Here is a 70,485-nt window from a genome sequence, read left to right on the forward strand (position 1 = left end):
TCCTCTTATTTGATACAACATGCTGTATCTGAAGTGGAACTTGACACATCTGATGGAAAAAACTTCCTTGACCTCCCAGGCTTCCCTGCCTGTTCTTCTGATGGTTTCAGGAGAAAGAAAATAGAAGGGACTCCTTTGCCCTGTCATGTAACAGGTGATGTACACATGGTGTGATTGGAGGAGCACTGTACTCTGTGGTGGCTTGGCTCTGGGATCGCAAAGGTTTATTAGCTGGAAAATGCAAATTTGTGCCTATTCCACTGGTGGGTAGGTATGCCTGTGGAAAAAAAAAAACAAACACTTTTACAGGCACCCACGGCAATGAGCAGTGGAACGATGACTTCAGGTGGAGCCTGTGTCATACTGAACCACTTTCTGGTGTGACTAAGATGAGTTGTGCCACCTATATGCCTTAAAAGCACAGAGAGCAGAGCAGATCTCCAGAGCTGCATGACTTCAGCTCTTCATCCAGTCAGTGGCACAAGGACATTTATGTCACTTATGTCTAAACTGGGCATCGCACCCCCTGCTTTCACTGGGAGCCAAGCACCACCAGCCTTTCTCTTAAAGGTAAACTGCAATGTGGGCACTGAAGCCTATTGCAGGTGCTGCAATGAGACATCTCAGTAAAGTCTTGTGTCTTCTTAGCAAATTACTGCCATAAAGACTATAAAAATAGATTGTCGCTGATAAGAATAAAACATGTCCTTAAGCACCTGTGGGTATAGGGCCAGCCAGACTTAGGCCAGAACAAGAATGTCCATGTTGCCTTTAAAAACTTCCCTGAGTCACGGGTTCAAATTCACGGTCTTACCAGGGCAATGGAGAACTGCCCCAACCATCACTTCTGAATAAAATCCCAGCTCCATAAAGTACTCAGATAGCTGAGAAATTCCCTGCCTTTTACTTCCTTGAAGACATTGTAAAAAACCTTCCCCTGGGGCCCATTCCCTGACCTCTAGCAGCCCATCGTTATTCATCATCACATCACAGGTCATCATGACCATTTTGGGCAGGAAATTATGCTTTGCACTAAACATCCTTATCTAAGAGCCATGGTCAACATGTCGAACACACTTGCCCTAAAGACATTTCCCCTAGTGTCCATAAAACTGGGACAGATTAAAGGCCAGTTATCACGTGCTGTGTGTGCTCCCTGTTACAGAAAGCTTTTCTGCCAGGTGCCACACCTCACATTTTACCCGCAGCCTAATTCGGTGTACCAGTGGGTGAAGCTCTTTCGTGGTCAGCCAGGAACTTTTCCTCTTTATTCATACATATATTTCATTCTTCTCTCGGTAGCTACATCAAGATGATCAAGACATCATCGGATTCATATTGATTCAGCCCACTACAATAGGCACCCGATTTTTAATTAAATGGTTTTGCTGACATTTACTCTGGCTGAGATGACCAGTGCAGTGTGCGAACTTAATTCATCCACGTTCCCATATAAGAACATAGTGGTATTAAGAACACCTATAGAGCATATGTTTGTAACTAGACAGATGTATAAGTGCAGAAGAGATGTATATGTGTGTATGCAAAGGATAAAATGGCGTCATGTATCTCGTATTCACTTCTGCAAACATCAGATTTATGGATTATTGATGCCAAGGCATCCAGATTATAATTTCCAGCACTGTGTATTCATACATATGTGAGTGTGGGTGGGAAGGTGTACATACATGCAAAAATGCATATGCATACACACAGACATATGTAAAAATTTGTGAGTTCATGAATATAAATGGATAGGCGAATGTGTGGTCCAGAGGCGTGGAAGTTCAGATAGCCAAAAAAGAAATATCTTTATGCATCTAGTCATCAAATTGCTAGAAAGCCTAGCGTATTTATAACAAAACTTGCAGGCAGGATCCCTTTCCTCCCCCAGTTTAGCAGACAGAAGTGTGCCCAGGTTTGCTGCAAAGGCACCTGGCAGGCAGTGTTAATGTGTGTGCCCATGTGACAAAGAGAAACAAATATTTGGATGCCAAGTGGTGATGAATAAATACTTGCCAGTGTTTATTCCACACCCCAGGGTGGGGCTGGCACTCAGGCTGATCAAGTGAGCCTTTTCTGTGTTTGTTTTGTCAGTCTCCTGGGTTTTTTCTGGTCCTTTCCCAGCCCTCCGGTGGGTTTGGTTTGGGAGGTAGGTCCTGTTGGACAAAGCTACTCCGTGCAACGAGAAAAGCTGCAGAGGTGGGCTGAGGACCGGCTGATCAGGGAGGTTTAATGAGCAGTGTGGGGAAAGAGGAAGCATCTCTCTAAACACAGAGTGAGTCAAACTCACCTCTGGGAAAGGGAGAAGAAAACCTGAAGCAGAGAAGAGGCGTTGATGAGGCACCTTATGTGCTCTCAGTCACATCCTCTGCTGTTTACTCAAGCTGGAGGGATGTGAGCAGAAGTAAAACCTGATTTAGGTCACATGTGCCTTTCTCTTTGCTCAGTGCTGGAGTCAAAACATCCCTTGGGCAAGAGAAGGAGGAGACAAGGAACTGGTGGATTGTCTGGGAGAGCAGATAGGACTTGATGCATAGTCCTGGACTAGCAAGGGTGCCATTTCTCCCAGCTTCAGTGCTCCAAGCAGAGGGTGGGTTTTGCATCTCTCTAAACACTTTCTGGTTTTTGTGGACTTCATGGCAGGCTAGTTTGGCTTATCTGAGACTTTATTTTCATAATCACGCAGCTTTGCATCACTAATGAACACTGTTCCCAGCATGTTCTATAAAGCAAGCACTAGCTGGCAAGGAATTTGCTAGATTTATTCACCTTAAACTCTGAGCATGATTCCATTCCTCATCTCCTCCCCTCCCACCCACACTGCCTTCCCAGTGCACAGCTCTTGGCTCTGCATAAAACCTTCTTAATTGTTAATTCAGCATAGCAAGAACCTATCTACAGCTCCACATCCATGCAAGGCCTGGTGCAATATTGGTTGCCTCTTGGTCAGCCTCTAGGCATTGCCCTCATGATTTAATTGGACTCACCTGTAATTTACTGACTTGAGGACTTGGGTTTCCCAAGGCACCAGTGTCCTTCGAGGTACCAGTGGAGGTCAGGGTGTTTGGCACCTCTAAAGCCCACCTGTTGAGCAAAGCCAGAAGGAGCTGTGCTGGGAGCCCTGTTGCAGATAACCCAAAGCACCTGACCCCCATCTTATGCAATTTAGGCTTGGGGCACCGGTAGGATCAAATCCAGGTCCAGCAATGCCTGTCCTCAGCCACCTATGGCCAAGAGAGCAGTTCTGCCAGACCAGCAATTGAAGTGAATTAACTGGTAGAAACCTCACCAGGAGATCACATGTAGAGGTGGATCATAAGATCAGCATTGCTGGTTGCCTCTGTTGAGTCAACAGTAGAGAAGAAAAAGGAAACTTCAAGCCCTGTGATCAAGCAGTGGGAGAGCTATCCAACAACTGCCTGGTGGTAAATTAAACACGAGCTTTGCCTAAGCTGTGCAGCTCACACTGGTTACTGGGAATGGCTATCAGTGACACATGGTGACAACCTTCCCCTTGCTTCCCCTGTGCTTGCAGCTGCAGCTCTGCTCTCTCATTTTGAGCAACTGTGCTGCTTCTTGCCTCTGAGCCAGTGCCAGGCAGAGATGCAAATCTCAGTCACTTCTTCCACTCGCCACATGTGAGAGAACAGCATTTACTGGCGGAAACTAACTACCCACGGGTTTAAATACCACAGTACTCAAAGCCTCTGTCTGCCTTCAGAGTTTCTTCTTCAAGGGAGCAGCCAAACCCACATGCTTTCTTCAGGCTTTATTAGAAATGAATAGACAAAATGACCTGAAGTCAAACAGCCTTAGTGCTTAGGCCAGCTGCTGCTAACTTCTTCCAACCTGGTGGAGAGTTAGGCAATTGGACAGTTAAACCCTGCTCGCCACGTGCAAAACAGGGTGCAAACTTTTGCCAAGGCACAGGTTGTAAATCAAAGCGTCCGCACTAATAAAGGCGATGTCAGGAAGTTAAGATGGGGTAAATACCCAGTTTGGACACCAGTTACAGGTTCCCCTGTGTTTTGTGTCCCCACTGGTCCATCATCTGCCCCATTAGATGGCATGACTTCTGCTGCAATCCCCACCCCCCCCAGCAAATCCTAAACTAGAAGGTAGCACCTGAAGGTGAGAGTACAAGGTTGATGAGCCCTGTTTGATGAACACTGTTTGCTCAGGATTGCTTAATGCCAGGTCTGCAGGACTGCATAAAATCCATAACTGGAACCAAAGGGGCTGAAGGGAGGTGTTGGCTCTGGAAGGCAGGGAGGTTGTGTTTTCACCTTGGTTATGTTTTGGGAGATGTCCTGGGAATGAACTTCACATCTAAACCCTGGGTTTTGATGTCTTCCCTATACAGGTTCATCGGTTGCTCAAACTACTGGAGATCCAGGCAGGTATGTGACCCTTTCTAGAGGCTACAAGAGGAATTTATCCCTCTAGGGATCAGCGAAGTATGCCTGGGGATCCCAAAGGATAAGAAAAGAGGCAGTTTACCACTTCCTTTCCCAGATCCTTCTGGACAAAGAAACCAAATAAAGGCTTTGGGCTCCAGCAGAGCTATACTGAATCCACTGTGCAGCCTGGATACCTCTCTGACCTCCCGGCTCCTGAGATGCTCAAATGAGCATATGCCACTCCCAGACACAATGACAGCAACAGTAGCAACAATAATAATAATAGTAGTAGTAAAAATAACAATAACAATACAATTTTTTCACCCATCATGGGACAGACCTGTCTTGGGGTAATTTTCACACGTGCAGGCCCAGAGACCAGCACAACAGGCAACTTTCAGTGGTCCAATGACTCCAGCCATGTCTTTTAGCTGGGGGCTGCTGTTCAAGCACGGAGGGGGCCACAGAGGCAGGGACAGCAACAGAGCTTTGTCAGGTTTTCTCCACAGGTTGATGACCTCCAAAGGAGAGACTCCCCCATGGAGATATGCAAAATGCCAGCTGGGGAGCAGTGCCTCTTGCCCACCCTCCCAGCTAACTGGAGCTGGCATGCAGCTGAGGGTGAAACCATTTTCTGTCTCTGCCCCCAAACCCTGAGAAACAGGTGGTTTCCCACAGCTCTCCCCTTCCATACTCAAGTGGTGAGGACATGGCTTTGGGGATGGAGTTTCACTCTGAGCACTGGGACTTTCCCAGGGCTGTGCATGGCATAGCCATGGGGTGCATCACGCTCATGTGGCCCCCTCTTTGCTCCTTGCCTAGCTGCTCCCAGTCTTCTCCAGTTCACCCATCATGGAAGGACTTTGGCTTCCTGACAGCCATGTTCACAGACCCCATAGGTGTAATCCACAAAATCCTGTGTCCATAGACTGCGTCTGTAGTCAAGGTCTTACTCAGCGTGCCTCAAATAAGGAGCTAATTTGAGCACTCTGATTTATTTTAGGCGAGTCCCTTTGGACAGGAGAACGCCCAGCTGATGCACATACCCAAGTCGGGTGGTGGGTGTAGTGTGGCTGCATCCAGGAACCACCCCTGAGCTGTGCAGTCACCTGCACCCATCAACCACCAGTCATGGTTAGCCCAGACCGACACCACACCAGGGAACACACCAAAACACCATAGACAGTCACAGCCCATGTCCATCCCTTGCCTTGACCCTGTTGGTTGGCCAATGTAAACATAGCCTGGCATGTTGCTGCAGAAAGCTTCAATTTTTTACAAACCAATGTTTTCAGCTTGAAAGAAGCTCACCCAGAAGAATCCTGCCTGGCTTTATCTGTGCTCCCAGCCTTACTTAAACACAGCTGATTTCTCCCAGCAGCCACAGCCCCTGCTACGCACTCTTCCTGCTCAGATGAGCTCCTACACACAGCGTGGCTATAAATAATCCCAGCCAGAATAAGAAACAACCTCCTTGACAGTTTTATTTTCTGCAGGCATGACCAATCCACAATGATTTAATTGCTCTCTTTGCATATTTGCTTTGGTCCCTTGATTAATTACTTGAAAGAAGGTGCTGCTGGATTTCCACCCTGGAATATATCTATTTTGCAATGAATGCTTCAATGTTGTGCTTTGTCTCATCTGCCAGAAGCAGAGGTGATGATAACCCAGAGCGGCTGGGCTGCAGCTAATGGGATCTATCTAAAATATATCCGGTTCAACGGAGGAGACAAGGCCTGATTCTGCAATAGCTATTAGGCTCCTTTCTTTCAGTGGATTTATTCCTAAGCCCTTACAGCAAATGTTTACTCATCCAGAGGTACCCTGGCCTCTGGCATTTGTGTACTGAAGCATGCAGTTTGATTGTGAGTTAGTGTGGATATCCCATGCAGCCTGGCTTTGAACGTCCTCCCACAAAACTGGACCCAGACTGATTCCAGCACCGGGTCCCGCAGCTGTTTATCTCAAATCACTTCTTCAAAACAATAGAGAGATGTAACAGCTGCTTAAGGTTTCATCTGACCTATGCACAGTGGCAAATGCAGCCCTTTTTGAAGCAGATGGACAATTTGCTTGTGCTTGCTAGCACTTTAAAGATCAACTCCCTGGACAGCACATATTTATTGGTTATTGCTTGTACTCCTTTTTGCACTGACTTTGATCCATAACCTGCAAGAGATGCACAGACACGAGAACTCCTGTAATCCCACAGCCAGTGGGACATACATAATTGGGCCGGACATAACAACTGCGTGGGGTCCTGCCTGCTCTTAGCAAACATCAGGCCTTGCCAAAAGCCCTGGCTGTGCCATCAAAGATGAGCTATGAAGCCCAATTCTCCCTCCCAGACCAGCACAAAAACCCCCAGCACAACCAGAAAGGGAAACATCACGCAATGCATTGCACTGCCATTGGGAAACACCAGAGGTTTCAGATTCCCAGGTTACATGTGTGGAGAAAAAAAAAAAATAAAGCTTCCCAAAGATGCTGTAAAACTCACATTAAAGGCTCAGACACATGACCGAGCTATAGCAGTGGCAGCCCGTCAGCCAAATCCCAGCTGCTCAACACGTGCGTGGTCTCACCCCGTGGCAGGCGTGCGATTGCCTGGCTTAGCTTAACTCTCACAGCACCACTGAGTCAGCCTCTCTGCAGGAAAATTGGCTTCACAGCCATGGCAGAGTCTTCCCAGGCTGGCTGATATCCTTGCAGCCCTTAATCAGCACCTGTCCCGTCCTTCCCTGCCCTCTGAACAGCCATGCAAGTACACAGACAGCAGCGGCTTTGCTAGGAGGAGCTTCAGGAGGGAGCAGGCAGCTGTAGACCCTCTCAGATCAGCTTAGCAGATAGGGTAATTAATACAAGAGTTAAAACCACTGAGGACACACAGGTGGGCTTTTTATTTGAGCCTACCTCCCCCAACCTTTCTCCCTGTCCGGGACATTGCTGGCCATCCAGCTCACGTAGCTTCCAAGAGCATTTCAACGGACAATAGTGAGACGCCAGAGACAACGCACTGAGCCGTATCTGCATTCTTGAGCCTGTAGCTCTTCTCTGCTGGGTTTCCCAGGAGGCGCCCAGAGGTGACCTGTTGTGCGGATGACACGGACATCCAGCCGCATGCGAGATAAAGGCAATGAACCCCCCATTTCATCTTTCATGAGTCATGAAGGGCCATCCGCCATTCTCTCATCAGTAGTGCTTCTTCCCACAGCATTACTACAAGTTAATCCAGTGTGGTGCTTTCCAAAAATGGAATGTTTTGTCAAAAAAAGCCAACACTTTTTAAAAAGCCTTCAGCAAGATGGGGAAAAATGATGCGTCAGTTCATGGGGTTGAAAGGAGATTTGGAAATTTTGAAAAATATCAGCTTCCATCCCATTCGGAGAGGAAGATATTTTTATTTTTATTTACATTTAAAAGAGAAGATCTCTGGTGAACCGAAAGCCTTGGGTTTCAGCCAGCTTTAACCATAACTCTGAGTAACCCTTTATTATAACTCTTCTGACTTAATTCACTTTCCTCCCAGTCCCATCTCTCTTCAGGGTTTGCTGGCTCTTGCAGGTGATTTTATGTAACGTATGCAGATGGACTTCTCACCTCTGCAACAGACCCAGTCATGGGCAAAAACATGCCCGAAGAAGAGGCTTGAAATTAGTCTCTGTGCGATGCCCACGCTCAGAAATACTCATTATAAGCCTGCATGCTGGTTTAGCAAGTCTGGAAGGGCATTCCAGTCATCATTACAAATTAATTATGGTGAATATTAGTGCTTTATTATTTTATTATGCCTTGCTTATACAGCAGCCAGCCCCTGCTGGGTAATTTATAGCCAAATAAGAAAACAACTTCCCTGCCCCAAGTAGCTTCTAAAAAGTGGGCTCATCCACACCAGTGGGGCCCATAATGGTGCAAAAATGTCACTGAGAAAACGCCCAAATAGATGATATCCTCTTAGAAAAATACTTAGAGAAAATATTAAAAAGATAAATCAAGGTGGTGGCTGGAAAGGCGTTGGGATTTTGTGGCAATGACTCTGACGCTGTAGGTAGCTACATCTTGGGTAGAAAGGGCAACAGCCTCCTCCAAGAGCCTGCCCTGGGTATGACTCCCAGGTCTTTTCTCTCACCTTTCTCCCCTAGGTTAAAGCCACCAGTGCAGACCCAGAAAAACCTGACATCTAACGCTTGTACCCATACAGCAGAAACAGGGCATGGGGAGCTGGTGGTTGAGCAATTACACAGTGGGTTAATGAGCAGGATGCCTGTAGTCTGCCAAAGGATAAAAGGTGGCCTTGGGGTACTGCGCAATGAGGACAGGCTTAGGAGATGCCTACACATTGCACAGAAAGTACAGAGCGAGAAGCGAACACGTGGGGCTGCTAATGCCTGGCAAATGCTAAAGGATAGAGCAATTAGAAAGAGTAAGGTGGATGCATGGCAGGAGAGCACGTCTGCCACTTGTCGCAGATGAATCAAGGCTGAGCAGAGGGAAGAGTGAGTGAGTCAGGGCACCTGGTTGGTAGGGTGGTGTTGCCCATCGGAGCGGGTGATGTTAATACTGTCTGGAAGGTAAAAGGTCAGCCCTGGAACAGCCAGAGTAAGTCACAGTCCTTGCAGCATCACCAGTGGGAGAGCCAGGAAGGAAATCAGCCATTAATACTTGTACCATCACCCTAAAATCTAGGTTGATGGTGTGATTTGCCTGTAGAGGCACCCCCAAGAACAGCATGCTTGCAGCGTGGAGTGGCAGGGTGACCAGCTACCCATATGAGAGCTACAGCTTCCTTCCCCTCCTTTCTTACTGGCACATCGATGCTCTGGAGTAATGAGTGGGTAGGGATGGACCAAGAACCAGAGAAATGCATGGTGGCATTTGCTTCTCCGTGCTGCCATATGGTGGGAGTCCTGCTCCCAAGGGAGGATATCAGTATTTTTAGGTACCCCTCAGCTCCCCTAAAGCAACACATCCCCCCACTAGCCAGAAAGCCTTCTCCTCTCTGCATCAGGAAAGGCAGCTCTGCCCACAGGTTGGCATCCAGCTTTGGTGGAGGCATCCGACGCAGGCTAACGCAGTCTCTCCAGTCTGGTTTGGAAGACATTTATCAAAATGCTGGGTTTTCTTTCTGGTGATGCTGAGTCAGTTGTTTCGGTGCATAAAGGCAGCAAAAGGCAAGACCCAGCTCTGGAAATACCTCTTCATAATGACCAAAATCACAGCTTAATTGTGGGGTTTGAGCTGCAGCTAGAAATATCTGGATTTGGGTCTGCGCTCATTCTCAAGCTGCCCTCCACCATGGTAATTATTCGTTAGGTCTTAATTACAGTTTCTCTTTGTAGCTCCGATTCAGCCATGCTTTTTGGTCACAACCTCTGCTGGAATCCACTTTTCTGACTTCTGCACCAGGCCACTGGTTGGTACAAACTTTTGCCAAGATCAATTTCATTACAAAAAGCACTTGATGCCTCTTGTGGCAGTAAAGACCAAATAATGTTTGCTGGGTCTCTGATTAGGAGAGGATGCAATACAGAAGTCTGTACCATGTACTAGAAGGAGAAGCAATTCACAAAGCCTGTGTGGTTCTGAACATTGTCTCATCACCATCCCTTCAGATCATGCCAGCTCTGAGTCTTCTTAGGTCAGCAAGAAATTCTCTTCTCACTTTGCCAACAAGTTGGGTGGACAGATGCATCAGTTGGGTTTTGTCTGGCTTGTCATGAAGCTCACCAGATTCAGTAACCTTGTCATGGTCTTATCAGGTTGCAAATTAAATTTCCCTTAGGATCATGGGAGATAACATTCAAGAAGATCTCTCAAGGCATTTAGCCCATCGTGGGCTGGGTTGGAGCTGTTGGGTCCTCTAAGGATAGCGGTGGCTTATGAGGGAAGAGACAACCAGGAGATCCGAGGCCTGGTAACACTCAGTACACCATTGACTAATTTCTTTGTATTCTGTTGCTCTGTGGACTGTCTCATGTTGATCGGTGCATCGGAAAGCACAGTGCAAATCTTACAATGAAGGTTTCTGGGGCACAGAGGCCTGTCTGGCCTCAGCAGCAGCAAGGGCTAGCTCCCCCACGGCCTCCTCAGACCAGGCCCAGGTCCTGGGAGTGGACCACAGAGCAGCACAGAAGCTCAGCAGGATGCAGCACACCACTTTCAGGGGGCAACATGTGACACGAAGCCAAATTTGTGGCTGTGGGCACTGTACATGAACTGCGGGGGAGTGTCACCCATTTTGGTATTGCCTCTTCCCGCTATTCCTCTGTCCACATGATGTAGTTTCTTCTGGCATTGTTGACAACTAGATTCAGTTTCAATTCACTTTTTCTAACCAGTTCCTTCCCAGAACCACACCCCACAGAAGCCAAGTGACCAAACCTGTAAGGTCTCCCCTGAGTCCTGACATGGCTGTGGAGAGCAACAGCTCTGCAGAAAGAGGCCAGACCATCTACGGCGAGCAGGTCATACTCCAACAGGAAAGAGATTAGAAAGAAAAAGCACATGGGTGGGAAAAATGACACTATTTCATTTCTGAAGTGACCTGTTGTCTGAAAAAAAACCACTCTGTGTATTTACCCAGGAAGTTGCAAGGGGCTGTCACAAGGTTTATGTCACTGGTCAGCTATTTGTAAGCAGCAGCTCAAAGGCAGAAGTGTTTTCAAACAGCTCTGATGGCTGTTCCTCATTGCTGCACAGTATGGGAAGCAGGGCTGGGAGGATGCTTTGCAGCAGTCAGGAGGGTTACAGTGGCTGCAGATGGAGGTTTCTCCAGCTGGACCAACTCACAGGGCTTAGGAGCATCTGAGCAGGCCCAGCTGCAGACTGGGTGGCTGTTGCTGGGACACGGCTACTGTTGTCCCCTTTCTTTCCTTCTAGATGAGCCCTCTTTTACTTGACCTTTTAAATTCAGAGACATTTTTCAAAAACAATCTAAGTCTCTGTGGGTTTTTTTTTGAAAGAGCAGGACTTCACCATGGTAGGTCTTCCCGTCTGCTGCTAGTGGGACATTGCCTGGTGAAAGGCCAAGGCACGCATGGGGAGGGGTGGAAGAGGCTCTCGGCGCCACAATGGGAGGTGGAAAGAGGGTATCCAGCAGCTAGTGGTGACTCCCTTGAGGGCAGGTGAGCTGAATGGTGGGACCAGTGTGGGACTCTTGACTGGGGAGGCCAGCAGCGAGGTACAGAGCCAGGGCCAGGGGACCCATCAATGGTCAGGGATGAGGTGAGAGGAGAAGGGCTTAGGCTCCACAGCAGGAGCCACAACAGAAGGGTTTTACTGAGATCATGGAACTGCTGGGAGCGAGTTTTCACCCACCGCCCCGCCCTGCCCAGACCCACACTGAGCCTGACCGCTCATGGGAACAGGCAGTTTCACACCTGAGGAGGGGGCAGCTCAGGGAGAGGAGCCTGGCGCTGCCCCATCACACTCAGTCTCAGAGAGGAGAGAAGACACAGACCCACACACAAGCAAGGGAAATACAAGGGTCAAATATTCATGTCCACACAACCTTCCCTTAGCCATGAACGAAGCCTGGGCTCTGATCCCACCCTGGGGATGGGGAAGGGACGCAGGCGCTTAGCAGGGTTTAGGCACAGAACAGCAAGACTGTGATTTATGCAGGTCTGTGCACAGCTGAAAATAAAGTTGACATATTTCAGTAGAAATACATGCCTTCCCAGGATGTCTTTGCTGTAGCAAAAGTGCACAAATGCATTTAGATACCTGGAGTTGTTGCAAATAATTCCCACTAGACCCACAAGCAGCAAGTTGTTTCCCCCTGCAATGCAACCCCCAAAAATATCCTTTTCTTTTTATTTTTCCTCACAGGTGGAAGAAAAAAAAAGAAAACCCCTCAAACCCCATGGCGTGAGGGCAGACACTCCCCAGCTGGAGGCAGGTGAGTGGGGTGCCGGCTGCGCTTCATCCAACGTGTTGCATTGTAAAGGTTTGCTCGTGGTTTATTTAATCCTTTGCACGTATCAGACACATTCCTGAGCCATCAATCAGAGCTGAGTCAGCCAGCGTGACTGGTCTGTCCCTTTTTATTTTTTTTAGCAATCACAAGCTCTTTAGCCTTGTTTGCCAGCATGAGCCAGGGTTTTGCTGTTTGTTTTTTTTTTAATGAAGATGGGACTTGACTGGGAGCAGGGAAATGTTCCCACTGTCAAGTATAACCTTTAAAGCCGCCCTGCCTCGAGGAACGTCTCTTCTTTGCGATGCTACAAAACACATCACATGGAAGAAAAATCAAGGATGCTGCCTGGGAGAGCATTGGCCCATGAACCCCCTTCCTTGCACAGCTCTCCTGCATGGACGGCATGATAGAAGCCCCATCATTCCCCTGCACATAGAAAGAGGAGAAAAGGCTTTTCAGAGGAGGTGTTTTCTTGCAGAGCAGCCTTGAAAGTACTGGCCACAGCCACACTCCAGGAGGCAAAGCCTTCCCCCTGTGTTCCTCCTGCAAGGACCAGGTTATCACAGCTTCAGAACAGCCCCTGCCCACCCGAGGAAGGCAGGGGAGCAGCCCTGCTGTTGTGGCTACATGTAATCTCAGCCCACTGCAGCTGGCAGCATTATCAAAGCCCCCACATCCTTGCCAAACACCCTGCAAGGCTATGCTCCCTGCTCTAAAAATAAGGCAGGCAGGAGCATTTTGTCTCTGCTTATGTCAAGGACACAGCCAGATTGTTGGAGATTAAAAAAAAAAAAGAAGAAAATCTTGTGGTTTCTAGCTTTCCCAGACAGCACAGGTCATCCCTGCCCCCAGGATGCTTTCAGGGATGAGCATCACTGTAAAGCCTCATATGTCTGCATCCATGCCTAGAAAAAAGTTACTGCAGCTCCTTTGATCAGGCTTAAAATCAGAGACCCCTCTCCCCAGTGAGGGCTGCTGTCGCACAGAGTAATCAGAAGGGAGGAGGCAGAAGGCACATGGCCCCTGTGCATCTTGGCATCCCTGTGAATCACAGGAAGCTGCAGTCCAAAGCAAGGCTCAACCTGCTCTGAGAGCCCAGGGAAGATCAGAGCAAGGGTTGCACAGCAGCCACTAACCACTGAGCTGAGCTTGAATACACAGCGGTCCACACTGGTTTCCCCTTTTGCTCACCACGAGCTTTCAGAGGCACACCTGCTCAAGGGGAACAAGCCTCCAACCGTACAGGGAGCATCCCATCTGAAGTACACCTTGCCCTGCCTCCTCTCCCCTCTTTTTCTTTGGAACCAGACACCCGCCACCCCCACCCAAATAAGTTTGTAGGTAATTTTACAATTTTGCTTACAGGTGGCATCTGGTGTTTTCCTGCCTTCAGGGCAAAGACAACCGTGATGCGAGGACAGGTCTCGTCCAGTCCTTGGGCTTTGTTTAACACCAAATCATTTTAAGCAAGTATTTGGTTTCAAGAACTATACCAGCTTTGAAGGAATGGCTAGTCCGGCCTAACTTGCAGCCTAGAAGATCTAGGCAGGACATACTCCAGCACATCACCTTTATACTCAACAGTGATGTAGCAGGTAAAGCTTGGGGGGGGTATTTGCTTGCCCTAAGTAGGTGTCAACACTTGGCTGGAGGAATGACACCCTCGACTCCAACTGATGAGCTCCTCATTCACCGTAACAGGCCTTAAAACTGCTGTAACGTGGTCAGAAAGAAAGGATCAAGCCATGGGACCCAAGTGGTTTCCCTTGGAGACATTCCTCAGAAAACTGACTGCGGGGTTGGGAGGGATTTATGAGGCACAGGAACACATGTGCGAGGCAGGACTGCGTGGCACATGGCCACCCTCGGAGCCACCAAGCCACACGCAAGACAGGCCGGAGACCATAATTCCTGATGCAAGGAAGAAACCAGGTCACATCTGTATTTCAACAAGATATTTTATTGGTCCAGCAACTGCAAAATATACAAATTTCTGAAAGGCATACCCTGTTTTTAAGCTGGCACAGCTTTATATCAGGCAATTATTCCAGATGTATATACAGAACAGTTAACAATACCACCAATCAAAGAAAAAAAAAGAATCCCAAGTAACTACCCTTCTCTCCAAGCTTTGCAGTATACATTAAATAAATAGAGCGCTTTGCTATAAAAAAAAAAATAAAAAAATAAATTCAAGTATCACAAAGGAAAACAAAACCAGGAAAAAAAATAAGGGGGAGGGGAAGGGGTGTAAGAAATCATTGGTGTGGTTTGACAAGTCCCCTCTCCCCACCCACCTCAGCTGCAGCATCGCTGCCCAGTCCTCGGCTCCATTAACCAAAAGCAAAGGGCAGTGAGTTTCTGGGGCAGCTAGATGTCACGGGGCTGACGCCATCCCACCCACCGCCAACCCCTCCAGCATGAGAGGACCCCTCTGCTGCTCAGAGGCCAATTTTCCTCTAACTGGAAAAAAATGCCAAGGTTCAAGTTTCACCTTTTTGTAAGACCTAACGAGACTTCTATTATTCCCAAAGGAAGAAAGTTTAGGGTCATTAAGCTTTTTGCTGTTTGATTTTAATATATATATTTTCTATATATATTTATGTATATACACACACAAATACACGCCAAAACATCTGCAGAATTACACGTTTACAGGATTGATCACGGGGCAGCCAGACGTCATGTTTGCATTTGCCGGCTTATCTTTTTGTAGCAGGAGGAGAAAGATAAAACTCCCCAGAAGGAGGCTGAAAAGACAAGTGACTCGCCTTCCCAAAACATTAGTTTTTCCTCAAAGTTAGAGAAACCGAAAGGGCAAATGTCAACCGTGTGCACAGGGAGAAATCGGCTTTTAATGCGGTTTTAAAATTTAAAAAAAAAAAAGGTGGCAGGGGATAAGTTGTCTTTGTTTCATCTGTACAGGAATATAATACACATATGAACAAGCTCATGCAGGCAGGGCACTGCCGGGACCATCTCTCCCCCGGTCAGATATGGGCTGAGCGTGGTCCCGGCCCCCTCCTGCCGTCGGTGCCGCTCCAAGCACACGCTTTGGCTGCACGAGGCTGAAGCACGAGGCACTGTGGTTCACCTTTTCCCAAAGGAAAAACAGACCAACCCCCAAAAAAAGATACACACACACACAAAAAAAAAAAAAAAAAAGAAATCAACCATTCCTCCCCAAACCTCTCTGCTTCTGTCTGTAGGGATGTTGTTTCCTACCCAGGGCGTTGGGGAAAGCTGTGGGAAGGCTGAAACCAAAGGGCTTCCCATCTCTAATCCCCCAGCCCAGCATGCAGGAGGGCTTGGCTGTCTTCATCTCCTACCTCCAGTTCTGCCACGCAGGCAAAAAGCATGAGATGGCAATGGAGATGATGTTGCACATTTTGGGGGGGGACAACAAGCAATCCAAAACCCTAAAAAAAGAAAATTTCAAAATCCACAGATTTTTGCACAAAGCAATAGTGGTCAATTGCCATTTTTAACCATCGTCTTGCAGCCCACAACAGGCTGCCAAGAAGGGATTTTGCATATCAAACCACTGGGAGCTGGCTGATGGAATCTAAGTCAGGACCTTGCCCCATTTTTCTCCACACACACCTCGAACACCTTAACTACTGGGTTTTTCGTAGTCGCAGCTTTCCAGCATGCAAAATAAAATTAAAAAAAAAAAAAAAAAAAAGAAAAAAGTTGCCTGTATTCATCAGGCTTCCCCTGTTAAGGGGCACGACTTAAAAAATAAAATAGTTATGCTTCTGCCACAAATAAAGTGCAAAAACCAAGCGGTTTCTAGGTATATACATACACACACACACACTTGTGCATGTATATATATTAAATAAAAAAAGAGAACATTAAAACTGTCCCTTCTTGTGACTTTTAGCAGCCACGCGGGGACTCCTGCATCCCAGCCAGACCTCTGGCCACCTCCATGAGACCTGCGTGTCTGCAAAATGCATCTAGCTCAGCCTGTTCACCTGCTAAGTCCTGCAGTGACACAGGGGTTCAACTCACCCCCCACAAAAATCTCTTGCTTTCCTCCAAGAAAGGGGAAAGGGGAGGTGAAGTACCAGCACAGCACCTCAAATGGTGCTCAGTCTCCCCCCAAAAAAATCAACACACCCCTGAACTCAAGAGCATCCCTGGGTGCTCCCCAAAATGAAAGCATCACCTCAGCCACCACCAGCGTGGCTCCCCCTACACTACAGGCAGCTCACAACTGGTTTTAGAACCAGATCTATTCTCTGCAAATCCTTTTAAGGTGTATTGACTCATACAGAGGGGGAAAAAAAAAAAAGCTTATGTTTTGGGGTTTGTTGTTGTTGTTGTTAAACCCAGCATTTCTCACTGTGAAGGACTTTACACAACTGCCTTCCTGGTGCTCCTGGGCCTGGGTGAGCCAGGCTGTGTGCGCGCGACAGGCTGTAGCGTGGGTACAGGACTGCAGCACCGCACGTCAGGGTCTTTCTTAAGAAGTAATTAATAATATTAATTAAAAAAATGCAAAACCCCTTCGCTCCCCCCTCTTCCCCATTTTTCTGCTAACCCCACACCAGCCACATATATACACCCCACCCGGAGATGGATGGGTACCAATCATCTATACAAAAGGAGATCAAAATTGCTTACAGAAGAAAATTAAACTCCTGTGCGCTAGAAGCACTTTACAGCTTGCTAAGATCTAACAGGACGCCGGAGAGGAGAGCAAATGCTGTAGCCTAAAGAACTGGTGGTGACTTGACCTGGCCACGAGTCCTGTCCTCCGCTCTCCCGCACCTCTCCCCCCCTTCAGCAGAGCTGTTTGCAGATGAATGGGGGCGGGTAGAAACAGCCGAGGGTCGACCACGCCGCAGACGGAGGAGACCAGTTTATAAGCAAGCTTCGGAAATGGTGATGGGATGGGAAGCTGGCGTCGCTGGTGGCCTTGCGACAGTGCCAACGGAGTCACAACGGCTTCTGGGAGTTGTTCATGTTCTGCAACGAGATGGGAAGGAGCGGGGTTGGGGGTTGTGTTGGACCCCAACCCGGCAGCATCTTCTATGCACACATCAAGAAGGGGATGGGGAGAGTAACAGAAAGCCACGGCACAGGTCACTATGAAAGCATCCACCACAGAGGAGAGGACACTGTCCACCCAAGGAGAAAAGTGGGGGGGACGTGCTGACTTGCTACCCACACCCCTCCCCTCAAGTATCGGCTGGCTTTAACTACAGGGTGGGAATTTGACAGAGATATCCCTAAAACCGAGCTACAAAACAAGGCAGCCCTCCCACCCCACCTGCTCTGCATTTCTGAAGCTGCTCTTTGGTCCGTGCAAGACAAGGTGACACGGGACCATGGTGTTCATTCAAGGGACCAAATTAAACATCTCTCTTGCTCCCCTTGAGGGTGGTCAGTGTCCCCCCCACCTGCCAAGGAGGTCACTGTTTGTCCATCCTTGGCACCACCAAGAAGATGCAGCTCCTGCTGGCCACACCAAGGAGCCAGTACGGGGACCAGCTGCTGGCAGCAGCATGGCAGGAGGACCTGCTCCCCCGATAATGTCCCACGATGTTTCACAGGCCCTAGAGCTCCTTTGGACACAGCCTTTGTGCAGGGTGGAGACAACAGGCACCCACCAGACCACAAAACCAGAGACAACCAGCTAAACACAAGCAGGGCCAGCCCCAAGGGCGGTGGCTGGAGGAGAACATCCTCTAGACGAGAAATCCAAGGGGAGATTATCACAACAAGGACATTTCCCAGTTCACAAAACTACATGAAACGAGGTGGGGAAAAAAGGGCTAGGAAAAAGCTAGGAAGATTTCTCAACTTTTTTTTGGTATTTTTTATTTTACTACCTAAACTGCCTCTTACAAGCACCAGGAATCTTGGCCGGGCTACGAGGCAGAGCAGGCTGAGCTATTCTCTTATCCAAGGAGACAGGAGGAGGGTTAGGAAAAGCCACATGCACCACAGCCATTTACCTTGGAAATATTAGTAAAGAGAAAACTTTGAGAAAGTGACAAACGGGTCGTCTTTAAGCATGAAAAGTGAAGGGGAAAAGAGGGAGGGGATCAGGTCATTGTTAAAAAGTGCACTTTGGATCACAAACCAAGCAAAAGGAAAAGAAATCATCACACCAGGTAGTCCCATGACCCCAAACTGGCTTGATCCCACAGTCAGGACGACTCTGAGGTCCAACCTCTCCAGGTGTCCCCTAGCCCTGGATGGGGGTCAAGACCTCAACAGTGAGGGCTGATGCAATGAAGCACCTGCTGCCAACCAACTCCCACGGTGCAACTTGGGAAGGAGGTACCTTTCACCTCCCCTGACCCCATATGGGTTGTGGTAGGACAGTGAGGACTGGATGCATGCACATATGAGGCAACAGCCTCCTAGAGATGTACTGACACCTGGTCTTTGGTTTGGGGTGTCTTCTTCGCTCCCTCAAAAGCAGTCTTTAAGTCCCACACTAGCAGGTGGAGGCAGGCTTGCAGCAGCTGGAGATTTTAAACTTACTGCTGCCAGTCTACAGCTGGGATGAGTACCATCACTGTCCGCTCCAGCGGAGCTCCTGGTCTAGCAAAACCTGGTGCAGCCACCTCCCAAACTCAACATCATAGCATGTTTTCAGCATCCCAGCCAGCACTGAGGCATGCAGTGCTTTTAATTCCAATATGGATGGGAAAGGGTAGACGGAGGGATGGAGAAAAACATTTTCAAAGCAACCCCAGAAGACCAGGCACTTCATCAGGGGCTTTTGTGCCCATGAGCAGCAAGGGAAGGAGCATAGACATGCAGGCCATACTGAGCAACTCAACCTCTACATTTGCCCAGGAGCGTAAGCGTGATGATCTTCCCCAACCCATCCACCAGCAAAGCCAAGTGTGGCCTTTGTGATTTCCCTTTTTCTCAAAAACATTTACTTTAAAAGAGGAAGAAACATGAGGTTCACCAGCTGTTATGTGCAAGCAGGGCTGAATCCTGGCCATTTTATAGCCATCTTCAGTCACAAAATGAACCAGGACGGGGATGCACGTAGGCTGATTTGAACTGGTCTATGGCAGGCAAAAAGACCCCTGGGCACTACCGCAGCCTCAGCTGAGCCTCCCTGGTCTTTGAGAAGACATTTCAGCACAGCTTCTAACAACTGCTGCTCTCAATGATATAGCATAAATTAAGTCCAAAGGCTTCAAATTTATCCAGAAGCTGTCCTGTCCCTATTATACAAGGACCTAACAGCACTGAGCCAGACTGTCAAAGCCTTGATTATTTATAATTAGTACATCAAACACTCAAGGCATCTTGTTTTCTTACTAGAGCTAGAGGACAATATCCTTGCATCTACTCTGCCCAAGACCGCTAGGCACTGTTCCCAAAAATCCAGGTTTGCAGAACTGCAGATGCCAGGACCCAGGACCAGTCCAGCTCCAGGAAACACACCCCTGCTCCCATGCAGGCAATAAAACACCGCTTGGGGATGGGGTGAAAACCTTCTCAGAGATCAGTCTGGTGCCGTTACTCATAAACACAACTCTGAGCCCCTGGGAAGGACAGACCACACGGGTGTATCACCTAGAGTACAACGTGCTATTACAGAGAACATAATCCAAGGAAAACCCAAAGGCATCTCCCCTCCCGTGACTGTCCAAGGAGGAGGCAGGGAATTTGGACATCATCAGTAGAGGGCAAGTGATAACTGGCTTCATTTCTCAACAAAATTGGAACATTTAATCAAGCTAGGACACTTAGGGGTTGGACAAAGCAGCATCCACAGTCTCCTCTTTACCTTTTCTAAGACACATCCAAATCCCCCCACACAGAGAAATATTAACTCCAAGAAGTCCACACCCCGGCCAGGTTTCACAGCAACAATAAAACAACTGGTGGGATGGCAAGAGACATGGAAAGGGGGCAAAAGGGGGAATAAAAAGACGCAAGAAGGTACTTACAGGCATGCCTTCCCTAGTAAAGGCTGCAGAGAGACAGAAAGAATGGAAAGAGGTGTCAGTAACGCCGCACGAGATTGGGCAGAGGACACCGGACGGCAGCGAGGGGCACCCGCACAGCGAGAGCTTCCAAACCTGAAGCTGGCAGAGGGTTGTTGCAAGACTCAACCAGCCCAAGCGGAGCCCTGGAAGCCGAGAGACAGACTGAATTGCCACGCTCAGACGCTTGCTGGGGTGGGAAGGCTCATGCGAAGCAGCCACCAAGCACAGCGCTTGGAGGACTATGGCACCCTTCCTGACCTGCCCGGGATCTGGCTGAGGAGGGGTGACAGGACACCAGACAAAACAGACAACGCAAAGAGGGGCTGGGCGAGACAGTGAGAACCACCAGACAGCTGGCTGGAAGGACAGCATAGAGAAGGGGCTCTGCTGCTTCTCTGGTAGGAGACCAGCTCCTTAACAAGCACAAGGAGTGGGGTTTTGATCCTGGAGAAGTGCAGCGAGGTGTCCCTTTCTACATCCCATCATGGGTGGGTGAAAGAAGAGAGGACACACGAGCATCATGGCAGCTACCCACAGGGTTTCATCCAGGGCTGCAGACGGCAACCAGGTTCACTTTGCCAAGAGGCTTCTACTCATTTTTTTTGTCTGTTTGGCCTATTGCTCCAGGAAGAAGACCCCTCAAGCCAAACACGGGCCCTGGCAGCTCCTTCTTGGGAGAAGTGCAAGAATATTCACTTTATTGCAATGCCCAAGTTTATGCCAGAGCTGAGCGCATCTGGTGAAAGGCACGAGCCCTTCACTCCTGCCCACTCTAGAGATGCAGCTCCCCAGGGGTTTGACACCATGATGCCAGATGGTGAAGGCGCTAAATTCACGCAGCTAGAGCTTTGGAGGGTTTACAATGCTCTCAAAACCCAAAAGAGAATCAACAGCGACCCTTTGTCGGGTGCTCCCAAACCCAACCCAAGGCAGGGAGGGCCAGCAGCAGTGGGAGAAAGATGTTATCTCAGAGACAGCAGCACAAGTTGCAACAAATGCAAGCCGTTCCCCAGCTTCAGGAGTGACAGGAAGAGGACAACAAACAATAAAACAACAAGAATAACAACAACAAAAAAAAAAAAGAGTTCAACTAACTTGTCCCGGCAGCTGCGTGGGCACTTCCTGAGGAACACAGCCTGGCAGGGCGGAAGAAACAGCCACATGCTCCTCAAAGCTGTTGATGCGAGGTTTTTTGGTGGGCTCTGGGCTTGCTAGAGGGGTAACGCTATTACGTCTCATGAGCGGGTTAGGTCCCTTCTTTGCTTCCTAAATTAGAGTAAGACAAAGGAAAAAGTAAACAAAAAATAAAATAAAATAAAAAAGGGAAGAAGGCGACAGTTATAAAGAAAAAAAAGGAAGCAGATTGTTTTGGTTTTCTTTTTTTTTTTTCTTAAAGCAGCCTCTGCTTTTCCCCACAATCGCTGTCGACATGCAAAGGATGCTCTGAAAGACTCTGGATATCAAAAAAAACCCCTAATGGAAAGTGTTCAGGAATGCAGCATGATTTCCCAAGAAGGGAAAGAAAAAAAAGGCCCTGCACTCAGAAGAGAGACAGACTTCCTCCTCACCTGAGCCTCTGTTCACAAAACAAATACAGATTACTAAAAAACCATAGCAGTAATCAAAAGCCATGACTCGCATTACAGAGAGAGGCACCCATCAGTCTCCTCCTCGAAGCCGGTCCCTCCAACCCAGGGAGGGGTGTGAAGCAAGAAGAGGGAAGATGAGCCAGCCCAGGCCGAGAAGGAAGATTTGGGAAGCGGGGGCAGAGCAGCCAGCGAGGGCCAGCACCGCGCCAAGCTCCAGCTCAAGCGAGGTGGGATGGGGAGGCAGCCCGTGCAGCCGAGCAGAGGGACCCAAGTGCTTCACACATGTCTTGCTCTATTCTACCCACAGTCCATGGCCCTCCTGCCATCCCCAGCAAGGGTGGTGGTGGAGGGCATCGATGGCCCCACAGCGGGGGGGAATGACTGGATTCCCCACCTACAGCTGTGGGAAGGGAGAGGTGGCTCAGGTGCTGCTGCCTGCTGAATTTATCAAGCAAAGGAAGGGAAATGTGGGCCCAAAAGGGGATGGCTCTGACTGTCCAACATCCAGCCAGGCTCCATCACCGCTATGCACAAGTTGGAAAGGTCCCAGTGGCTGGGACATGGGCACTGCCAGGGTCCCCAGGGTCCCCCCTTGTGTGGCTGCCCAGCCCCAACACTGAGCTGGCATCTCTTTGCTCTGGCCTCTAAGCTCCTGGTGGAGCACAGGGCAGATAGACCTGACCTTATGGGGGGTTTTCTCCCTGTGAGGGGTCTCCTCCCCACAGCATCCCCAGCCCAGCAGCACCACCTCCCAACCCTACAGAATGGCACTTTAGTAGCCACAGAGCTGCAGGCACGCCAGAAAAAGAAAAAAAAAAACATAGGCAGGAGATGTTGGGCAAGGCACTGAGCCCACACTCTGCCAGCCAGTTGGGAGACCTGGGAGAAGTACCTTCTCCATCCATGGCTCCACTTCCTGGCTCAGGTGAGCAGATGACTGCACAGGTGAAAGTTAAGACCAGGGAGGAGCTTTCCCTGTGCCAGCTTTAATCTGGGCAAACACAGTGGAACCAAGCACACACAGTCTTTTTCCCCTCAGAAAACTCTCAACCAGCCGCATCTTTGCAGAGCAAGAACCCATCTGATGCTCCAGTCCTCCAGCAGCCCTCTGAGCATCTAGCTGAGCAATGTCCCCATGCCCAACCCAGGCATCCTTGCTGCTGGCTGACAGTAGGGAAAAAGGTGGGGGGACACCAAGGGATGGGTCTGAGGAAAAGCCACACTCACCTCTGGCCGTTCCCTGTGGGTGTTGACAGCTTCGATGTTCAGCGAGATGGACTCCACCCGGCAGCCTGCAGAAGGGAGCACAAGGAGAGAAGCCATCAGCAAACCCAGTGGGCACAGGATGCTACAAAGCGCTTTACCCCAGACTCCTGCTCTTCTCCCAGAGGCAGCTTGGATTCAGGAGGAGGTTCAAGTTGAACCCCTTGGCATGTTTAAAGGCCCTACTTACCATAGGCCATTGGGGTCAACTTCAACACTGTGTGAAGGGGACATTTCAGGTAGGGCATTTCATCTGCAGAGAAAGCAAAGCAGGAGCGTTATCCCCTCTCCAAAAGCAGGTTTAGACATCTTCATCAACACCTAAGGCCATCCCACACCAAAGAGATGCATGGTCCAGGCCCCTTATCTCCTCAGAGGTCTGTCTATCATCCCCTCTCCCTCAGGATCAATCCTTTTCCCAGGGACAGGGAGCTCACCTGCGCTTTTGTCCAGAAAGTATGCCAGGAGACAGCGCATGACAGCCTGGTGACAGACCACAAGGACGTTCTCTTGTCTCTCCAGCTCCATGATGACAGGCTCTAGGCGCTGCACCAGATCTTGGTAGGACTGAAACAGAAGGGAAAGGAGATACGGCATAAAAATCAAGAAAACGAGCACCTCGCAAGAAACAACGGTCCTTGCTTTCATATGCCTATTGATTTAATGCCTCTGACTAAACCAACATAATTACTGCTAAAAACAAGAAAAGTTCAACAAATCCTCATCTTCAGACTACTCTAGAACATAGCTACTTCTGGTCAGGGGAGAAAGAAGCCATTCACATCTCAGTTACAGTCCTGGAGAGTTTATTAAGGTCAGCAACAACTACACAGGGGCTTTGAGCATAGTGAATCTCTAGTATCTTGAAGTTTGAACTTCTAACAGGATTTCTAAGTTCTAAAAAGTCTGGAGCAACCTGAAAAATCTCCAGGGTTTTGAAAGACTTAAAGAACCATACAGGCAGCCAGAAGGAATGCTAGACACCCAGAGTCAGCGTCAGACATTCTCCTGATAGACACAATCACGAGGATGTCTCCAAAGATTTCTCCCCACTGTCTATGGACATGAATTTTAATTTGGGGATGAAAAACCCAATTCACAACCAAAAGAATCTTCCAGAACTGATGTCAGTTCCCACCTCAATGTGTCACACCATGAAAGCAGATTGCCAGGAACAGAGATATCAATATCAACCCTTAGGGAACGATACTGAGAGCAGAGGTAGAAATTACTTCTCTGGAAGTGAAAGAAAAGGAAATTGGGGCTGCATAACACTTTGTGCGGATGTAATGGAGGAGGTTGGAGTAGAAACCTCCAGAGCCCCTTTCCTACTAATTTGCTATAAAGTCAGTGGCACTGTTTGTTAAGTGATACGTTTCTTCACATGGTGAGATCTTCACATTACATATTTCTTAGTGAGATCTTTACATACAGATTTCACAAGAGCTCAATGCAAAAGGTAAATAAGCCCTGACCTTTCTTGATTCTAGTTTCATGGAGCACTTGCTGCTCCCCCTTATCCAAGTGCAGAGGACAGCATGAAGACAAGAAGGCCACATTTAAAGTAAAAGTCACATCTCTGAAGGTCTCCTTGCAGACCTACCTCCCCCGAAGGATAACGGTAGTAATATTTATCCTGATCGCGTAAAGCAAATTCCTCTGGATGCTGCTCCCTGATCTCTTCATATGTCATTTCTTCACACACACCCTGCCAGAACAGGACATCCATGAAGTTACTGGACATACTCAAGCCAAAAAGCATCCACACACCCAACATGCAAAACCTTCTCCAAAGCAATCGTCTATAACACTCCGAGTGGTCAACTACAGAGCAGTTCCAAGCAAAAACCATTTTAATCTGCTCATTCAAGCCAACATCTTGAAGCATCTGCACAAAGTAGAGCTAAGATCAGAAGCCAAGTTGCTACTACTGCAGCAGAAGTAGCGGCCTTTCCAACAGAAGGAAAATCTCCCCACAGAAGGTAAGATTTAGCCAAAAGTGAAAAGGCCGGTGCTATCACCCTCTCTGCCAAGCAGCCACCAGCATGATCCAGCTGTTTCTACTGCAATCAAAGCTACTTACAGCATCGATTTCATTGAGTGCCTTCCACTGCTCATAGGGCAGCTGGAGAGCTTCTGCTGTTTGGATTGTCCGCTTTAGCTGGCTGGTCCAAACTTTGAGGTCCTTCAGGTTCTGCTCCTCAACAAACTTGTTCAGTGCCAGTGCAAACTATGGGACATAAAAAAAAAGTTGATTCCTGATCCATAGCTTCCCAGCGAGCCTTCTTCCCTGCTTCCCAGTAAATGTTTTCTCCAGGACCTCTTTTGCCTTCCATAGACAGATATATTAGCCTTCTGCTCTGAGGTGAAGAGCCACACATGCAATGATCCCCAAAAGCTATGAGGGGTACAAGAACAGAGAGAAAGCAGCAGAGGAAGCAGCAACCTCATGCCATCAAGGAAAGGCATCAGCAACCAAGAAACAGCACCACAATCTGGGCTCTCCTAAAATGCTATTGAAGATCCCTGGCCACCCTTAGCCACAGCTCTGCTTATTTGTCATACAGCTAAACTGATGTGTCCTAAAGTCCTTGATAATAGTCACACCTCAAATGACTCCACTTGGACTTAAAAATGGCCTGGCAAGCCAAAATAGCTATTAATCCTCCCTGAAGAAGTGCGTTTGGCCATGCCTTTGAAGAATCAAGTAGTGAGCAATCTTCAGATTGCTTTCAAGCACCCTCAGAGTTGGCTGTCCCTGCCAAAGGGCAGCAGTAGTCCTTCTACACCCCGCCCTGCCTGTGCAAGGTCTGAACCAACTCAGTGAAGATGCTCACACCCTTCTCTTCTAGAGATTTCTGCAGCTAAATTTCTGTTACCCCTACCTACATGCAAGCCTATGTGCAACATTTATGGCTGGGAAGTCTTGTTTTGAGGCCATGCCCTAGCCCAAATTTAACCAGCCTTATAGATGGATCCTCTGAGCACCCCAGCTGTCATCAGATATATACACTTAACACAATGCATGGCATCTACTACAGCCAAATCGCTCCTAGAAGCCATACGGGAATATTCCCTTCTTCACCTTCTTGCCCCTGTTGGAGAGGCCCGAATCACCTCCAATCTTCCCCTTGAGGTTGAAATCGCTTTCACCATGCCGACAGAGATAAATGGTGCGGGGCTGGACATGGATGTTCATCAGGTAGTAAACGATCCTGCTCTGGATGTGATCCTGAACCCTGTTGACCAGGAACCGCCGGCCGACATCAATGACTTTGATGAGAGAAAGCTCCCTAGGAAAAGCACAGCAAGGATGAGGGGGTTGCCGGGGGGAAAGCAGAACAAAGGAAACATCATCCTTGAAAAACAGCCTTGTGAGGTATCTCAGTCAACATAATCCCCCAGCTAAAAGGATTTCCTGCAGGCTATTTTCAACAGGAAGCCAACATGTAACAGAGATTCACGGAAAGCTAAGTAACACCAGTGTAATTGCCATTTCTCCTTGCAACAGTAAAGAGGATTAAACGAGACTAGCAGGGAACACACTCCTCCCCAGGACAGGGCTCAGCAGGACTGGGATTATCCGCACAGGGCACACAGATATATTTGTGAGCAGTGGAAAGGCCGGGAGGTGCCTGCATGGTCATGCAGGACAGCAAAGGTCTTCCCAGGGCCCTCAACTAGGCAGAATCCATAGGGCTTGCACAACCTTGTGGTCTGAGTCTGTTCAAGCAGTCCCTTCCTTTAACTGACAAAAGCATCTCAGAAACAATCAAACAAAAATGCTTTTCCAAAACCTTTGTATTTATGCCTGCAGAACCAGTCTATCTGAGCCCAGAGGAGCCTGGGAAGGTTTCAGTGCCCAGCTCCCTGGAACAGGGCTGGGGAAAACCAGCACGTTCAAGGAAGAAGCCAAATTCACAATTATTCTAGCACAGTCATGCATTTGAAGATGAAGTGAAATACAGCACCATACTTCATTACTCCTCTCCTGGGAGGAGAGAGGCATTCAAGCCAGTTCAGAAGTCAGCAAAGTCTCTTACCGGTCATAGTCATCAGGGTCAAGCGGCTGGTAGCTGGCCTGGTAACAGTTGATCCTCTTCATGAAGTCCTCCATGGCATCAGTTGAATTACAGTCCCGGTAATCAGGGCTGGACAATTTTACTTCCTGCAGCAGAGGGAAAAAGACCACACCGCAAAGAGAGGTTAGGAATCTTTCCAAACCTGACCATACTAATCTCAAATTTCAAAGTCCTGCCAAGATCCATCCGTTGGCTGATCCACTTTACAGCCATCACTTACAAGAAGAGAAGAAAAAAGCAAACCAGATCCAAAACTAAGTACAAGGTGAAAAGCTCTGGTATCAACTGTTGCAGAACCACTATAGAGGTGTATCAGTCTGCTCCCATTCTCCCAAGGGTTGGAGTAGCACCTCGCCACCCAACACAGTAGGAAAACTGAGCGCTTTTTTTATGGCTAAAGAAAAGCACCAGGTTCAAACAGTTCAAGCAGAGGATGGAAAGTGCATAAGTTTAGGAAAGATACTCATCACCTTTTGAGTGAATAAAGCTCCCAGGAGGAAGCGGTCAACCTGACTGTCCACCATCTGAGGTAGCAGGATAACATCCAGCCCCTTTCTGTGCATTATTTGCTATAAGCTACTGGGCTGAAAGATGCTAGAAATGGGGAATGTGAATATCCAGAGCTCTCAAGGACTAAGTTCTGCCTGAACTACTCTAACAGGCTATTTTTCCTGAAGATTTGGGTTTGAGCAGCAGCATTACACATTAGTAACTTCAGAAGCAATCCTGAAGCTAACAGGATAACACAACTGAGCGACATGCGTGGCAATGCCCCAAGCCCGCAGAGTATTTTCTGCACTGATTCCAGCCCCATTCATCTGCAGCACCATGTGGAGCAAAAACCTATGCTCAGCTAGTAGTTCATTTCCTCCCCCTTCCAGCATTAGTTTCCAAAGGGATTAAATCCTCCCAAAAATCCAGCTTGAGGGTCTTGCAAAAAAAAAAAAAAAAAGGAAAAAAAAGGTGGCACAAATTGAGCATTTTATTAGCATCATGGAAAAGGCTGTATGCAACCTCCTAAAAAGCTGGTCACTGGCCATGGGACATCAGCCCCCAGCAGAAGCAAAAGCCATGCCCTGGTCCCCACCTGTTTGTGAAACCCATCCCAGAGGCAGGACAAAACCCAACAAAACCCTTCTCACAGACTTTGGGTATCCTGTGACACATTCCCAGACACCATAAAATGGCTCACAGACTTCAGATGTACAACTGGAGATAAGGCTGGAGCACAGCCCAGTGCAGGAAAGAACACTTTCATTCAAGTTAATCATACCTAGGTAGACCAATTAACATCTACCTGCCCTAGCTAAGCCTAACAGGCAAAGGAGCTCTTCTGCTGGTGGGAAATCAAAGATCCAGCAGCTCCCAGAGGAGTCAAGAAGCAATGTTTTATGCTGCTCTCCCAGTCAAGACTTCAGCTAGTGGCAAGAAACCTCTAAGATGAGCTGCTCTTCTGCTCAAAGCAGACCCCAATAGATTTTGGGAAGCTGCACATGGCCGAAGACACCAAGTCTGACTGCTGTCCAATGGGATTTAAACCCCTAAACACATACATTGCGTCCAAAAAGTGGGACTTTGGGGGCTCACCAAAGCATCCTGAATGCTTTCTGTCCTTAATGTCAAGTTACAGATGAACAGATACGCAGAGAGCATAGAAGGGAGCTGGGGAAAGGCTACAACAACTTTTATTTTCATTACTTCCAGGTGGCCCTGGGAGAGAACAACTCCTTCCTCATCCCAGGACAAATACATCCTAAAAAGATGAAAGCCTCCTAATCCTCAACCAGTTCTGGCTAGACATTCTGATAAACCAGCCAGACAGAGGTGGAAAATACTACAAAAGGGAAAACAAAAGCAAAACACTTCCATGCTTACCATGATGTTGGTGGCAACTACTGTGGGATCATTGCAGACAGATTCAATGAAGAACACCTGCCCAGAAAAACAAAGCTTACCTGAAGGCCAGCAATAAGGTTTGTAGCATTCAACCAGCTCCTTGCTCAACCCAACCTCCTCCCTCCTTGACCAGAGAGCTCTCCCTCTGCCCCACTCCCATTCTTTCCTTCTCCAGGGCTCAGGATTGAGAATGAGGGAAGAGTTTCACATTTTTAATCCAATCCAGCAGTGAAGTCTCCCTTGCACAGGAGCATCGTGAGGACAGCATGTTAGTGAAAGAAGACAGACCAACGTGGACTACGCATTACAGGCAGCAGCCCGATGGTACCAACCTTGAAGCCATTTTCTTTAGCAAAGTTTAGGATCAACCCCCTCCTCTCCCGCGTAGTATTGGTGGCATCAAAAACCTTTAAAAGCAAAGATTTCCATCAGCACCAAGAGTGTCCGTTTTCCCTCTGAGCCATTCCTCAGAGAAGGAACTGCAGAGCAAACTGCACAGGGCACAGCGCCTTCGGGACCAGGACTGCTGCCAAACCCCCCGGAGCACATCTCTGAGCTTACCGCAATCTGGCCAGCCTCCTCTGTTAGGTACAGCTTGACATCCCTCAAGGCAGCCAGGGCACATTGCCTGCAAGAGACAAGAAACGTGGTCCCAATGTCCTCAGAGGTGCTCACAGCACAGACCCCTGCAAAGGAGGGCAGGCTTTACACCTCCTCCTTGCCACCTCCTTCCTTCTCCCAGGAACATTTTAGCAAGCTGAGGGTCTCTCTCCTAAAATACAAGAGTCATGCGTGCCAGGCAGAGTGCTGGTCTTCACGGCAGAGGCAATGGTAGGTGAAGAAGCAGAGGCCAAGCCTCGTGGCAGACCTTATACCCTACATCAGAAACTGAGAAAGATACCTTGGTGACCCAGAAGCTACCAAGCCCTAACAATTTCAGTTTTCAGCTCTTGGTCCCCAAGTCAAACCCTCCTTATGCAGGCAGGGAAACATCAAACTAGAGCCCAGCTTTTCTGTCCATCACCCCCCAAAACAAGCTGGGCAGCCCCGCTGCTGGCCATGGGCTTCACCACCCATTTGGGACCTGGGTATGAGCACAGATGCAGCACCGACACTTACCTCCTGACTTTCATGGCCTCCTCATTGTCAGGGCGGAAGAAGTCGTAGGAACTGTAATGCTTCACCGCCTCACGGCGATACTCGCCTACGTTGAAAACTGTGTGGGAAAGGCAAAGACCATCAAAACCAGGGCGGGTGTCAGCACAGCTTGACTCAGCTGTGCAGCTTCTGCAGATAACACTTTCTAGCAACAGGCCAAGAGGAGCAAAAGAGCAAAAGGCTCAGGGACATCCCTTGGTCTTCAAAGTGCTGCAGCAGAAGCAATGGGAGGACATGGATACTTGGCCTATAGGGTCTTGGAAAGATTCCCTCTCCAGCTTCCACTCCCCAAGAGACTAAGCTACTCGAGCATCTCCCAAGGACCCAGACCTCGTCCTTTCCCCAGGCAGCCAGTGAAAGCCTCACCTTTTGTTGGGACACCGATCCAGTTGAGGTAGCGAGTCAGCTTCTTGGAGATGTAGGTCTTCCCGCGGGCTGGGAGGCCAACCATCACTATCACAGTGGGGGAATTGGCAAGCTGCGGCCCACAGGCTACAAGAAGGAAGAGAAAGCACAACATGAGCAGCTGTTAATCCTCCAGCTCATCTTGTGTCAAGCCTACAAGGCACTTGCTCTTGACTTGACCCAACCTTTCCCCAAGTTCTTCAGCAGCTAGAGGAAACCCAAAGCCTCTGCTTCCCGTGCACGATCACCTCTGCAGCATCTCCTGTGCACCCCTCTCATGAGCCTGGCCAACCAAAACCTTGTGCAGGCGAACCACTGACTCGTTTTTGCAATGGCATCTGCTGAAGGAGCACATGTCAGAGCAGGGGGCACGGTGGACAGCTTCTTGGCTGCCCACTAGTGAGGTACAACTGCCCCAGCTAAGCCATGCTGATCCAAATTCACTGTGGTGCCACCCAGACAGGGGAAGTCACAGCCTGACAGCCATGGCAAGAGGAGAGCATCCTGATGGCTGCAAAGCAGGCAAGGAATCAGCAGCTGCCGCAGGCTCCCTGCAGGACCACTGTGCCTCAGTTTTCCCATTTAAAAAAAAAAAATCAAGGCAAACACAACCTCCCATTCCTGCAGTTTGGCCGATTCTGTGAAAAACTAGAGGATGGCCAAGGACTTTGGTCCATTCCTCAGAGCAGCGCACTTCAGATATGGCTGCTGTGCTGGAATGTCTGCACCAAGACCTTCACCCCCACACAGCACCTTCCAAAAACTTCTGCCAGCTGATACACATGCAAATGCAACCAACTAACTGGTTTTTTTTCTGAAGAGAGCAGGGCCTGAGGACTGGACAACCAGCATTTGAAAGCAGATATACAGATATACAAATCACTTATCCCTTTTTCCTCATAAACCCGTTTTAAGCTGGGTTTTTTGTTGTTGTTGTAAAGAGGATCCATATGGAAGAGCTGGAAGTAAATCCAGAAGCATTACTTAGTGATGACTTGGCAAGTGAAGAGAAACTCCTCTCCAATTCACCTGAATGGCACAGCCAAAACGCAGATAAATCAGCTGCCAGGCTGCCCAGGTGGACCACTTCCCCTGCCCCCAATACTTTAGAAAGTAAATTCCTGGTTCAGTTTGGAGGAAATTGCTGAGGTTGCAAGACTGGGAATGCCTTTTGGGAATTTTTTCAGTCCTCCACAGCCTGGTCCCAGCACCATGGGATGCTGCCAGACTATCCAGACCGCACACGCCGTGGACCACATAACATGGCAGCATCCCTCTCCCATGTCTCACCCCTGCTCCTCTCCAGGGTTTGCCCTGCAGAATTGCTTCTCACATGGTGCTGCACACAGAAAAAAAGGCCAGGGCACAAAGCCAAGCGCTTTAAATACAGGAAAGGGAGATCTTAACGATGCCTAATGGAATTTGGATTAGCCAGCAGCCTTTCATGCCACCCGGCATGACACGCCAAGAGCCCCCCCGGCAAAGGCAGAGACCAGCCCCAATAGGCGAGACCCTCCGGGGGATTTCTCACCACCCTTCAATCCAGCCGGTGAGGCCGGAGACCTCACAGGAAAGGAATGCAGGGAGTGAGTGGCTGGTGGCAGAGCCATAAAAACGCAGCTTAATTACAGTCTGGGCGGAAAGCTCTGCCTGCCCATCCCAGCCATCCGCAGGTGGGACCAGAAGATGGTGGTGGAGAGATCTAGGGATGCGAGGGGCTCCCCAGGGATGGCAAGGTGGGCTGGGGTAGATTTTTCTCAGAGATTTGGGAAGGGCAAACAAGTGGAGAGGTATATGGAAAGCATGCAAAGCATATGGGATTTCCTTCCCCTTCTAATAATAATAATAAAAAAATCCAACAGCTAAAGAAACTGAATTAAGGCCACAGAGAAGAGTTACAGCACTTGTGCCCAGAAGGGCAGAGAAGACCCACCGTCATCTGCTTGGCTGTCTCCCCAGAGCAGACTCAGCAGGCAAGGGATGCGAAAACTATCTAAGAGATTTTTTTTTTCCCTCTAAATATTCCAAATTCCTCAGGCTGGAGCTGCCCTCACACTTGCTCCCTTTGTGTTGCCTGCAACCCCGGTGCTGCCATTTCAAAAGCCCGGGCCAGCTCCCACTGATCTCAGCAGCAAGCGCCCATTTTTTGTGCTGGGGTACCAAGGCAGCTGTGCAACATATCCAGAAAAATATTTTTTTTTCCCCTTCTCTAACAATCTCACATCCTCAACCAACCTACAGGTCCAAGCCTTTGCTGCACAACAAAGGCATATTAAATTAAGGGAGGGGGGAAGGAATAATACCTGAATAGAGAAACTCCTCCTTTCGCTACCTGCCAGCAAACAAAGGATCTCAAAGAGCGGAGCCAGGAGGATTTGAGGCCATCAAAGTAATAGCACTAGGAGAGGACAGGGACAATGCCAGGTACTGTTCATGTCCCTTCGCTCCAGACAGCTGAGACAGACCCAGAGCTGGTGCTGCGAGGGTGCAGAAGTGTAACCTCCAAATGGTGCCGCAGGAGTTAAAACACCTGCATTTGAGGAACCTCTCCCCAGTTCAGTTTGCTGCCAAAGGGAAGACCCAGGTTCCTCTTGGACTGTGAAAAAGTATCTGTTTCCAGAGCTGGGAAGCACCTCCCAAAACACCAGGGCAACGAGCATGCACCTTTTTATCAGGAATCTGAGCCCAAACCCAGCTAAAATCACAAAAGCCTCCGGGGAAACTTTGCATCAGGGCTGTAACAGAAACCAGTGTTTTTCTCCCAGTGCTTCACAAAGACCTAATTCATCATTTCTTTTCACCACTGCTGGAAAGCTGTCAGGGATTTCAGTGCATATTCATTACTCGCTATCGACATCTATTCAGGTAAGTCAAGGTCAGGGGTGACTTTTGAAAGGCTCAGTCAGGATATTTAGAAGCAGCTGGTCACTTGTGCTTTCTATCTGCTAGGAAGTCAGCACCGACGTGCTTTCATGGTTCACCGGAGCGGGTGGAAGGAAAGGGGGCGAAAAAAAGTAAGGAAGCAAATTTGCTTCTATAAAAGGTTAGATAAAACCACCATCTCCCCACTTCAGGCATTTTTACTGTCTTCTCGTAAGAAACGCGCCCCCGCGTCTCCCCCTCCCGCAAGCCCACGCCACATGTTTCTACGTTAGTCTTGCATTCCCCTTTTCCAGCTTCTTTCCCATTGCAATTCCCCGACACCTTTGCGGACGCAGCGAGAACGCGTTCCTGCGCCGCACAACCGCACGAACACGCGTGGAACTGCTATCACCCTGCCGACGTGCGAGCTGCGGTTGCGTGCACTGTATTTTCATGCCCTCGTCCTCCGAGCCAGGGCGATGGGAGGGAGAAAGGCGGCAGCAGCCCCTTTCCTCCTCGAGCATCCCCCTCCCCTCGCCTGGCTCTGCCCATCCAGCCGCCTGCGACGACTTGACTTTCCCAGCCCCTACGTGAGAGACGTGCAGCTTGACAGCAATTTAATGGATCGCCGTCAAAAGGCCAGATGAAGGCATCTCTTCGCATCCATTCGAGCCTCCCGTTGACGAGGAAGCGGACAATCGGACTAATTATTCCACACGCGGGGTGCAGCCAGGCGGGAGCTTTTTGAAGATGCTCCCAGGGATGCTCCCGCTCCCTCCTCTGCCCCTGGGACCGCATCGACCTCGCGCCTGTTATACCTCCATTCCCACCCGCCTTTGTGGCTCTGCTCTTTGTTGCCGCCGAGGAATTAATAGCGCCTCGAGTTTAAAATAAAACCTAGAAAAGCCCGGTAATGCTCTTCCCATAGAGCGCAGCGAACGGTGCCCAGCATAGCTTGCTCCCGCCCCGAGAGAAAATAATTAGAAGGCACGTTACGGTACTAATGAGCCCCTCGGTGACTTTAATATATTAAAGTATGTTAGTTTTCTGCTCTGCCACAGAGGGAATTTGCTCCTCTGAGAAACCAGGTGAATAAAGCAGCAAAAAAACACAGGGAGGCTCTGCATACACGAGGGATTTTTTTTTTTCAAAGGTGCCAGCCTTCGAGAAAAAAAATCAAACCAGATACATCTGCAAAGCATTAAGCCTGGAGACATTTTAGCCCACTAAAAGCAAAGCCCCGTGGCAACCCAGATGTTCAGCCTGTTGCTGAAAGCCATTTCCTCAGCAGCTTCTGCTGCGGAGCGGCCCTTGCCAGGCACAGGCTGCATGTGCAGACATCGGCTGCCGGGCTCAGCCGCCCCTCGCCCGACCCATAGCCATGGGGCAGCGCATGCGGCAAATCCATGGGGTTTTTATTATTATTATTATTATTACTTTTTGAAAGAGGGAACTTTCCAGCCAAGGGAAATAAATGTCCAAAGCGACTCTAAAGCAAAGCAGTGGAGAGCCTGATTCACCCAACTGCCCAAACCACTTCCACCCTTCGCCGGGCTGCGAAGGGCCACCCCCTCCGTCCCGGCTCCCCGCAGCCCCGGATCGGCGGATTCCTGCGACGCTTATTTAGAGTTAGGCGGAGTTGCACAAGGGGCAGGTTGTCAGTTTAGCTGTTGGGTGAGTTGAAAGAGCTGCCTCTTGTGCTTTAGTATTGTATTATGATTCATGATTTGTTTTATAGTAACACCGGGGTGACCTAAGCGTGTGTTTTCATTAGTCTCCTTTTAAGCGCGGAGGTTGGTTTTAAACCACTCGAGATGCTTTGAAAAGCATCTTTCTGAGCTTTGGAAAGAAGGGAAACCGCTGCAAGAGTTTCAGCGTGAATTTTTGCCCTCTCCTCCACCTGCCTGCTATCTCACCCCAAGCACAGCATAGGGTCAACTACAAACAGCTGGAGGGTTTTTTTTCCCCCCAAATCTATTGCTCTAATCCTGCCTCCATCCACCAGAAAAATATTAATAATCACTCAGAGCGAGGTGCCAGACACCCTGGCAAACCCCAGCTGAGCTGGGATCCGGGTGCCGAGGTCAGCAACCTGCTCCCTTCCCTTTTAATCCCAGGGATGGAGGTGGGGGGGTGGGTGGAAATTGGGACACGCGTGTCCCAGCGCCTCTCCGCATCCTCCGCTCCGGGGCGGGGGGGGGCTGGGAGAGCTGCCATGTGGTGCTTCCACCTTCCCCCAGCTCCCCGGGCTGGGGGTGAGTCACGGGATGGCAGCGGGTGGGATGCAGAGCGCGAGATGATGCACCGGGAAAGGGGGGGTCGGGGGACACGCTGCATGGATATTATGGGGAAGGGCGGGGGGGGGAGAGGTGTGCTGCTTCCCATCCCACCCCACCCCATCCCCCGGGGGTGCTGCCGTGCCCGTACTCACAGCGGCGGGGCAGAGCCGGGCGGTTGTCATTGGGAAGCCAAATCTTCTGGATGCGGCTTTGCGTCAGCTCCATGGGCATTTTTAAAACAAAGGTCTTTTTGCGCTCCGAGGCCACCTTGATGCGTTTGCGGGGGAGGAGGGAGGAAAAAGAGGAAGGAGGGCGGAAAAAATATATGAGATAAAAAAATGGTTTTGGGTTTTTTTGTTGCAGTCGTCGCTTTGGGGTGGTTCAAACAAGGGGCTGCGGCGCTTTCGGATGGTTCTCGGAGTCTCGTAAAGGCTTTACGGCGGAGGGGGAGGAGGAGGGACGGGGCTTCAGGGCACAAAGCCGGCAGGAACGGCGCAAATACCGCCGCTGCGTGTTTGGAGGGAGCGAAGGCGAGTCCGGCCGCTAACGTTGATATAAATCTGGATGCCAAAAGAAAAAAAAAAAAAGTTTAAAAATTCCTTTTGGTTTTTGAAAAAAAATAAGGAGGAAGATCTCAAAGCGAGGCAGCCGGGCAAGGGGTGGCTCTGGTTGCTGCGGGGAAGGAGGCGGTGGTGGCGGTGCTGCTCTGCCCCTGGCTCCGCTCGCAATGAGCCGGCAGCAGCGGCGCCCGCCTATTTCTACCCGGCCAGGCCGGCCGGGACCCGGCGGCGCCCGCCCTCCGGGGAGGGGGAGGAGGGGGAGGAGGAGGAGGACAAGGAGGAGGAGGAGGAGGAGGAGGAGGAGGAGCAGCAGCAGCGGGGCGGAGGGAGGGGGGGGGTGCGGCTCGGCGGGGCTGGGCCCGCGCTGCCGCCTGCCGCCGGCCCCCCACACTGCAGCGGGGACAAAGGAGGAGCCGCCGCACCCGGGGAGCCTTTGTTCTCCTGCGGGGGGACGGACACACGGACCGGCCATCAGCGTGCCTTGAGTGCTGTGCCGGGGAGGGGGGGGGGGTGTGTGTGCATGCGGGTCTCCAAGAAAAAAAAAGTTAAGTGAAATATGTTAGAATGTAAAAATTAAACTCGTTAAATAATAAAAAAGGATAGAAATTTTTAAAAAAGGCAAAAAAATGAAAGAATAAAGAATAAAAAGTAAAATGAAATACAATAGTTAAAAACTAATACAGTAAAATAAAAAAATAAAGTTAAAAGGCCAAAAACAGGTGAACTAAACTGGGGTGGGATGGGGGGATGCGCAAGCGCGCCCCTCGCCCCCCCCGCGCTGCGGGGCGGCTGCCGCACCGGGGGCGCTCGCAGCGCCTCTCCCCCGCCCAGGGGCGGCGGGGGGGGGGAGTGGGGGCAGGGGGGCGGCGGAGGGCCGGGGTCTGCGCTCCGGCACGTCCCTCACGTCGCACATGGCTGGGCCGGGCCGGGCCGGGCCGCCTCCCCCGCCGGGGATGCTCCGGCTGCGGCGGCGGCTCCGCCTCCGCCCGCGGCCACCGCTCCGCCCCGCCCCGCCCCGCGCGGCTCCACGGGGGCGCGGAGGGCCCGGGAGGGAGCCGCGGGGGCGGCTCGGACACCCCACGTCGGCCCCCGCATCGCTCTTCGACCCCCGCAAAAAGCGGCTCTCCTGGGGGTGCGAAGTGGCGGCAGTGCTGGGGATGCTCCCGGGGAAGCTTCGCTCCCAAACGGGCACGATCACATCGTTATTCGCATTATTGTATTATTTATTATTATTAATAATAATCCAGTGGCCAGCTTCCTGCAAGTGACCCTTCCACCTTAAATCAGGCTGCAAACAGCAGCCCAGCCATAATAACACCCCAAAGAAGTTGACGTTCGCAGCGCAGAGGGGTTGGGGACATCCTGGTGCCACCCAGAAAAACCACTTTGGAGATGCTGAAGACCCCTAGGGTGCAGGTGCTCATCACCCACCCCACCCCCCGCAGCCCCTTCAATGGGGTGGATCCGCTTGGCACCGGGGTGGGGGGTCCTTTTGGCAACATGCCACGGTGGGGAAACATGAAAATATATCATATTGAGATAATATCTCACAGCTGAGAAGAGCTGTAGAGGTGGGAGCTTTGATTGGGTATAATAAAGCAAATTTTGCTTGAAAATGTAAAGCCCAAGAAGTAGCATCTTGGATACTTAAACTGTTCAAGAGCCTTTTTTTTTTTATCATATAGGGAACTTTCCTCCTCTAGAAGCAAACGCTTATATTTTTATAACGGATCTAAAAAGAACGTATTTTTGGTTACCTCCTTACATGGAGCCAAGATGGATGCACAATTCTTCCCTTTCCTACGCAGGAAAAAAATATTCACAGGCAAAAAAAAAAAATTAGCTACTATGAGGGAGCTGGAAAAGAGCCAGAGATCTGGGATGTGGGAAGGAAGATGGGGGAGAGCAGTGAGTGCTCCGGCTGGTAAAGGTAGGGATGGGGGCCAGACTCGACAGTCCTCCCTGGGCCACCGTGCACAAAATTCAACCTCGGGAAAGGGCAGGAGGGTTTTTTTTTTCCAAAACCCCAGACCTTTTCCCATAGAGAGCAACAAAAATGTGGTTTCTGGCTAAAATGTGAGTCAGAAGAAGGAAAAAAATTCACGTGATGTTACGAGGCAAGGCATTTGGGCATCCCCCCTTCCTGCAGCCGCTCAGCTCTCCTCTCTGCAGCTCATCTCTTCAAAAATCACCACCCCCACATTACCGAAAGGAGCCTGAAAGCGAAACCCTGCCTGAATTAAAATCACAGTCACTTCAAATTAGATCCACCTAGTAATTCTTGGCTTAAAAACTCCTAAATAACTGGAGCGGAAAGCTTCAACTCCCAAATAAATGGCCTGGTTTTCAAAGGCACGGGCACCCAGCTGCTCCAAGCGAGGTCAGCTGGAAGAAGCATCGTTACTATTTATAAGGCGATTTCACTGTGGGGAAAGGGTGGTGGCAGGACAGCTCTGGGTGCACCGGGAGGGTTTATTTTCCCCTCTCGAGTCGTGCCGTGCCAAAGCACAGCTCCCTATAAATAGAGCCTGGACCAGTAAATAAGCTGTTGCTCACAACTGCTGTGAAAGAAGCCCATGGGGTGCTTAGCTCAGCGATTTTTCAAGAAATCAATACACCGAAGGGGTCAGATGCTGTTAGTTAGAGGTGCGTCAGCTTGCTAAGAGCCACGGCGGGCACGGTGTGCCAGGGGACAGCCAGCGATGCTGCCCCACATCCTCTGCTTCACTGGGTGATGAAAGGTGAGGAGGAGGAATAAATAAGCCTGTGTTCGCCGGTGGTGCTGCCTTACCTACCCCATAGCAGGAACCTGCAGAGATTTAATAAATACAAATGGACAGGGGTATAAATGTAACACCAGGGCTCAAAATCTGCAGGTCCTGGTGGTAGACAAGTTAAAAATGACCCCGAGAATTCGATGGTTGGAGGCGGCAGGTCCAGAGGGGTGGGAGAGGGGATGGCAGTGCAAAGGAGGGGAATTTGGTGGAAAAGGGTGAAAAACCCCAGTCCTGTGAGGATGGACACCCTTCTCTTATAGGGTTTACAGGCTGTGAACTTCTCTGAAACACCAAAGCCAAAACCCCTCAATTCCTCCTTTTGTTTCTCTGCTGCTCAAACACCAAACTGACCTAACAACCTGCCCCGAACGGTGGAATTAGGCTCTGGATACGGCCCAAGAAGCACAATCCTGGACTAAACTCCCCGTCCCCTTTGGAAGAACCTACCAGTACCAAGGGACCACCCGTCAGCCTCCCCTGGCACCTTTCCTCCGGCATAAAAATGCAGGCAAATGCAGCGATTGCTTTGCTGAGCCCCAACTCTGACTAAGCAATGATTCATCCTCTTCTTTTTTCTTTTTTTTTCTTTCTCCCCCCTCTAAAGGAAACTTGGAAGGAAAGGACAAGTCACGTTCATGCCTATATTCGTTGCAACATGGACCGTCTCCTTAGGATGTGGCATGGAGGGAACAGGGTGCAGCATGCGTGATGGGATGCCAGTCATGCGGTCCAACCCTGCACCCAGCAACTCTGCAGGGTTAAAATTTGGAGATGGTGGCTGGGAGCTGTGCGTACATCACTGTAAAGATGCAGCCATACATATGCTCAGTTAACCCACAGCAATTTCCAGCGTGGCCTCAGTTTACCAGCCTGGGACATGGGTGTGGGGGATGAATTTGCAAATGACTTAGCACTGTTTGACACGTCCTTGAACTGAAACTATGCGTCAGTAAAAGACAGAAACAGGAATTTGGGAAATGCCAAGAAGAATTTAAGTAAGCAAAACCAAATGAAGTCGCGCAAAAAGAGCAGCCTATCAGAACGTAGCGTAAGGCGCGTGTTTAGAGCTAGCTGACGAATAACAGAAACGTTTGTGCGCGTGATCGCATAAGGATTGTGTCGAAAAGATGTATAAGCAATGAAAAGCTGAGAATAAAGGTCTTCTGCAAAACATCTGTCAGGAGACCGTGACATTCATCCCTGCACATGGGCACAAATAGTTGTCCCTACCCTGGAAGGGAGGTTACAAAAGCCAGGCAGCAGCTGCCCAAATCCTTGTTAGCGCATTAATGACACCCTTGTGCAACAGAGAATATTATTCCCCTGGGCTGACTGAGGGGTATTTATACACTTATGGGGGAAAAAGAAAAGTTAAACTTTGCATTTAAAAAAAAAAATCAGTGGGATCCTGGAGAAGTCGAGAAAAATGCCTACAATGCTTTAGGGGAATCAGGGGCTTTCAAAAAGGTCAGGGAGGAAACCAAGTGGTTGCCTCCTCTTCTCCCCCGCTGGATGCTGAGCTGGTTTTGCTGCTGATGGCGCGTTCTTTGCAGGGATTTGAAGTCTGCAAAAGCTGCTGAGGGTCGGCCTTAGGGTGGGGAGGGTTTTGCAAAGGCTGCTTAAAGAGCTGATTAATGGGTTTGGCGATGCAGCTGGAGTTCATGGTCCTTTGTGTCTGCAGGTTTCAATTGCCTCTCTCCTCCTCGCCCCTCACAGGTATTTCAATTACAAGAATAAATAAACAAGGAGCGAAGTGTGAACCATACGTATATCATCAGGACATCACCATTCCCCCTCCTCAGATCACCCTGTCCCTCATCCTGCCAGAGCCCCACTGCCAGGGGACCGCAACGAGCTCCTGCATCAGCCCCTGTAACGCATGGGGGTGTTTCTGCCATGGAAAAGAGCTTTTTCTCTCCTCTCCTCTTCAGGAGTTGGTTTTTCCTTCCTCATTTCTTGCCTCCCCCAGATTGTCCTTGCAATCACACGCTCCCTTTCCTCCGCAATGGTATCAAACCTGCAGCATCAACCCCACTGGTGGCCAAAGAGGAAGACAAACCAGAAAAAATAGTTTCTTCACAATATTATTTCAAGGCAGGGTTTCCTGCAGTGATTATGGGATGCCGCTCAGCACGGCACTCACAGTCCCCTACCGTGAAATCAGAGAGCTCCCGATTGACGCCTCTCGGGTCTGCGACTGGGAGGGCTGAGCCCTGCCCGGGGTGCAGGATCCGGGCAAGGCAGGGAACATTGCGTCCTCGGGGCTGCCCCTGAGCCATCCCTCAAACACTGGAGAAATACACCCGTTCCCCCATCCGGGGACAAGACGTCCAGTTTTTGTGACTATTGCACTCTGTAATTGGATCTCACGTGCTCATGAAACATTTTCCTTCCTCGACAGTAAGAAATTCAGCTAGTTGCTAACAGCCAAGCACTCAAATACCGTCAGAGCAAGCACTCAGGGCTGCCGCACGCATGCCTTTGGGTAGAGCTTTTCTTAAAAACAGCTGCAAGCAGAGAAGGGGAAAATTCAAAGGGGTTCAGTCTCCAACATTGAGAAACAAGTGCTGAGCCCGAGAAGGGAAAACCCCAGCAGAGGCACAGGGCATTGCTCACCCCTGCTGTATCAGCCCTAGTCAAACACCACACCAGGAGCTGACCTTGCCTTTCCTGGCAGCCAGGAGGAGGGAAAAGCCACAAAGGGGTTGCCGAAATGCACGGGGCAGCAGTTCCCAACACTCAAGCAACAAGCAGCAAAAATCAGCTCTCTTGTGCACGTGACCTCGCTTGCAACGATGAGTACTACCCAGGCAGTAAAAAACATAATTTCACTGTCCACTGGCAAAAAAGGGGGTCTCTATAATTTCCTTTAAGTGCTTTTTCAGCCATATTCAACCAACAGCCCGTGTGGGAAACGGGTTGCTTTTGCTCATCTCTGAGCTCCCCTGCGTGCTGTCGCCGTCGTGCTCGGTGCAACGCAGAAACTATTTCAGAGACAGTAAATCCTGCCTGAAGTCAACCCTCTGTCGTGCTACGCCATCAGCCTTGCTAGATGCAATGCCAGATTTGTGCCCTAACTAGAGGTGTTACATTATAACCGGGTGAGTTAAAGGTAGATAGGAAAGGAAATGGGAGAGTTGCAAACGCGTTGCCTGGCCGTGATGAATATGGGGAAGAAGGAAGGATGAGAGCCTGATTTAATCTCGATTCCGCAGATTAGAAGCAAAATCACTCCAGGCTCCTTCCATGGTCCCCAGAGAGAGGTGGGTGCCCCCAACTGTGCTCAGGTCTTGGAGGGTCCCTGGGAAGACCCAGTAAAGGCCAGAGATGGGGCGGTATAAGATGGGTGTCCCATAGGCAGGATTGATGACCCCAAAGGAACCACCCAGGACTGATGACTCCAAAGGAGCCTCCCAGACCAATGTTCTTACTTAAAATTCTAGGAAAGGAGTTTCATCTATAATTTTTGAGAATTACATTCTGTAATTCTAAAAAAAAAATAAATTTGGAAATAACATTCTGAACCTGCAACATCCATTGGAGCAGGGACATTTCTCAATGCTGGCAGGTCTGCCCAGAAATGGGTCTAGGAGGATTGAGCAATGTCCTGTGAAAGTTCCTGACCTTACAAGGCTAGTGCAAAACAAAACTCATCACATATATGGGCTAAATCATAAAGATAATTGTCTCCATAGGTTGCTGAGACAAATACGGGTTTTTAAAAGTGGTTACAGGGTAATTAGATGGCAAGCGGTTGGGGATATCTTGGGAATCTGATGCTGGTTCTCCTTGAAATGAACTCTGGCTGCAAAATTTCAGGCTTGGTCCAAACAGAAAGGCTTGAAGGGTGCGGATCAGTCAGAGAGCCAAAACCCAGGGTTTGGCACTACCAGTGACTCCGAGAAGCCAATATTCACACCAGCCTGACGCTGGGTTGTGCCTCCTACTCCCAGGTACTTCCAGTTACATCAGAGAAACACCTCCCCGTTTGCCCAGTGATTTTAGGGTGTGAAAATCCTCACTGAAAGTCCTGGGATTTGATTTAGGGTGTAAATCCACAAGATGTTAAACTTGACTTCAGGTTACCTGGTCCCTAAGCAAATGCCCCGACCGCCTGTGACAAAGGACCGATCCAGCACAAAAACCCTGCTGTTTTGAAAGAAATGTGTTTACAGGGTTACTCTGTCCCAGCTGCCAGATCAGATATTACCCCTCCTGCTGCTGCCAGCATAAACCTGGCATATGTTACTGTGGTGCCTTCTCCAGACAAACCAGCAGAAATACAGCCATGTGCTCACACCTGATCCAGGCCTAATTTGTGATGCAAAGTGATGCAGCAAGTTGGAGATCCAACGGGAAGGAGCTAAGTTGTCAGCCCTCCTCTAAGCACAGACTGTTATAGGAACCATTTCCATGGTGGTGCCCAATGGTTCAAGTTGGTTGCGTTCATGAAGAGCTTAGTTGCCAGACCAGTGTTGCATTTGGGGTGCAGATCTCCTGGTCTCCTGCCTGCAGGGCCCCAGTGGTGGACATGAAACCCCCAATGGATGAGTCTATTCAACCCATTTAAGGTGGAAGATGGTCACCCTCTGGAGATCATAGCCTGTCATTATCCCATGGTCTTTGCTATTGAACTATTTCTTAATGTCTTATTAACACCCACCTTTCATTAAGGGCCTGGATCTTTATCTCATCGTTGCAGGTTATTAAATCAAACAATCGCAAAGGCTGTGGCCTTTCATTCTGGGGCTGACTCACCTTATGGTGTAACAAGCCCAGGCCAGTGACAACCTCAGCATTGCCATGGTGACCAAGAGGCTTCTAAAGACTTGCAGGCAACGATGTCACAAAGCCAGGCACCTGGGAGATGCTGGGGAATCTCTTCAAAGAACGCAAGGAGCTACAGTACAAAGCTCTCAGGAAGAAACCGTGGTGGTTTGTATTCCTGCTGATCCAGGAGGCGCTTGTGGGCAGCAGCATGCGCCAGATTAATCACAGCCTAGGAAAAAAGGATATTTTTTTATCCCTGCTATCAACCCCCACTAATATCAGTACAGATCCTTACACAGGGGCTTTTGACCGGGGGGGGGGTGATTAATTGCCATCCTACAAAGAAACATCCCAGGACGATCTGCACCATCTGGGAGGCTGGGATGGAAATGTTCCCTGGGGGATGCGGAGCAGGGAGGAAGCATTGCAGCCCCACATGCCTCCTGCTGTGTCTGCCTCCATCCACAGCAAAGCTGTGAGTAACATTTGGGAAGGATTTATGTCATTTTGGGTGTCTACAAAGGGCTGGTCACCTTTGACTGCTTGCACCATCCATGGAGAGAAATGGGCCCTGCTATGGATATTGATTGTATATCAGGATGAGATGTGCCCCAGAGGTGTTTGTAGCTTGTGGATGTGTTGGGTGACCTCAGTGCTGTCTACTTCCAAAGCCACCCAATGCACATTTCGGTGCGCTCCAGCACGAGGTGACCCAAAACACGATTCCTTGTTCAATCCAGAGTCCCACGTAGGGAGGAAGAGTAGAGCTTTGATGAGGAGATACATTTCGAAACCGCGTACGTGCTGAGGATCTTTCCACCCACACCCCTGTGAGCATGTCTGCCATATCGACAACCTGCTTGTCCCTGCTTCCTCACAGGGCTGGGATCATACAGGCAATGGCAGGTGATGGTTGCCCAATGGTGCCCTACACACCTCAACTGCATCCAAGAAGAACCACTGTTTGGGATGAACATCACTCTCTGAGCTGAGCTGTTCCCTGGATCAGCCCCCCCAAGGGTCCACCTCTCCATTCAACAGATGGAAAACACGAGGCATCAAGAGGTGATGTCTAAGTGTCCCACTTCTCCAGACTGCTGCCATGTGCATTTAAACCTGAGACCTGCAGAGGCCACTTTTAGGAAGTCTGTGAAACACAGCTAAGAGGGAAAGCATATGGTCACTAAGTTGACATTTTTAATCGGAAGGTGCACAACTGCACTGAAAAATGCCCAGCGGAAAGCCATCATGAGATGGCAAAGATTTCTGAATTCTCTGCACCAGGAACAAAAATGATCAAGAGATGAAAGACTGGTTGAAGCTCTGCCCTTCACTCAGCAGGCATCTCAAGGAGGTTTTTTTCCTCAGATGCAGGAGCCAGTCTGAGTTTCCGTATCTTTTGCTGGAGCTCACCATAGTCAAAGCTTCCTGCGGGTAACCTTTTCAGATCTCCAATTTCCTAACAACTCTCTTCACTGATTTTTTGAGCCGAATCACTGGAATCAGATCACACAGACTGCTGGAATGCAGAAGGTAAATAACTAGATTTCCTTATCAGGGTTTTCTTAAAATTTTTTTCTGCTTATAGGCAAAGATTTCCATTTATCTAATTCCTAGCAGATGTTTTTAATTTGTGCTTTTCATTTAATATTTTCCATGGAGACCTGGCGTGAGGAGAAAAAAGGCTAAAATTGTCCAAAAATATCTACAGAATTTGTTTCTTCTCTCCCCAATATTTTCCAATCAGACATGAAAAATATTAACGGGAAACTTCTCTGGAATTTTTGGGACAAGCTGAAACAATATGGGGAGTTTGCTGCCAACATATTTTCTCAAATGCATTTACATTTTCCAACCCGCAATGGCATGCTGTTAACAGCTGCTTGGGAAAAAAGAAAGAAGATAAAAAAAAAAAAAAAAAAAGAAGAAAATTCAGCTGAATGTTCAGATTGCTGCCTTGGAGTTTAACATATAGGAGCAAATCTGTGTTTGGGTACCTGGCAGTTTGGTAGGGATCACATGGGAAGATGCTGTGCTTCATAGCACTGGGGAGTGCCCCAGGTTCCTCCCAGAACAACAGCTGTTACTTGAGCTGAGAGCCAGAGCCATGAGGGGATGGCACAGATGAAAGCACACATTGGATATTGACCATGAGCCGTCCCCACCGAATACAACGGAGAAGGGGGAAATCTGCTTTGATTGCATCTGCTTCAGTATTCCCGGCATCACCACTCATTAGGGAATCACAGCACAGACTCTGTGCCCCAGAGGGTTCATTTTTTTCTTCTCACTCCTTGAAAACCAAAGCAATGGCTCCAGGAGACTTGGGCTCACCCCACGTGCTCATCCCCACCGTGCCCATGTGCTCCTCTGCACCGCACTGCTGGGTCCGTGCTTCTCCGCTTGCGCCTCCCCGGGCTGACGCCTGCGGCGACGGCAAGGTCAGAGCGAGGGTTTCACATTTCCCAGCCCGGCTGTTTACCCAGCAATCAGGCTGAATTCAAACAACTGCTAGAGAGTGGCCTGCGTTAACAAGAGATCCGACGGCCACCCGGCTCCTGGGCAGGCTCTCCTGCTGACTTCCTAATAAAGAAAGAGAGCCAGGCTCGGGCTCAAGGCACAACCTTCCTTTGCTTCACGTTGTGCATTTATCCTGTAGGCTTGGATAGTCCCAGGCACCTACATGCCGGGCACCCCGTTCCCTCGTGGGGCAGATGGATGGTTGGGTGTCCCAATCCACGCGTTGAGCCAACAGGAGCTACAGTCTGCACCCATCAGGGTGCCAATATCCACAGAGGTTTGCATGGGCAGAGCCCAGAGCATTTCCCAAACCTGCCAGCTATGCAAAAGCAAGTTCTTTCTGCAGTTGTGGCTAATGGGGATCCCACCAGCAAGGGTTTGGGGTGAAGGCAAGGGTGGCCAGAGGGTGACAGAACCACCAGTCTCCCATATCTGCCAGACATGCTCTGAGCATGGATGCGTTGCGTGTCACTAACATGTCCTGCCTTAAACACAGATGCTTGTTCCAGAGCTGACCGGCTAAACAGCCCTGAAAACTCATCTCACGCAGGGTCCAATCCAGCCCTCACGCCTGGGCAAGCACAGCTCTCTCGGACACGTGCAGGAGCGCACGCAACCGCCTCAGTCCCTGGCAGCCTGCGCCTCTGCTGCCTTCGGATGCTCCTCAAAAATCTGGTCCTTTTGCATTCAGACAGAGTCAGTCATTGATGAACCGGAGTGACTAAGACTCGGTGCTGGCACATGCCAGCCTCATCCCACGTTGCCTTGTCTTGTCTTGTTCGCAGCCGGGCCGTTAGCCACCAAGGCCACCCAACCACATCGCTGCAAGCACGGCATGGCAGGACATCCAAAGCTAAACCAGAAAAGGCAACCTCAGATTTTCCAAAATTTGGACTAATAAAGCCACACCTAAAAAAGACCTCTTCCCACCCTCATGTTCTCCACCGAGAAGCTGCCCAAATTGCTGCAGCTGCAACAGCCATAAACCATGTAATGGTTTATTAAATTGCTCTTCTATTTATGGTGCCAATGTGTTTAACTTAGGTTAGTTTTTGAGCAGCTCAGCTGCACCCAAAAATTATAAAAAGAGAAAAAGGAGAGGGGAAGCACGGCAGCAACCAGAGGTGATTTCATGTTCAAGACAACTGAAGACTTTGCTGACTGCGCTCCCCCATGTACATGTCCTTCACAGCTGGTAGGAGGTAGAAGTCCATCCCCTGCCTTTGGCAAATCAACCTTGGAGAAACAAATAAACACAAAAATCACTGCTGGCAGGTGCCTCTTTTGTCTCAACTCGTCCTGCTCAGGTTGGTTCACAACACAGAGATTTCGGTGGTGAAGCCGCTTCCGAGACCCTCTTCCCACCCCAAAGCCTCATCCTCAGCTGCAAACTGGATCCAGCACTCCAGCTGGGAAATGGACCCAGGCTGGGAAAAAAAAAACAAACAACTAGCTATCTTTTCTTTGATATTTTTAATTTTTTGCAAAGTGAATGTTGTTTCGCAAGTGCGGATCCATCTCCCGAGCAGTGGTGTTGGCACAAAGTGGGGCAGCATCCCATGGTGCTGGGGTTAGAGGGGCTTCGTGGGGTTGCCCAAGCCCAAGTCACAGCCTCAGCCATGTCCTACTGTTCCTGTTAGAAATCCTTTGCTAATAAGGAGGATTTCTAAGAAAATCAGTGAGCATGAGAAAAAAACAGGGCAAAAACTCAAATTTCTGCCCTGGGCATGCTAGAGTCTCCTATAAGCATCAAGGTGGGATGCTCACTTGGATCATACCTGGGATATGGGAAGGGACAAGTTTCCTCCAAATGAATTTATATCAGTGATTAAGGAGCATTTATTCTCCACTTGTGCAGGATAACCCAGCAGTGCCTGTCTGCATTTTTAGGGGCAGAATTATCCAACCTCTTTGGGCCAGGCACTCAGTCCCTGCCTTCAAGCCCACGAGCAAGACACGCGCAGTGCAACCCATCCTCCTGTTTATCCCCTGGCAGAAGCAGCCGGAGCATCCTGGCTCCGGAGAGACCGAAACTGGGAAGTTACATCCCTCCTTGGAGATTGTGGCCAGATCTGGGTGCAGAAGGCAAGACATGCAATTTTTCTCCCAGTACTGCTGGGAGAAAAACACTTCTGGTACTGGCATGTTATGCCTGCTGTTTACTAGACTCAGCTGTTCTCCAGGTTTCCTAGAAATAGCTGGAAAGCCTGGCAGCCCCCCGGCACCGGCGGTAGCTGCTCATGCCCCTTTCGCATGTCTCCGGAGGAGGCTGCAGCTGCTGGGAACGACAGGGGTAGTGCTGGGTGACGGAGAGGTCAGGAAAGCAGAGCCTGGCAGCGTTTCCTCCCTGCGTGCATGTGAACGGGGCATGCACAGCCCGTGCGGCTTGTCGGGGCCGGCACGTGCTCCGGCAGCCCTGTGTCCCTGCCATCCCTCTCGGGTGGCCAAGCGTGAGCTCCCGCAGGCAGCTGCCTGCCAGCAGGCTTTGCACGGCCAAAAAATAACAAGTAAGTTGGTAAACAAGTTCACCTCGCTGCCCTGCAAAAGGCTCTCCCTGCATCAGGTTGGGCAAACAAGCTCCAGAGTTGACTGCCAAGGCTTCAAGGAGGGGAATAAATCAGGTTGTCCGGAGGGTTGCAGCCGTTTAACACCAGCCTTGCCGTGTCCCTGCCCAAACGCCGGCTGCCGAGGGCTGCACAGGAACACAGCAGCACCCCCTTTTCCCAGCAGACATATCATCTCCCCTTCCTCAGCCCCAAAGCAGCATCGTTTCTCCCCAAGCCATTTCACAGGGAGATATTTGTCTGTCTCAGACTCCCCACACTGTCCTCAGATAATCTGTTCCAGGGCTGAGCAAAGCTTTCCCCCCTTTCTAACCCAAATCCCTCCAAATGGGGTTTTAACACCCTGCTCCTACCCACACGGGTTGATTTTGAAGCTCCACACTGCACTACGGTACGGTCTGGACCAGCAACACACACCAAAATGTGCCAACGTGGGGGGCACAGTGCAGGATGCTCTGGCACGGCCAGGTTTGATGCAGAGAGTGCTGGACCTGCAGATAAGAGCAGCTAAAGCCACAATCACAGAGGCCTCCAGCGCATCGATGCACCCTCCCGTGCCTCAGTTTCCCCTGCCTCGAGTGAGAAAGCTGGAAATCTTCCAGTGACGACTGAAGGACTGGGAAGAGGGGGAATAAAAAAGTCTTGGTAGCCAACTATAAACAAACAGCAACGAAGCCCCTGGAGAAAAAAATAATTAAAAACCAAAAAGAAAGCCCAGTTCCAGGGTGTTTTAGCAGGAAGTTGGTATAGAAAATGCAGGGGATTTTGTTTTCTGGCTTGGATGATGCTGGTTCCTCAGGACCAGAGAAGGGCACATCTCCCTCCAGGCCCCATGCTTTTGGGAAGAGGTTTGATGTGGGACAGGCCAGGGTGGGCAACACCAAGCAGTTGTTTCCAGAATAGGATATATGGGAGAGCACAAAATGAGGGTGATTTTGTGCTCTAGGAAGGAGAAACCTGGGGTGGAAAACGTGTGAACAGCTTTCAGTCTGAAAAAGGATGTTATAAAGAAAATTATAACTGTCCTCAATAGCAAGGAAGGTTTAAGGTAGATATAGGAAACGTTGGCTAGGTATTAGGGAAAGCCTAACACCGTTTGGGAGGACAAGGAATCCTCCAGGGGAAAACAGAAGGGAAATTTGAACCTGCTAGTGTGTTTTTGATCTTGACTCCCAGCTAGGGCCTGTCCCCATACTCTTTTTTTTTTTTCAGCCTTAAACTGTGGTTATGCAGGGACAAAAAAAAGTGGGGTGCCCTGCAGAGACATGCGTGCCTGCGTGCGTGCACGCACGCACCAGGCAAACAGGGATCACACCTCGCTGGCTGCTCGTTTTGAAATCCTCCCACAACCCTCCACGAAAAACCCATGGTCATCTGATTTAAAGCCTTTGGAGTCGTTCTATGCCAAGATTAATTTCTCCATCGTTGAGGGTGTGTTAGGGACGGGTTCGGCATGTCAGTCGCCCTGCCAGCACGGGCTCCCGATGGCAAGAGGAACGTCAGAGATGGTGGGATGCCAGGTGGAGAAGCGGCCCGGGGAGGGTCGGTGGTGCAATCTGAGCACTGGGGTGAAGCCCAAGCCCATGCTGAGCTCCCTGCAGAGGGGACAGACCCTGTGCCGCAGCCCAAGCCCAGCCTAGCCCAGCCAGCTTGGCTCTTCCTATGTAACACAGCCACCAAGCCCAGTCTTCAGCCGGTGATGTGATTAGAAAGCACCGGGGTCATGGCTGTTCCCCATGTAAATACAGCACAGGGGAGTCCTCCATCCACGCAGGAGTGAGGTAAAACACCAAGGGGAAGGTTTTCCAGCGTTCCAAGTTTATCGGTGGGTTGCTGGCCCTGGGAAGGCAGGTTACAGGCATATCTGCCTGCTCCCGGGTTAGGAGATGAGGAGATGCTATCAGTGACTGCATCTTTATGTGGTTTCAATTCCCAGACTCAGGAAGTCTGAGAAGCTGTAACAACCTATCTCATCCCACTGCCTGGTTTCTGTGGAGCCATCAGGGTGCAGAGTGGGTCCCAAAACCCCCACTGGAACTTACAGCTCCCCTATAGGCAGCTGCACACCCTTTACAAGCTTCCTTCCCCAGTTTCAAGGCGGGTGGTGGTCCCACCACCAGCTGTCGGCAGTGAAGGGCATCCCACCTCCCTACCACAGCCTGGCATGTCCTTCGCTGCACCAACACCATGAGACACGGTGGGCTTTGCTACTTGGTTGTGCACAACCCCATGAGCACCATCAGGAACACAACTGCTAGGCACAAGTGGCTCCTTAAACCCACTAAAAACTCTCCATGAGTGGTCGCAAACATTAAAGAAAGTGTAATGTCAAAGAGGCAGTGGAGAGTTCATGCTCACCAAGTGCTGTTTTGGTGGTGCAGGAAGCAAGAGACGTACCGGGACAGTGTGATGCGGGGACAGACACCTGCTCCTTTGGGACATCTACTTGTGTTTCACTCAAAAAGGCTGGTGAGGTAAAAGGGGATGAAAAGAAACCAAGAGCCAGAAGTAAAACACCCTGGCAAGAAACACCGGCCAAGGGGCAAATCAGGACACGAGGGGGTTTTCAGCCTTCCAGGAAAGGTGTTCATTGAAAACGAGGCAATGGTTTGACTCAGACACGAGCCGGTGAGTCAGAAGAGCTGGGGCCAGCTCTGCCGCACGTTTCCTCCCTGCCCTTTGAGCAGACGGCTGCGAGCAGACGCCCACACTGTCACCGTCACCATCACCGTGAACAGCCCCCACAGGCAGGACCCCCTCCAGCAGCTCCCAAATCCCCCCTTGGCCGCTCCCCATCTGTGTCACTTGGAGGCATTGCTCATCAATGCTCGTAAATCATCCCCAGTGCCTTTGATAGGAAGCACTGGATAAAAAGTTTTCCCAAGCCTGCCAGGAAAGCACGACATCGAGGAGCGACGGGTGACGTGATCAGCAAACGCAGCAGCATGTGGATTTGCAGGGAATTGCCAGCAAGCCAGAAAGCAGCCCAAAGTGACAAAATTATCCTTTCCAATACCAAAAAAAACCTGCAGAAAGACAAATCTCCACCCTTAGCTGGAATCACTCTGCAAAAGCAGATAGTTTCCCATCCGAGAGCATTATAAACTGACTCTCTGCAGGAGCTGTGATATCAGGGAAGCGCTTGATAGAGAAGGGGAAATGCTGCAGAAATAAGACTGGGATGTGGCACTGTCCTGCCCTTTCCCTTCATGCTCCCATGTAAAAGGCACCTCTGCTTCTGCTAACAAGAGCCTCCTTGATCTCAGCAAGCAGAAATGAGACCAGAAGACGTCACAACTTCTGCTAGCAGTGAGCGAAAAGGCTTAATAAAGAGCAGTATTGTTACAGCGGTCGGGTTGTCTACCCACTCCTCCCACCATGCGGCTGGAAATTGCAGCGCTTGGTGGCAGAAATCACCTCTGCAACAGCCATCCCCACCAGGGCGTTTCTCCTTTCTGACAAAACAACTCCTGTTAGCACTTTTCCTGCTGTATAACAACTTCTGACACCTTTGGATGGGAGCTGCTCGCAGGAGATTGCTCTGATGGCTGCCGGCAGAGAGGAGCCATGGGAAGGTAGACATCAGCAGGGCTTTGTGTAGCTCTGCCAGGTGCTCTTCTCCACCCAGCATCACGGGATGCTGCAAACCTCCATGCAGACAAGCCCTCCCATCATGGCTGGGACGTGGGGGCCGAGACACATCCAACACAACGTATCTGCAATGGGGTCAGCAGATGCGGCACGGAGCGAGGTCTCTTTGCAGAGCAGCTCTGTGCCCTGCAAGCATCCCGAGGGCTGGATTTGGGGGCTGCTGTTAGAGAGCCTCTGAGATCTCCAGACAACTTGGCTGAAGGTGAGCGAATAGGTCTTTGTGGAAGTAGGTGTGATGTGGGGAGGAAGGAGCCTGGGAAGGCTAGGGCTGGTTTTTCAAACCTCATGCTCCCCGCGGCATGGTGGGTGCTCAGCTCCTCCAGCCCCTTGCTAGCTCTGAGGTCGTATTCATCTCAGCTGCATGCTGCCAGCTTGGACCCAAGTGTCTGGCTTGTCCTGAGGTCAACGTCAGTGGCGAGTTTGCCACTGGGGCCATTGAGCCTATCCATCATCAAAGCACCCTCCTCTGGGCCTGCCGGTTCATTGCCTCCTGGGGGGACCTGGATGTCTGGCTTAGGCTGGACACCTCACTCCAGAGGGCTAAGGAAGGTGAGGGCATATGCAAGGATGCCCACCAGATTGCTCTCAGCCTGGGAAAAGATGTTTAACCCAACTCATGCATGTAGCAACCAGGAGGCACCTCTTGCTTTCCCACAGCAGATGAAGGACAGAGCTCAGGTTTCAGCCCCAGACCTCTCAGGAGCTCCCCAGCCACCATGCTTGTGCTTTTTCCAGTGTCCCTCCTTCTTCTTTTGCCTCCTCAAGCTATGGCTGCTCTTCCAGATGCTGCACCGGATCCAATGCTGGTCCATCATGCCCACGTTTCTTCTAATCTCCACTTTGCTATGAGCTCTTCTCATTTGTCCTGCAAAGACAGCGTGCTCAGCACAGTTGGCTGCAGTTGTCCAAGCTCTGCCTCGGGTTGCGCTGGTGTTGCAGAACTGCAGCTGATTTCCATGTCAGCACAGCTCCTTTGCAGGGATACAGCATCCGCCATCACCTCTCCAAAGCACCGCCCACATCCATCTAGGCCCACCTCCGCCACCAGCATGATCCTCCTCAGTGGTCCCAGAGAAGACCATCAACAGACAAAATCAACACCAACGCCAGAATCTGCCCCCCTCATCAAGCAGGGCCTGAGTCCTCTTTCTTGCCCAACTTAAGCCACACGTCGCCATGCAGAATCCTTTGCTCACACGAGCAGTACCATGCCCTGATGACTGGGGTCCAAGCAGGACACAGCAGGTCCCCCCAGTCCAACAGCTCAAAGCCAACCTCTACCTTTATATATACCCATAAATATATATATTCATGGTGCCATGCATTTTTTTTTCAGCTGGGGAGCACCTTGCACCATGGGTCTGTCACGCCCTTGCCAACATGCTAACGGCTGTACCCATACCCTGGGAAGCCAGTTGCTCCCAGCATCACCCGTTTGAGCTCTGCTCGCTGGCTTTCAGTCTTATCTCCTGCTCCTTCCCAGCCAGGAACACCACCAGGATTTCCTTCGTCCTTTGACAAATGACGACGTCCCACTGCCTGGCAATATCCTGGCTGCTTATCACCTGCATGCTCCCAGGCTTCCTCGTGTCAGCTGCAGTAATTAAACCATTTTTTCAGGCAGAGCAATGGGCGTTTTAGGTGAAAGCTCCCAGGATCTCCTGCCAGTAGAGCGCTAGCCACAGATGGGGCTTTGCCAGGCTAACGGCACCACCTGGGGATCAGGACTTTCTCCAGTGCTCCCAGCTGTTATGGTGATGCTGCAAGAAATTAATTCCTGCCCTACGGTCATTCCTTCTAGCTGTCCGTGAGCATCTCTGCTAGAAATACCTTGCTTTAATATCTGAAACTGCCAAGTGCCTTGAGGTCGGCTAAATGGCAACTGTTGTATAGACATGAAGCGCAGAACTGGGGCAACGCCACTGGCTACGATGCCCAGAGAGAAAGGAGGCAGAACAGAGCCAAGACAATGAGGATTTAGCACAGACCTGTCAGGGAGACACAGGAAAGTGATGCCAAAGCTGCAAGCCATGAGAAACTGGCAGAACTAGGGGTGGAGTTTGCATTTGACTCCCCAGGATACCCCATTTCCACAAGCAAGAGTGTGCAAAGACAGCTCAGGGCCTCCAAAATGCACACCTCAAAGTCTCCCTGTGCCTCAAGCTACTTGGGATTTGCAGAGCAGCAGCCTTTAGGCAGAGCCTCCTCTTTGCACCCCAGATCTGGGTGGCGGTGAGCAAGCCCTGGGGTGAGACGCTGCTCCCAAGAGGCTGCCAAGGGCTCAGCCTCCTCACCAAGCTGGCTGGAGTCCTTGTTTTCCTCTGGGAGGATCGAGCAGGCATCCTGACTCCAGTCTGGCTGAGGCCACCACCTTCAGCAAGGATTTTTAATTCACCAAGTTGAACTACAGAGAAAATACCTTCATGCCTGACTCTCCTGCAGACTAAGGATATGCACAGCTCGCTCTGTGCAGCTTCTGAAGGACAGCCAGGAGACTGTGCTCTCCACAACCCTCCTGCCTGGTGGCCTATAGATGTGCCCATGGGAAGCCCAGGCAGCCCAGCTGCAGCCACCAAGCAGTGTTCTAGGTATGGCTGGTGACATGGGGTCCCACCAACCCAACAGGATGCTCTCAACTGGGGTCACGTCTACACAGACTGCAGCTGGGCCTTACAGAGAACCTCTACAAGCATTGCCATGGCCAAATTTACAGTCTATTATAGTCCAAGCGACTCTTAAAGTCTCCGTCTGCAAGAAGAAGGGGTTCCTGGGGGGTCTCCAGCATGAGCTGAGCACGCACGAAAACACGCGATGGACAAAATCCACCCACTTTGGCCTCTGGGCCAAGGTGGAGCTGCAAACTGATGCAGGGAGCTGCTGGCAGCTGTTTTGGCATTTCAAGGTTGACCTCTAGAGGAAGTCTGTAGAGGAGGTATGGCTGGGAGGGTGATCCAACGGCTGCAGAACTAAATCGCCCACAGCAAGGTCCCAAGGACTTGCAGGGTGGATGTGCCCCAGGTATATAGCGGCGATGGCAAGCACAGCATGGTGCCCCAACCAAGGGGTCCTCCCCAGTTCAGGTGTGCTGGGCAGGACTGCATGGAAATGCATCCTCATCGCAAACACACCACATGTCCCCAGGTCCTGGAGACCCGCCTGTCATTTCTATCACTGGGATCCCTGCTGAGGCTGCAGAGGGGCCACACAGGCTGCCCTCCAACACGGGAAGCTCCCCCCAGCTCTCTGTGCTCACCTCCAAGGGCTCAGCGCTTTTAAAGCCTGACACGCTCTGCTTTCCTCCAACCACCCACCTCCCAGCATCTCTCCTTCTGCTCTAAACGAATCCATTTATCACCTAAAATTAAATCAAGACCTGAAGTCTGCTGCGCTGTCAAGATGCGAGGGTGTGAACCACATCACGCTTCACTGAGCCTTAAATGGCAACATAAATCTCCGCGCCTGAGGTCACGGGCTCTGTGAACATCACTGCAGGCAAACTGCCGCACGTCCAAAACATCCTCCCCACAGCGGGGAGAGGTGAGAAAAACAAATCCAGCCCTCGCTCCCAAATTTTCTTTCCCTCCCTGCTGCCCTTTCACGTCACACCAGCCTCAGTGTGTAACATCTCTGCAGCAGGACCCTCTGCCCCGGCCCCAGCACCGCCAGCGCCCGGCGCGGCGCCGGCTGCCCACCGGTCCAGAGACGCCGCTTTGCTTCAGTGAAGCACCTGGGTTAGATGGTGAGCAGCATCTTCTCCCCGTGTCCTTGCGCATCCCAGCTTAACCCTGCCTCCCCTGGCTTTTGTGTCTCCTGGAGAAGACTTCTTCCTCTCCTTTCCTCCTCCCAGCAGAGCTGCTAGGACGAGAGGCCACCATGAGCACCCTGCTCGGTGCCCCACCATGCCCGTGCTACGATACCCTCTGGGGTGAGGAAGAGGAGACATTAAGGGCCTCCGCTTCGCAGCAGCCTGGAGAGGATGGAAAACTCATCCATCCCCTCCGTGGGGCAGCACAGGAACAGCCGTCAGGGTTTTAGGTCTGAGCTGGGTCCTTCTTGCCCCATGCTTCTAAGCCAGGGGATGGCAAGGGGTGATTTCTGCCAGGTGCTAGGATGGAATTTTTGGGAAAAGAGAAAGTTTGGGGTGCAGATCCAAGAGCACCACGGCGTGAAAGAGGGCTGCCCAGGTGGGGTACCCCTCTCAAAAGCCAGTTACCTCCCCGGTCTCTCCTCCCAGGCTCCCAATAGCACAGTTCCTCCAGCTGAGCATCTCCCAAGGACCACCACAAATGCACGCAGATTGCCAGTTCTCAGCCCACATCGCCCAAAACAACCCCCAGCACCACCCCCCTGCCCAGAAACATCCTGCTTCCTTCTCGTCTCCAGCCCTTGCACCACCCAGAGCAGCTTATGCCCCCAGAGCAAGGAGAGACAAAAAACCCCCCAGCCAGGGGAAGGCGGAGGGGAGACAGTTACCCTTTGCAGGCTGCATTTCTACCCGCCGCCAGCCCAGCATCGTGGAGTGTCCCCCATCCTCCCCCGAAAGCCAGCGGTGCAGCAAAGCCATCTCGCACCCCAAAGGAGGCACCGCACCGGGCACAGACCCCAGCCCCACCCTGGGTCCCCCAGGTCCCCCCACCCCAGCCGGGGGAGCATCCCAGGGTGCTGCCCCCCCCCATCCAGCCCCTACCTTTGCGGAACGGCATGAGGCAGGGCTGTGCTGGGACGCCTTGTCCTTATAGGAATATATATGAATATAAATATATTTCTTCTTTGTATTTTCTTCCTTCTTCCTCCTTCTTTTAGAAGGAAATGGACATATTTGGGCAAAGCCCAGCAGAACCCAGCGTCATTTGGAGGCAGGCACTGCAGACAGGAGGAAGTTCTTGCAATATCTGAGCTTTTTAACCCTTCGCTTCCCGGAGACAGCAGAGCTGGGAGAGAGGTGACACAGACAGGGAGCTGATGGCCTTCGAAAGGGATGTAAGGCACTGGGAGCTGTTTTTCTTTGTTTGGATTGTGGTTTTATTTCCTGGTAGGACGAGTACAGAACTGGGTGTAATGGATGTGGGTGGGATAATGGGGTTTTGGCCTCCCACATCACCTCTGCCAATCTTGTGAGCTCAGCAGAGCACCGATCCCATCTTCTCTGTGGTGGCAGTGGGCCAAACTGGGAAAAACTCAACTGCATCCAATACCAGGGAGCCAGAAACTCAGATCCCCCTGCTTAGCATCCGCTGTCTGCCCTCGCATAGGCTGGACCATCCAAGGTGGAGGTAATTGGAGGCTCAGATCCTGCTGTGTTAACGCCCATGCTGAGAATGTGCAAATCCCCCTTTCCTGGGGTCACAGAAGGGATGGCTCGTGTGGGGCTGGGATGAGCCATGACCTGAGCCAAGAGTTTTGAAGCTCAGTCAGGTCTGTGTGGCTTAATCTCTGCCCTTCAACCTGCAGCTCAGGTTGCGGCAGGAAGCAAAGATGGAGCATTACGGCTTGGGAGAGTTGTTTATTTTTACTGTGGTTCCTTTACTGCCCTCCCTGGAGGTAGAAAGAGGCACTGGCTTGGAGCGAGTTCAAAAGAAACTCCTTAAGCTACACAGGACTGGACCCCATCCTTCCACCTTGGTGGTTAACAGCAATACCATGTGTATTTGCTCCCCGTAGAACGACTCCCCCCATCCCGGAGTCACCCAGACCTTCCTTAAAACCACCCCTATGCTGGTGGCCATGGTGGTATAAAGCCTCCCTCCTCATCTACTGCGGGCTGCAGCCCCATCCAGACCACCACGATGGTCAAGGTAAGCACTCTTTATTGCTCCAGTGCAGAGTCTTCTGGGTTTGGCTTAAACCCTCCCTGGAGAAACCTATTTGAGCCAGTGGGTGAGGAGCACTCCAAAAAATTCCCCCTGGTCTCTCTTCCAAAAGCCATAACTCCAGCAGGGGTAGCAGGGACATCAATGGCTTAGGTGGCATTGCTGTCTCTGCCCTGCTCCGGGATGGATGGCTGCTGCATGTGGAGATGTCCCTGAGCCTCAGCACCAGGTGAGGGACTTGATCCAATGCACTCTTGATGTGGTGGCATGGGCTGCTGGGCTTCCTTCCAGCAATTGGAACCAGTTGCAGCAGCTGGGTTCTACCCTGTCCCTAGGGAACATGGCAGGACATGCTGGGGCTGGGTCTCTGCCCACCCAAATTGAGCAGGCAACCATTTTCTTGGGGAAAAAACCATCCAAAAATAGAATTTGCCTCAACATTTAGTAACCCTAAAGGGCCGCAGGCTGGGAAAATTCAGGGCAGCTGGGCTAGACGTCCACGTGCCGCTGCCAGACACAGCCCAGCAGGTAAAGCAGAGTCTGTCTTTGCTCCACGTGGCCCAACACCCACGTGCAGAAGGAGGACACCCCAGCCATGCCCGAGGCCAGAGCGGCACAACAGCAACCTGCCTTTCATTGCATTTTCCAGCAGAAACAACCAGTGCTTTCTGGAGGCAGTTCAGCAAGCCCTGATGCTACTCCACAGCTTGTGAAGCCCCTCCTGTGTCCTTCAGGCTCCTTCCACCCCTTGCCGGAGGCTGCTGAGCCCCACGCCATGCACAGGCTCTTGCATTGCACAGCCCTGGCTTCTCTTTGCCACCGTCCCAGCACAGCTCATGGTTAAGAAATTGAGAGCAACTAAAGGGAGAGGGAGGAGAGCTTGGCCCTGCCCTGGCTTGCTCAGGAAACCCAAGCTCACAAGTGCCAGCATCCTCCCATGGTGGTCCCTGTGCAGGATCTGGCCCCAGGTAGGGGCTGATGCCTCCTGCAAGGGTTGGCAGCTTGACCTAATGCTGTGTCTCCAAGCACCCTGGATCCCCAGGGCATCAGGGAGGACATGCTGTCACTTTTTTCCCCCTAGTTGTTGGCCTCATTCCCTGTCTACCGCCCAGGAGCTCCGCTGATCCACCCCTGGCAGGAACGGGAGCTCGACTCTAACCCAGTGCTGTACTCTGGGAAACAAGTGCTGCTCCTTGAAGGGATGAGCCTCCAAACCTCTATAAAACACAAAAAGAGATTTTTACAGTTTTATTGCCCGGGATAAATGAGGATCAGCAGTTCATCTCTGGAAGAATATTTCCAGCACATGATGCCAGGGCTTGGCAAAAGAAACATGATGCGATATATTCAGGGTTAGACCCAACAGTGAGCTTGGGCATCCTGCCCATCAAAATCCACATTTGGATGCTCATGTCCAAATGTGTCGGTCATAACGTCCTGCTCAGTGCATGCATGGGTTGGAAGACAAGGTGCCTGACTCCTCAGCTGTTTTTCTTCTGCAGCATCGATCTCTCCTGGACACCAGCAGTTCAGATCCAAAAACTTCCCAGTAAGAGCATATTAGAGCATCATAGCTGGGATCAGGTCCTGTCTTAGAGGCTGGTGGTTAAGGTCCCTGTTAAGGTACTTCCATCACCTGGCCAGGGAGGCTGAGAGGCTTTGCCACCCCCTTAGATGAAATGGTGCAAAGGCTTAAATAACCCCAGGGCGAGCATCCAGCCTTGGGGCAGCCACATGGATGGAGGGATGCTCCTGCTGCTCCAGCAGGATTTCGGGATTTAAGAGATGCCTGCTCAGCAGTGAAGCACCTACTTCTCCCCTGCATCCCATGCGCAAAACCAAGACCTGGGACCCTCTTCAAGGGAAGAGGCTTACAAGCTACATGCTCCATTGAATCTGGTCCCCAGGAAATCAAAGTGAATAAAGTGTCTGTGGATTTGCTCCAGTCGCCCTGTGCATTGGGCTAGAAAGATCTTAGATGGGACCATCTTTACCCTCCACACATCTGCTCTCTGTTTTCCCCACTGGTGATTTCTAGAAAGCAGCTTCCAAGCTCCAGCCAAGGCCATTGTAGAGTTGGAGCATCTTGTTGCCTCATTCCCTATATTAGATACTATTGGTTTTCGCCCACAGAAAGCACCTCGGGCAGCCCAGTGGTGCCGGGCAGCTTAAATACTCAGGTAAGCCTTCAGACATAGTCTGGGGATTTTCACCCCTCACCGTTCAACAGCATTTCTGTCTGAGATCTAAAAATAACAACAGAAAAGTAACAATAATAATTTTAAAAAGTACTGAGAAGCAAGCCGGTCCCAAAACCAGGTTTAGATGAAACTGAACAAAATATGGTCCAGGATGGTGAAATGAGGACGGCTCTCCTCTTGGCAGAGCACAAACACCAGGCTGAATGATCAGAGAGGCTGGTGGATGGCTCAGCATCACTCAGGGTTTTGGGAACAGGTTGGGCAAAGAGGCTGGGAACGGTCTTAGCCAGCGCTGATCCCGCCCTGGGGCTGAGGGATGGTCCAGATGGCTTCTTGAGATCTTCCCAAGCGCTGGTTTCCGTGGGAGAGGCACCGGCAGCAGTGATGTTTGTGGGCACCCTTCCCAGACGCATCCTGTAGGAAGCTGTCTCCAAAGGAAGGAAAAGCATGATTTAATGGCAATTAATATTTTAGAGGGGTTGTTCAGTTAGAATTAATCCAGCAAAGAGTCCTTTTACCTTTCTCCCAGGTTTAAACCCCATATTTGGCTGAGATGCTGTGACTGCAGCCTTCAGCTTCATCCTTAACCCCAGAAAAATCCTCTTTGGCCGAGACAGAGATGTAAGTTCCCTTCCCCACCTTCCACCGAATCAACAGGTGTGCACAACCAGGCTCTGTATCAAGGGGCACAGGAGATGGGATGCTCTTCCAAGCTAAGCTGCTCAGCATTTCTGTACATACTATGGGAAGCAGAGATGTCTACCTATATAGGGAGGAATAGATCTTCGTATCAGTGCTTGCCCAGCCAGGAGATCAGTATTGAACCGACCCCCCTTTCCAGTTAGTGGTACAGTATGATAATGGGTGGTAGCGGCCTGCGAGACAAGGACATCAGTGCTTTTCTTGGGTTGGAGCCACGTAGCTGTTCCAGCCTGAGAATCAGTCACAGGGATCTCCTTCACTACAAGGCTTGTACTTTACAAGGAAATAATAACGCAAACAGCTCGTTTAAAATATTTATAACATTTTGAACGCTTGCGTGGCACAACACCAAGGAAGACAAGGGTGCCTGTAATTGCTGGCGCTGGGTATGTCGTGGGACGTGCTTACACTACCCATCAGGCTTGCAGAGTCCTATTTTGTCCTTTTATAAGAAGTTTGAGTGCCCAGGCAGGCTCTTTGCCTCCGGCCTCAGCCCCTGTGTTACATGTTGCTTGAAGGTGCTGCTTTCCCAGGCAGCATCAGGCCCCTGATCTCACCACTCAGCTGTTTTCTTGCTGAGCCGCTGCTGTTATCCCTAAGCCAATTTCTCCCAGCTCTCAAGGTTGTGCTTCAGCAACCTGTCGCTGACCATCAGCGAGTTGTTTATAGTCCCGAGATTTCTGTTTTTAGCCGATGCCCACGTTTTCAAGGCCTTCGCTAATCCTCCCATGCTCCAGCAGCCAAAGACACCTGCTATCCAGCTCCCTTCCACACGGCAAGCTCTTCCTGCGTGTTGCTGGCAAGCCTGATGCTGCAGCCTTGCAAATTTAGCAGGAGAGAAAGTTGCAAAGAGGCTTGTGGCCTCTCACTAGCCAAGGCAATACAGTTTCTGCTGGAAGAGCAGGCAGCACAACCAGGTCATCAGGGCTTAAGATGCAGCAGGGGCTGGGAGCGATGAGCTTTTGGAAATTTTCCAGCCAACCCCTACGTACATTACAGCCTGACCTAAACAGATTACTTTTTGCTAACCTCTGGTATTAGAGCTGGCATCTCCATAACACAAAGATTAGGTGCTCTATAAAGGTGTCGAGACAAGATTAGAGACATGCAGGTCGAAGACTTAGGACCAGGGGCTCTCGGTCCCTTGCACAGCTCCGGATCCTGCTCTGCTGTTTTGCACGCAGTTACCAGCTTTTGGGTTTTGGAGATAAAGGTCCCAGTAAGGAACGGGACAGCATTTCCCAGGAGTGATCTGCAGGCAGTAATTACTGCAGCAGCACCCCCCACTGTCAGGTGGTGGCTTTTCTGCAGCTGCCTGCTCGAGCAGGTTTCTAAATGTGATTTTGCCCCTCCCATGCAGGAAATTCAGTGTCTGCTCTCCATTGATTCCATGGCTTTGAACAGCTACCACACACCCACCTGGTGCCGGAGAAAAAATGTTTCCATCCATTTCCATCCAAAAATGTGACATTTCCATCCTTCTTCTGACGCATCCAGAGTGACAAATAATCAATTCTATTTAGAATCATAGAATCATTAAGGTTGGAAAAGACCTCTAGGATCATCAGGTCCAACCGCCAACCCAACACCCCCAGGCCTCCTAAACCATGTCCTCAAGTGCCGCGTCTACATGTTTTTTGAACCCCCCCAGGGACGGTGACTCCCCCACCTCTCTGGGCAGCCTGTGCCAGGGCCTGACCACGCTGGCAGTAAAGAATTTCTTTACTAATACCCAATCTAAATTTCACAGAGTCTAGGCTTGGTGAGGCAAATCCTTGCCATGCAGTTAAATCCCCCCCTATTTTTTTTAATCAGAGAAAAAAAGAAGTATGTATTGATTTTATGATGCCAACATCATGATTTTTTAATATCAAAACTGATAGAAGACTCAAGCTTCCTGGCTTTTATGTTCCCCAAGCTCTGCCTGCAAAAGCATTGCAGGAAAAACAAAGACCATCAGGCTTTGCCCATGAAGAAAGCAACCTGCTAGACAGAAATAAAACTAAGCAAAACACTTTGAAATGATCAGGTATAAAGCAATGCGAAGAAAAGGCAGGGAAAATACATGAATAGCACTGTGATGGCTGGAGATATTTTCAGGACTGACTTGATTCCCTTATTAGCCCTAAATTCCTGACTTCCTCAGAAGAGCGGAGCCCTCGCAGGTGAATGTGATACTGCTGGAACAGCACCTGCGGAGGCAGCTGTGTTGCGTTATATGGGATGATGCGCACAGCTTTAACTGGTGTGGCACAGGGAGGTGGGCTGCACGCTCCCGGGTCTTCCCCTTCAATTTGTGCCTGAAACAAACACCTGAATGCCGGTTTGAGTATACTTCATTGCCATACGATCACTTCCCCAGGAAGGTCTTTAAATGTTGCTGGGTAAGTGCACTGCCCTCTCCTACATAGAGGGAGGAGTTGTCACTGGGAATCGCTCCAGCCCATCTCCCAGAGCCAGCCCTGCATCACTGCGGCTGCAGAGTTCCAGGATTTTCCTGAAGTGCTTCAAATGACACAAAACCCACTGGTTTTCTCTTCCCATCCTCACAGGAGGAGCGGGTGCTGGAGGAGCTTTGGGTGTTTTGCTAGAGTAGCATCTGAGTTTTGGTTCACAGTTGCTATACGAGTTTTACAAGTTTGAAGCAGCAAAGTCCAAAAAAGCTACCCAGCTTTCTGCCCGCAGCAAAAGGTGGAGAAATCTGTGACGAGTAGAAGACCTTTGTCTTGGCAGGACCACACGGATTCCTGAGCTGTTGACTTGCTGCAAGCTCTCAAGTGGAGGCTAGAGATCACACCTTAGAGACTGGAAAAGGAAAAACAACTCAAGGGCTATGAAGCGGCAAGATGCTTAAAAACTGCTTTGGAAAAAACCACATTCTTCCTACAGGAGGAATAAGAAGCAGCAGAGAAGGAAGGGAAGGGTGAGTCATCTTCCTGGGAAAGATCCTGTTTTCCACATAGCTGAGTTTGTCTTGGGCTTTAAGCACGTGGCTGCTTAAAGCATCCTTGCAAAGTCTCCGGCACCTGCTTTAGCCATGTTGGCTAGTTTATCTTGTAAACCAAATGCGGTGCTGGAGAGCTCGTCGCGCTACAGCTGCTGGGAGATGGGCAGGCAAGCAGCAGCCCCCAGGCCTGCCAAAGCGCGCAGCAGGTGTCCTGCAGAAGAGACCCGGCCTGGTGGGAGCAGAGCTTCGGTCCTCCATCCTCTGCTGGCCACACCTACGGGGCTGAAAGCTTGGGGTGCACTGTTTGGATGTAAGACATAAGGCTGTGTTCTTATATAGCTATATTGACAAGAATGAAACGCAGTCAAACCTCCGTGCTTTGGGACTTCCCCGTTTCCTGATGCTAAAAAGAAAAGGAAATGCCGTAAAGCCACAGTCATGAGCTCAGCAGGGATCAGAAATCAGAGAAGGCAGATACAAGGGGAAAAACCTGCAGAAGTGTGCACACCTTCTCCCATTAATTGCAATGTTTTCCTCGGCTTTCACCCCTGATCTCCCGTTGCAGCTTTTCCACCTCAGTGTCTGTTTTTTCCCCCCCCATTCGTGTAGGACTTGGCTCACCGATATGGAAAGCTGTGGGTTTGCTGCTGTGTACAGGGAGCCACGAGCAACGCCCAGCCCCACCTGACACAGACAGCAAGATCACTACAGGAGCACATTTGTATTTATTGTCCGCTACTGCATAATTCGAGGTAAACTATCACGCACAGGCGTAAGGACGGGGATGTTGTCATCTGTATCTCTGTCTTGAAGAACATACAAGTGGAAGAATTTAGGTTTGCCCACCTTTTTTTCAGCAGTTAGAAGTCCTGCAGACTTTACTCCGCTTTCCCCTCCTCGCCACTAACTTGCTGTGTTGCATCTTGAGTGGGAAAAGATTTTTTTTTTTTGAGTAAGTAGCAGGTAAAAATTACCCTGGACATTCAAGGCAAACAGCACATCTAACCCATCGGCCTGCAGAAGGAGAAAGGTGATTTTACCATCCTAAAAGCTCATTTAAAGAAAGGTTCAGAGCTCACAGATCCTTCGGTGAGGAGGAGAAAGGAGCAGCTACTCACTTGTTGCTCCTGACACAAGATATGAATATCTACGATGACATCGAGAGCTGCCCAGGGTTTAGGCCTGTAGGCTCTGGAGCTGGCTGAACTTACAAGCAACTCATATAACCTCTAGTTTTTGCAACCTATCAACCTCTGTGCTGCATAAAATGCCACCGCAGTCCCTTGAGGAAAAGGTTAATTTTCAGGCTCACTCTGCAGATGCGTTACACACGCAGATGAGCGCCTTCCCAAGAGATCCATCTCCTCTCACACACAGACCAGTTATTCAGTCAACCAACACCTCAAAATACCCACAACCATCTCCCATGCCTTGCTCTGAGCACCAGCACTCCTCCCTCCTCAGCTCCAACAGTTGTTTCTCCAGAAGACTGCAGGAAGCCAGCATTCAGAAAAAGGAAAAGGAGGTCTATTTATCGATTAAGCTGCATTGCAGGTGAAAAACACCTGCCTGAAATGCGGTTTTGGGCCAGAGAAGGACAGAGGTGGGGTTCGCATATTAAGCGCAGTCAAGTATCATATGTCCTGCCAGGAGCTGCCCGACCATCTCCAGCTGGACTTTGCAAAAGCCCCTCCTACAGCCATAACCAGAAGTTGGTGGTGGTGCATGAGCAAACAGGGATGCTAAAAACGTTCCTCATCAGCTTTCTTTAGTCTGACAGCGAGTAGGCAAGTGATAGACTGGCAGCTGAAACTCAACATAGGTTAATCACAGAACAGTACACATAAAATACAGTCATAACCCATGTACGCAAAAACGGGCTCTGAAATAGCTGTTACTACTCAGAAACGAAACTTTGGGGTTTTAACAATTACGAAAGCATCAAGTCAATACTCCCCTACTGTTAAAATAGCAGCCAGCGTTACGAATCAGGAAGAGAACAAGGCGGCTAATGGTTACGCCACTATGCAAATCCCTGTTCTTAAGACTTCAGGGTTGATAATGCACTAGGGACACCTCGTTCAGCCCTGGGCTGACACGTCCTACACGTCCCTCTCAGCTTGCCGTTAGCTTCAGGACACTGCCAAATCTCCCCTAAGCAGGCATCTAATCTAGGTTCCCAGAAGTAACGAATAGGTCCTACTTAGCCCGAGAGGAGATTCAGTTATTCAGCACATTAGAGAATCAGAGTATTTACAGGGGTACTTAAAACATAGACTTAAAGCTTAACTTTAGGAAATCAGGCCTGAAAAACACTGTGATGGGTTGACCCTGGCTGGACACCAGGTGCCCACCAAAGCTGCTCTATCGCTCCTCTCCTCAGCCAGACGGGACAGAAAATAGAATGAAAGGCTCGTAGGTCAAGATAAGGACAGGGAGAGGTCACTTGGCAATTACCATCACAGGCAAAACAGGCAACTTGGGGAAATTAGCTTAATTTATTACCAGTCAAATCAGAGTAGGATAATGATAAATAAAACCTAGCCTTAAAACACCTTCCCCCCACCCCTCCCTTCTTCCTGGGCTTAACTTCACTCCTGATTTGCTCCACCTCCTCCCTCCAGAGGCACAGGGGGACAGGGAACAGGGGTTGTGGTCAGTTCATCACACGTCTCTGTCGCCTCTGTCTGGGCTCCTCACACTCTTCCCCTGCTCCAGCGTGGGGTCCCTCCCATGGGAGACAGTCCTCCATGAACTTCTCCAACATAAGTCCTTCCCATGGGCTGCAGTTCTTCAGGAACTGCTCCAGCGTGGGTCCCTGCCACAGGGCGCAGCCCTCCAGGAACAGACTGCTCCCGCATGGGTCCCCAGTGGGGTCACAAGTCCTGCCAGCAAACCTGCTCCAGCGTGGGCTTCCCACAGGGTCATGGACTCCTTTGGGCATCCACCTGCTCTGGCGTGGGGCCCTCCATGGGCTGTGGGTGGATCTCTGCTCCACCATTAACCTCCATGGGCTGCAGGGGGACAGCCTGCCTCACCATGGTCTTCACCATGGTCTACTCCAGTGCCTGGAGCTCTTCTTCCCCCTCCATCTTCACTGACCTTGGTGTCTGCAGGGCTGTTTCTCTCACATACTCTCACTCTTCCCTCTGGCTGCAACTGCCCAGGGTTTTGTTTTTTTTCCCCCCTTCTTAAATCTGTTATCCCAGAGGCACGACCACCATCACCGATTGGCTCGGCCTTGGTCAGCGGCGGGTCCATCTTCGAGCCGGCTGGTGTTGGCTCTGGTAGATGTAGGGGAAGCTTCCAGCAGCTTCTGACAGAAGCCACCCCTGTAGCTCCCCACTACCAAAACCTTCCCGTGCAAACCTGATACAAAATACCAAATGCTTCATCTGAAGCAGTATAGCCAATACAGCAAATGTTTCTTAACAGGCCACCATCCTCTTCATCTTCTGTAAAACCATAACATTTTAAGGTACCATGCAGAAAGAGAAACAAAAATATTATTGCTTCAGACCAGTTACAAGTACGTACCTTACAGAAAAAGGTGGGTGCACAAATTCAAGTATGCAAAGACAAACAAACAAGTAAAACTTGGTAGCTGCAAAAGAGAACTCCAAATGAAGGGCTGCTGAGCCTTTTGAGAGGACGCTGATGAATCACGGAACAAAACCAAAAATGGATGTTAAGCAGGAGGAGCTGGAGGCGTTAAATAAAAAGTAATTTGAGAAACTACTAGAAATAGAAATAAGTAACAAGATTCCAGAGGAGGTAGGAAGTAAATTCAGAACCAAATCTTTAAAGGCAGGACACAGCCATACCTGAGAACATCTGAGCCTGCACATCAACACAGGCTGAGTGGAAGAATGGGCATTTGCAAAAAAATGCTTGCTTCTAAATACATTATCTGTGATAAGTAAGGTCTAAGGAGCTCAGTCAGCAAGTCTGATGCTTTTCAGGTTCCCACATCTGTGTATGTGTTTGCATTTACCATGACAGCACCTCAAGGACAACCGCTTACAAATCGGGCTCCAATGTGTTTGTACAGCGTGCACCAAAGCGAGCACCCACAGTGAGACAAAACTAGGGCCACGTAGCTCCGCGAATGCTTTAGCGGGAGGTATGCTTGCTGTCTTAGTGACCTCCTGGTACAGGAAAAAAAAACTACTTAGAGCATGAATCTTCTACACAGAACACTGAATGAACAAGTCCTCCCCCCTACATTTCCAGGGGTAAACATTACCCGTAAATATTCAACCAGAATAAGGATTTTGAGAACTAAGTGGTTCAAAACTTGCCCGTAAAGAAATTCTCAGCAAACGGAAAACCCCCAGCTCAAACAACTGGAAGCTCAGAAACTGTTATTACAGTGAAAACAGCAGAAGAGTTGGTTAGAAGACACAAAACCACCTCTGTATACCTCAGGAAATGCACTCTCAACAGAGGTATTTGCTGAAATAGGAGCCATAAGTCAGTCATGTTGCTTGAAACCAAGTCATATTTCAAGGCAAGTTCAGATCATACTAAATCTGTTATCAGTGCGTAACTGTCTACAGCAGACCGCTCACATTATTTGACTCCTAGAAGCAAATCTATGCTGATCCACATTAGGCTAATTTCTTTGCTTTACTACACAGTAGCAAAGGCCTTGAAGTGTTGCTCAAGGTCAAACAGAAAACTAACAGCAGAGCCAATAACAGGATCCAGATTCTGTTATTGCCCCAAGTCCTGCGGTTTTAGGATTAGTCAGGCCGGTTCTTCACCTCTGCTGCAGTGAGGTTTTCCAGTGGTGGATTACAACGACTGCCAACAGCAGCACACGTGGTGGAGAAGCGACTGATGCTGGGGGAAGGCCTTGGGCAGCTGAAGAGGACAGTAAGGAAGCCAACACGCAGTAGGTAAAATACAAGGTTTTTTTTTTTAAAATTGTTTTCTGTTTTACAAGCAAATGTTTGTACAGAGGTTGGTGGAACACAAGCAGACAAAATAAGCAAAACACAAGACCAAGGGTTTGTCATATAGATCTGCAGCCAAAACTTAATAAGAGGGCAATAACTGGAGATATTCACAGCGTTCATCAACTACAGGTCTATACCCCCTCCCCCCAATACATGTGTATAACAGGAAAAAGACATCCAGCATCAGCTTTCAAACAGCTAAAACGCCCTCAGAGCTCACTTCCATTCTCATATCTGCACAATTTCAGGTGCAATGGAGCACAAAGACAACTTGCTACCATTGCCTAGCCACCTCTTGCCAACTCTGCGTCACATACTGTTCCAAAACAAAAAGCAAACACAAAATCAGGAGCAGAGTGCTATGTACTGCTTTATATCAGATTAAAAAAAGAGTTGTAGTGTTTAGTAGTTTAGTTTGCCAACTCTTCAGATTTTCATAGAATTTTCTTCCATCGCCTCCCACTTTGAAAACTTCCACTGACACTCCTTCTCAAACAAAAAAAAGCCCAACCCTGATGTTATTTGACCTCAAATACAGAAATACAGAGAGAGCGCGCAAACGCCAGGTTTGAGACAATTAAACAAATAGTTAGTTACCTACGTGTGATGTTAGAGGAAGTGAGAATCTGATTGCTGGCCAGGTACAAGAATGAGTCTCCCACAGTTCTACCTACAGCATTTCAGCGACGACCTGTAATCAGTTAACCCTGGATACTTCTAGCAAAGACTCCCGACAGCACAGAGCTCCTGCTAACAGCCCGCTCGTTCCGATTCAAACACCTAAGCATTTTAAATTCCTTCCTCCTTCCATTTCCCTGGGTTAAATGTGTATTTTCTTTGGATTTGGGAAGAAAGTCAGACTCATTCCTTGATACTTTTGTCTCCATTCTGGCATCAAAAGTATTGTCCTGGAGTCAGGAGAGAACAAACTAGCTGCCAACTGTCCAATGACCCCAAATCACTCTGGTGAGCAGACGGAGGACTTAGGCGAGCAAGGCTGTAACTCAGATACTACCAGGGAAGAGAAGCATGATAGCACACAGTCCTTTTCCAAAGCTTCCCACTTATCGTGGATGCAGCACAGGGACTCCGTGATGAAGCACCAGAACAAGGAAAGCAGGAATACAGACAGAGCATCTCCTCAGCAGTGGGTTTTCAAAAGAACAAAAGTCATCTGAAAGCTCAAAG

The 70,485-nt window shown here is 50.0% G+C and overlaps 1 protein-coding gene across 5 annotated transcripts; it reads right to left on the reverse strand.

The window, feature by feature from the left end:
- Nucleotides 1–14,264: 14,264 nt before the first annotated feature.
- On the reverse strand, nucleotides 14,265–57,529 carry PFKFB3 (6-phosphofructo-2-kinase/fructose-2,6-biphosphatase 3). Of its 5 annotated transcripts, none has more exons than XM_075081665.1 (16): nucleotides 35,987–36,606; nucleotides 30,655–30,780; nucleotides 30,250–30,346; nucleotides 29,692–29,758; nucleotides 29,463–29,537; nucleotides 29,110–29,166; nucleotides 27,196–27,320; nucleotides 26,238–26,445; nucleotides 25,236–25,382; nucleotides 24,756–24,860; nucleotides 23,590–23,719; nucleotides 23,343–23,405; nucleotides 23,117–23,181; nucleotides 21,396–21,566; nucleotides 20,262–20,284; nucleotides 14,265–17,301 (listed from the first exon to the last, which is right to left on the reverse strand). In XM_075081665.1, the coding sequence occupies exons 1-16, from the start codon at nucleotides 36,063–36,065 to the stop codon at nucleotides 17,295–17,297; spliced, it is 1,545 nt and encodes a 514-aa protein (XP_074937766.1). In that variant the 5' UTR covers nucleotides 36,066–36,606; the 3' UTR covers nucleotides 14,265–17,294. The 5 variants fall into 5 exon arrangements, with proteins under 5 accessions (XP_074937766.1, XP_074937768.1, XP_074937765.1 ...); XM_075081669.1 differs by lacking the exon at nucleotides 14,265–17,301 and adding an exon at nucleotides 17,317–18,344 and having other exon boundaries at nucleotides 35,987–36,213; XM_075081667.1 differs by lacking the exons at nucleotides 20,262–20,284; nucleotides 35,987–36,606 and adding an exon at nucleotides 57,364–57,529.
- Between the last annotated feature and the right edge of the window lie 12,956 nt (nucleotides 57,530–70,485).

The sequence above is a fragment of the Phalacrocorax aristotelis genome, chromosome 1, assembly GCF_949628215.1.
Source record: "Phalacrocorax aristotelis chromosome 1, bGulAri2.1, whole genome shotgun sequence".
In the NCBI taxonomy this organism is placed as follows: domain Eukaryota; kingdom Metazoa; phylum Chordata; class Aves; order Suliformes; family Phalacrocoracidae; genus Phalacrocorax; species Phalacrocorax aristotelis.

What these genes read in the sequence shown, in the direction of transcription:
- PFKFB3 (XM_075081669.1), bottom strand. Translation starts at nt 36,065, where the DNA reads ATGCCCATGGAGCTGACGCAAAGCCGCATCCAGAAGATTTGGCTTCCC. An exon ending in CACTCAATGAAATCGATGCT is followed by an intron (nt 24,861 to 25,235) that starts GTAAGTAGCTTT and finishes CTGTTCTGGCAG; the next exon opens with GGTGTGTGTGAAGAAATGAC. An exon ending in CCACGCAGCTGCCGGGACAA is followed by an intron (nt 20,285 to 21,395) that starts GTTAGTTGAACT and finishes GTCTCTCTGCAG; the next exon opens with CCTTTACTAGGGAAGGCATG.